The 66,607-nt window shown below is 65.2% G+C and overlaps 2 protein-coding genes across 18 annotated transcripts in view; both read left to right on the top strand.

The window, feature by feature from the left end:
- Positions 1 to 1,919, top strand: part of EEF1A2 (eukaryotic translation elongation factor 1 alpha 2) — an 8,846-nt gene extending 6,927 nt beyond the window's left edge. The window contains exons 6-8 of the mRNA XM_045981247.1: positions 1 to 168; positions 770 to 1,004; positions 1,535 to 1,919. The exon at positions 1 to 168 is cut by the window's left edge and continues 89 nt beyond it. Coding sequence (XP_045837203.1) covers positions 1 to 168; positions 770 to 1,004; positions 1,535 to 1,662 — 531 coding nt within the window. The 3' untranslated portion in view covers positions 1,663 to 1,919. The remainder of the gene's footprint in view (positions 169 to 769; positions 1,005 to 1,534) is intronic.
- An 11,474-nt stretch (positions 1,920 to 13,393) lies between these two features.
- KCNQ2 (potassium voltage-gated channel subfamily Q member 2) lies at positions 13,394 to 63,364 on the top strand. Of its 17 annotated transcripts, none has more exons than XM_045980823.1 (19): positions 13,394 to 13,801; positions 28,594 to 28,684; positions 29,435 to 29,561; positions 29,909 to 30,084; positions 30,786 to 30,911; positions 34,371 to 34,481; positions 35,136 to 35,231; positions 38,510 to 38,604; positions 39,854 to 39,883; positions 43,098 to 43,166; positions 46,004 to 46,033; positions 49,841 to 49,894; positions 53,190 to 53,413; positions 53,984 to 54,092; positions 54,355 to 54,486; positions 56,439 to 56,546; positions 59,029 to 59,152; positions 59,470 to 60,198; positions 63,282 to 63,364. In XM_045980823.1, exons 1-18 carry the CDS (start codon positions 13,506 to 13,508, stop codon positions 60,157 to 60,159), a joined length of 2,688 nt encoding a protein of 895 aa, XP_045836779.1. In that variant the 5' UTR covers positions 13,394 to 13,505; the 3' UTR covers positions 60,160 to 60,198; positions 63,282 to 63,364. The 17 variants fall into 17 exon arrangements, with proteins under 17 accessions (XP_045836779.1, XP_045836796.1, XP_045836780.1 ...); XM_045980840.1 differs by lacking the exon at positions 63,282 to 63,364 and adding an exon at positions 49,683 to 49,775 and having other exon boundaries at positions 53,987 to 54,092; positions 59,470 to 60,171; XM_045980824.1 differs by lacking the exon at positions 63,282 to 63,364 and having other exon boundaries at positions 53,987 to 54,092; positions 59,470 to 60,171.
- Positions 63,365 to 66,607: the final 3,243 nt, after the last annotated feature.

The raw sequence follows: 66,607 nt of genomic DNA, 5'->3' as shown, positions 1-66,607 counted from the left end.
GAGGTGAAGTCCGTGGAGATGCACCACGAGGCCCTGAGTGAGGCCCTGCCCGGGGACAACGTCGGCTTCAACGTGAAGAACGTGTCGGTCAAGGACATCCGTCGAGGCAACGTGTGTGGGGACAGCAAGTCCGACCCGCCCCAGGAGGCTGCCCAGTTCACCTCCCAGGTGGGCTGCCTGTCCCCCAAGGGCAGGAACAGGGAGGTCCTTGGCATTAGCAGAGTGCTTGGTCCCTGTTGAGCCTGGCCCTTGGGAGGACCAGACCCTGGCTTTGCAAATGAGGCCACCCAGGGCCCGGGTCAGAGCTGAGGGTCCTCACAGGGGAGCACACGCTGGGACAGGCCCCCCTTGTTGCTCGGAGCCTCCCTGAGGTCCCATGTGGTCCTGAAAATGTTTTTGTCACTGGACATCTCTGTAGTGTTTTATTCTCTACGTTCTCACCGTCCCCTCATCACCTCTTCACATGACCGGCTCCCACGAGCTGTCGCGGAAGGGTGGGACTTGTGGTGCGGCTTCTCACCTGCCCCGGCTCTGGCCTAAGCCCCACCCACTGGCCCTTCCCACAGGGCACCTGTCGGTGGCTTACCTCTCCTGGTTCGCCAGGTGCTTCCCGAGGACCCTGGGGTCCATGCCAGTGGTGTGGGTCCCCCGTGGCCTGACCTTCCCTCACGGCTGGCTCCCAGCCCCAGGGGACCCCAGCCTCCTTCAGGGACGATGCCCCCTTCCCACTCGGGGCGCGTCCGACAGCCCTGTGCACGTCCTCGCCCAGGTCATCATCCTGAACCACCCAGGGCAGATCAGCGCCGGCTACTCACCGGTCATCGACTGCCACACGGCCCACATCGCCTGCAAGTTTGCGGAGCTGAAGGAGAAGATTGACCGGCGCTCAGGCAAGAAGCTGGAGGACAACCCCAAAGCCCTGAAGTCGGGCGACGCAGCCATTGTGGAGATGGTCCCTGGGAAGCCCATGTGTGTGGAGAGCTTCTCGCAATATCCACCTCTTGGTGAGCTGGGCCGGGCCGAGGGAGGTGCGGTCCGGATGGGGCTGGTCTGGGCTGCGGCAGAGGGCCCATGGGGCTGCGGGCGGGGGTGTCCTTCACTTTGCTGTGGCCTCCAGCCTCCATCTCATGGAGCGTTGGTGGCCCTGCTGGGCAGCTCTGGGAGGAAGACCCCAGGCCCACAGCCAGTCTGGCGGCAGAATGAGGACTGCTGGGGGTCGGCTGGCCACAGGTATCCCTAGGATGCCCGCAGGCCTGTGTCAGAGGGCCCCTTGCGCAGGTTGCTGGCCCGCGTCGTCCCAGCTGAAGGGCTACACTCCCGGCCAGGCGTGTCCCGGAAGCCGCCCAAGGCCTGGGGCGGGTCCCGGGGTCGTTCCTGCCGCCCAGGGCGACCGGAGCTGAGAGACATTCTCGCACCAGTCTCCCCGCGGGCTGTGGGCCGGGGAGGGCGGATGCTGTGAGCTCGAGTGCGCCTGCGCCTGGCATCCCGGCCGGGGGGCGGCGCCCCGCTCGCCCCTCACGCCCCCTCCCCGCAGGCCGCTTCGCGGTGCGCGACATGCGGCAGACGGTGGCCGTGGGCGTCATCAAGAACGTGGAGAAGAAGAGCGGCGGCGCCGGCAAGGTCACCAAGTCGGCGCAGAAGGCGCAGAAGGCGGGCAAGTGAAGCGCGGGCGCCCGCGGCGCGCCCCTCCCCGGCGGCGCCGCGCCCCGCCCCCGGCCCCGCCCCCGGCCCGGCGCCCCGCCCCCCCGCCCGGCGCACGTCTGCACCTCGGCTTGCCAGCGGCTGTCGGTCCGCGACTGGATGCTCGCCATCAAGGTCCAGTGGAAGTTCTTCAAGAGGAAAAGCGCCCTGCCGCCCCCGCTTCCGCGCCCCGCCCTCGGCGCCCAGCGCCCGTTTCACCAATAAACGGAGCGACCCCAGACCCGTGTGCGCCTCTTCTGGGTGGGGTGCGGGGGGGCGTCCGCCCCGCGCTCTCCCCAGGCCCCTTCCCGCCGCGTCCCCGCCCGCGCGCGTCCCCCCACTTGCCGCGTCCCCCCACCTGCGCGCGTCCCCCCACCTGCGCGCGTCCCCCACCTGCGCGCGTCCCCCCACCTGCGCGCGTCCCCGCTGCCGGCGGCCTGGCCGGTGTCCTTCCGCAATACCCGGGGTGGGTGGGGGGCTGGGGGCCCCACGCTGTGGCCCCCCGCACGGAGGCCTGATCCTAAGTCCAGCGGGTCCGGTTTGCAGTGGGGGGGACGGGGCTTTGGAAGTGCCCTCCTGGGGGGTCCCACCCAAGACCCCGCGGAAGGGGGCTGAAGGTTTTGAAGGTCTCTCTGAGCGCGGGAGGGGGCCGACGGCGCCTCCCCTCCAGTGACTGTCGCACACACTGTTCTTCTCCGGGCTCCTCGCTCCTCCGTCTCACTCCCCCCGCCCCAGCCAGTCACTGTGGCTGGAGAGAATCACCTCATGCGTCCTGCCCTTCAGCGAGAGCCTGGGCACACCCAGGACCTCCAGCCCCCCAAAGCCTGGAGAAAGCCCAGGCTGTGGTCAGCAAGGACAGGGGCTGCTGTCCTTGCTTCCCGCCGGCCGTCCCTGCTCTAGGGAAGCCGCTCCCTGCTGTACCAGGGGTTGGTGCTGCAGGAGCCCTGCCCGCGTGGGGCAAGGAGGGGCCCTCGGATTCCCCAACCATGCTGACAGTAGGGGACGGGGCTGGGGGCTCCCCTCCGGGGAGCGGTAGGCCAGCCATGTGAGTGTCTAGGGCTGTTGCAACAAATGCCTCAAACTGGCTTACGATGGCAGAGGTGTCGCCTCCCCCGCCAAAGTCACCGCGACGGGGACATAGTTCGGACATGGGTGGGGCTGTTCATCCCCCCAGAGGCTCCCATTCCTTGCCTCTGGCAGCTTCTCATGGCTGCCAGAGTTCCTTGGCTTGCAGCTGGCCCACTCCAGGCCCTGCCCCGCAGTCCTGTGGCTTCTGCTCTGTGTGTCCGATGGCCCTCGGCATTCCCTTGCAAGGACGCAGGTGACCGGCCTACGTGAGAGCCCAGCGTCATCTCATCCTGGGACCCACGGCGGAGCTGTTTCTGCAGAGCCCTTCCCGCCACGCAGGCCGCATCACAGTTCCTGGGGTTGGGGCCTGAAATCTGGGGGTGCATCCCGGCCGCTGCAGTGGGAGAGGCTGCCAGCCGCAGAGAGGGGCACTTGTGGCTCGGAGGCGTCTCCCTGCCTGTCCCCAAGGGAGCCTGGGTCCCAGGAAGTTGCATGAACAGAGTGGGACAAGAAGGAAGACGCTGGCAGCCAGACAGAGTGACGTGTGGCCTGCTCCCCGGCACCGGTGCAGACCCACGTGGGAAGGGTCCGGACTGACCCACAGAGGCCTCCGAGGAGGGGGGCCCAAGTAGGAAATACAGACAGAGGAAGCCAGGCAGATTTGTTTCAGACAAACAGTGAATAATTTTTATTTTTTATTTACTTTATTTATTTTTAGAGATTTTATTTATTCATTTGAGAGAGAGAGGCAGAGACAGAGAGAACACAAGCAGGGGAGACGCAGGGGGAGGGAGAAGCAGGCTCCCGGCTGAGCAGGGACTCGGTCCCAGGACCCTGGGATCATGACCTGAGCCAAAGGCAGACGCTTAATGACTGAGCCCCCCAGGCGCCCCCATTAATTTCTTAATATAAATATGTCACCTACATATTTACACAGAAAAAGTATTTGTTCTGGAGATTCGAACCTGACTGTGTATTTTGTCTGCGACCTTAGGAAACCAGGTGCTTCCTGCTGTTCTCCTGGGCACCCCCCACGCCCTTCTGTTGCTGGGGGGACCTGGCGACCTGAAATCTGTCTGCCCCAGGAAGCTGTCCTCATGGCTTGGCCCAGTTAGGGTTGGGGTCAAATCAAATTAAACTGTCAGCCTGGGACCGGGTGGGAGTGAAAAGCAGGCTCACTGGGGTGGAAGGACTGTCTGGTCCTTCTGGGGTTCCGCCCCTCCCCTCCCCTGCCCTCCCCTGCCCTCCCCTGCCTTCTCCTGCCCTGTCCTCCCCTGCCCTCTCCTGCCCTACCCTCCCCTGCCCTCCCCTCCCCTCCCCTGCCCTGCCCTCCCCTCCCCTCCCCTGCCCTCCCCTGCCCTCCCCTGCCCTCTCCTGCCCTCCCCTGCCCTGCCCTGCCCTCCCCTCCCCTCCCCTCCCCTGCCCTCCCCTGCCCTGCCCTCCCTTCACTCTGGGTCCCTCTGGGAGCCCCGGTCACTCAGACGCCGCAGGCAGGGCTGGAGTTGAGTGTCCTGCCCAGCAGAGGTCTGTGCTTGCCTCCTGCCCCCCCGCCCCGTGCTGATCCCCCCTGGAGGGGGTGCATTTCTGGGACTGGGTCACGGATGCTTCCAGGTTCGCAGACCCCTGGGAGGGTGTGGAGACGGAGGAGGGAGCACTTCCTCCTTCCCACCAGGGTCTGAGGCGGGTCAGGCTGCTGGCTGTGGCCCAGCGTGGGGTTTCTGGGGAGGGTCTCGGCACTTGGGCCCGTTCTGGGGCCAGGTCATGAAGGCAGGCCCAGAAAGTTCCACACGCCTGGAACTGGAGCCTGGCAGGTTCGCGGCCTCGTGGCACCCCCGGTGCCAGGCTCAGAGAGGGCCCGCGGGAAGGCCAGGGGCCCCGGGCCTCCGCCTGGCGGGGATGCCGCCTATCTGGGCACCCACGGGGGCAGCACACCTCCCCCCCACCCCGCATTCGCACCTCCAGCAGCTGGGGGGCTCCCCCGCCTCCAGCACTCTCCAGTGGCAGGGTGGGGAGGCCTGCACTCAGGGGCGGGGCTTCTGGGAGGGGAGGTGTGTGGGGGGGTTGGGGACCGGCACAGCCTCCTCTGTGACACCCCGGGCCTCCGGTTCTCATAGAAGCGTACAACGTCATCACACCCCTGCGGACCCGAGAGAGCAGTCATGACAGAGACAAGGCCTTGGAGATATTGTGCAAACAGCTTTGGCTTCTAGGGCCTTCTAGAAGGTTCTTAGGACCTGAAGTGCTTGGGCTGAACTTTGAGAGCTGCTGATCCAAGCAGCGCTGCGGGCGACAAAGCACAAGGACGGAGCAGGTGGTCACGGAGTCGCAGCGCGGATCCCCTCCTCCCCGCACGGTCCAGTGCTCCCTGGGGCTGGGCTTATGGCCCGTAGGGGTGAGACGGAGGGGCAAGCTCGGAGCGCAGGGGGACGGGGGCATTCCTTCGGTCTGGTGGGCCCTTTCCCACGGCAGGCTGAGCTGGGTAGGGGACACCAGAGTGGCAGCTTGGGGAGCCCCAGGGGCAGCTGGATGGGCCCGTGGAGGGGGACACGGTGGGGGGTCCCACAGCTTCACCATACTCTGGGACACAGATTGGCACTCACAAGGGGTTCACATGTCTGGGCTACGGAGGGGCCGGGGGGCCATGTACCACCACTCTCTGCCCGGCTCTGGATAATTATTTTTCAAGATGTTATTTATTGATTTGTCAGAGGGAGAGAACACAAGCAGGGGCGGGGGCGGGGGCAGAAGGAGAAGGAAGAGACTCCCCCTGAGCAGGGAGCCTGATGCAGGGATTCCAGGCCCCCGGGATCTGCGCCAAAGGCAGATACTTCACCTACGGAACCCCACAGGCGGCCCTGGGCTGTGCATAATTTAAGGCAGGAGCCACCAGGACCCGACTGGCAGCGTCACCCTTTGGGGGCCTCTGAAAAATTCACGAGTTGTTGAGCCTGCGGGGTCCTGCCGAACCGGCCACATCAGGTCTGTCTCTTGTCCTTGTCTGCCCAGGGCTCCTGGCTCCCTCCCCTCAAAGCAGACATCATCTTCTCTCCCTACCCCGGGGTCCAGCGTGGCCCTGGCAAGGACCATCCTGTGTCTGAACAGTAGTTTTGGACCCCAGCAATGGGGTTTTGGGGTTTTTCACAAGGGAGTGACTGTCCTTGTGGGTACCTGTGGGTATGTCTCCGAGTGGGACCATGGTATGCCAGATCAGATCTGGACATCTCGTGTGCACCCAGTGTGAGCCTGTGTGGGGCTGCTGAGGTGTGCAGAGAACTCGGGGGGCATCCCGGAGCTCTGAGAGCTGGTGCCATGACGGCAGGCATGTGTGTATGTATATGCAAGTGGCTGTGGGTGTGCGTGTGTGTGCCCACATGTGTGCGTGCGTTTGGATGCGTGTTTGTGCGTGCTCAAGCGTGTGCACGCACACACCATCCCGCGTCTCAGCCCTGTGTGCCCTGCCCGCCGGCTGTCTAGTGCCGGAGCTGGGCCCCGAGAAGCACTGTGAGAGGCCGGACTCAGGCAGTGCAGGGCCCTTGCCCAGTCCCGTGGCCTCGCAGGCAGCAGCTCGATGGACAGCCGGCCTGTGGGGGGTGCGCTCTCGAGGTTGCTCCCAGCGCCGCTGGGGTGAGTCAGTGTGGGACGGAGCATGGTGTCAGTAAGAGATACGGGGTGCCGTCTCCTTCCCTGGCTTCGCTCCCTGTGTCTCACTGTGGGGGTCATCTGGGGCAGAGGTAGAAGGGGGTGGGGGGCTTGAGTCAACAGCTCCGATGTGGGCTCGGGGTGGGGCCGGCCCCGTGACTGTCATCACCCAGGGGCTGGGCCTGGACTGTGGGCTGGGTGGGGGCCCAGGGCAGGGTTGGGGGGGGTGAGAGAGCACCCAGGTCGTGCTTAACCCGTGTCCACCCGGGGCAGGGTGGGTTGGCCTGGGGACGTCAGTGGCGGGGGCATATTGGACCCTGGGCTGCCTCCCTGAATGTCCATGGTGAAGTGCGTGCTGGCGGCTGGGGGGAAGGGAGCCTTGCTCCTGCTCATGGAAAGGACATGGGGGGCTGCGGGCTGGACTTGTGCCGGCCCTGTGCGTCTGATGGGCCTGCGGGGGTGCCTGGCCCAGCACCCTGGGGGCTGGTCACTGCCAGCTGCCGTTTGAGGTTGCAGAAGCCAAGCCGGCTGGGACCGCTGGGCTCCTGGGCCGTCGGTTAGGAAGCGGAGGGCGACGTGGAACCAAACTCGGAGCCAGAGGGCACGCAGAGGGAGGGAAGCGATGGAGAAGAGGGCCGGGCCCCTGAAGCCCGCGGTGGGGGGGGGTGGCTGTCCCCTTTCACCTCCAGGTCTGTGAGCAGAGCCGGTGCCCTCCCAAGCGAGCGGGGCCTAGACCGAAGCTCTGCGCACCTGCAGGGCTGCGGTCTGGTCCAGTGGCTCTCGGGGAGGGGTGCTCCCGGGACGCCGGCTGCCTTTACCCTGTGTGTGTCCCAACACCCAGGCCTCCATTCTGCGTGAGGGAGCAGTGCGTGTTGGAAATGGAGGGTGTTCAGAGAGAACGGATACATTTATTTTTACTTTAATGCTTATATAATGCTGGGCATTGTCTAACTGCTTCACAAACCTTAACTCACTGCGCGGTCGTGACAACCCCGTGATGTACGTACTATTATTATCACCCATTTACAGACCAAGAAACCGCAGCACGGAGAGGTTCAGCAACCCGCCCAAAGCCACGTGTGTGTGTTAAGCCTGTGAATCGTGAGACGTCGCAAAGACTCCGTTGTTCTGTGATGGGGTAAACGTAGCGTTTTGTCAGCAAGCTAGAACATGACAGCGTGGAAGGTGCTGGGCTACCGTGCTGAGCTCTGATGAGGAGCTGGTGATGGGCCTGACCGGCTGCCCCTTGGCGATCGTGGACCTTCACGGAGATACTTGCCTGTACAAAGCCCTTTGGGGTGGGGGGAATGCCGCCCTCCTTCCCGATATCCCAGACTCCTGCCTCCTTTCTCATGACAATTCTCATCCCTTGGCTTGGGTATTATTGGGAGCTTTGGGGAGAAAAATCCATGTACAAGCGCTTTTTCACACTAAGGTGTGGATGGCTAACTTACCAGAAATATTGGCATTTTATGAGAAGTTTGTCAGCCTAAACCTTGGTGTGCCTACCTCAGCTCCCAGCCACATGGGGATAGAGAACCTTCTGCTGGGGGGGTGGGGGTGCTTTCCTGTGCACGGCAGCGGCTCTCCGCCCACTAACCCGAACAGCTGCTCCCGTCGCGGCGACCAGAGACAGCCCCAGGCATTACTGGGCCTACACAGAGCCCTCTCTGTTGGGGGACGCCAGAAAGGGAGGTGGTCGGTGTGTCCGAGGTGAGGGGGTGGACAGAGTCTTCTCTTCAACAGCAACCTGCGCGGGGGCTCTGTAGGACGTGAAGGAAGAGGGCTCAGTGGCGGCCTGGGATTCCCACGGCTCCTTCCTGACCTCCCCTGGACACTACTCCAAGCTGGACATTGCTGGGGACGTTTTGCAGCTCCGCTCAGGTCAGTGTCCCAGCAGCCCCACGTGGTGGGGGCCTCTTCCCCCTGCTTGACCCGTGAGAAGCCCAGGGCTCTGCTCAAGGTCTCAGAGCTCAGACGAGGTCGTGGGTCACCTCAGGGTCGCGTCCTGCAGCAGCCACACCCGCCTTCAGTGATGCGATGGGCAGGAGCCTGGTGTTCGCTGGCCGCGTGGTTCCTCAGGAGCCATCCAGGCAGGGCCGTCGGGCTGGCGATGCCTCCGGATCTGTCTGGGCCGACGATAGCTTGGGTCTGCCGACCAGAGAGTCCAGGCTTCCTGTTGCATCCCCTTAGCTCAGCATGTGGTGACCTTGTCCTGGGGGGGGGGGGGCGACACGGACAGCCCACAAGCCCTGCCCCAGGTTGGGCACCTCTGTCCAAAGCCTACTGGACATCTGGCCGAGCAAGCAAGGCCCTCCGATGAGCTAGGGCCAGCCATGGGCGGGCAGCCAGGACCCAGATGCTGACAGCCTATATGTGGGCAGGCAGCTGACCACTCTGCTGGCCACGAGTCAGCATGGCACTGAGCTCCAGCTGCCCATGTCCTCTCATGGACTAGCACTGCAGTCCCTGAGCCACCCGGGCCCCAGGCCAGTCATCAAGGGCACGTCCTGGCTGGAGGCTCCTAGTGATGTCGAGCCCTAGAACCAAGTGACTGTCATTCAAGGAATGTTGAAGAGCAACTCTCTGGGCAGGGCTGGGGGTGTGAGTGCACGAGGGTGTAAGTGTGTGCATGGGACTGAGGGTGTGTGTGCTGCCTGCCAGCGGAGGGTGAGCAAGAGGCAAATGAGCAACAGTTTCAGATCTCGATGAGGAACCAGGACTGAGAAGGGCTCAGGCGTCCCCTTCAGAGAAGACCCACAAGTAGGACCTCCCTGAGAAGATGCGCAGAGGCCTCCGTGTGCCAGCAGAGGAAACGGAACTCCTGGTACAGGAAGCGGTACATACGGACAGTCCTTTCCTGACTTGAGGGTCCCTGAGGCTGTGGTGTGCCTGGGGTGGGTGGGGGGATGGGGCAGAGCAGTGGGACGTGCAGATGGGGTGGTCTGAGAGCTGCCGGACTGGATTACAGAGGTGAAGAGAGTGCCGGGTTGGGTCGAAGGGCCATGGGAGCACTGACGGGTCCAGACCCTCGGAGGGGCCTGGCTCAGACCTGCCATCCCGGTGCGTGAGTGAGGGCACATCTGTCCCTCGGACGTTATCTGCCGCAGAACGGGGACCATCGGTCACAGTTTTTTCATTTGCCCAGAGGTGTGGAAAGGGGCGTCGGGGGTGCTTTCTCTGTGGACCAGAACTGACAAAATGCACGACCTCCCAAACACCGCCCCTGTGTGTTCCTGGCGGCCAGCCTGGGGCGGGGCCGGGGCCGGGGGCGGGGTGCAGTGGGGGTGGGGCCATGGGGGAAGAGGCCCAGCAGGGGCTCCCTTGAAGGCCCAGAATCTAGCGGTTGGCTTCCGCCCTTTGGATGCGTCCAGGACCGCCGTCCCTCCGCAGCCCAACTCCACGTCGTGGACAACCTTGGACTCCTAGTGCCAAAGAATGATCACGGCTGCAAAATACCAACCAGCTCCCTCATGTGATTAATTCCTTTGCCAGGGGCTGGGGAAGCTTGTTGCGAGCTCCGATCCTTGAAAAAAACCTATAAATTAAATTTTTATTGACTTTCGTATAAGATGTTTTTAAAAAAATCAATGCTTTCATATTAAATCTTTTCCTTGCTGCCCTGCTCCCCGGTGAGCTGGGTAAATTCAGCCCTTCCTCCTCCTAATATCGGAAAATCCCCTGGAGGGAGGGCTGGGACTTTCTGTCTGGGTAGGCACTTCCTGTTGTCCAAAGACAAGATCAAGACAACGACAGCCCTGACCCAGGTTGGGGATTGAGAGCCTGTCTCTTCTCATTTCCCCAAATAAAGTCTTATTTCTTGGGCGGGTGGAGTGTCCCCTCTGGCCTCTGCCGGGGTCATCTGTCCTCCTGAGGACTGCGGAAGGAGCTCGCTCTTTTTCTGCTGGGAGGAGGTGGGTGCTGGTGAAGCAGGGAGCTTTGCTTTTCAGTGTCTGCTCCCGGGGTCCCCGTGGTCACTGGCCCAGAGAACTCGAGTGTGGCTGAAAACCTGGATGTAAATATCTTCTGCGTGACCATGAGATGCCCACACAGTGTCCGGGGGCTGCACCGGCTCCACGAGCAGGTCACCTTCCCCTACCCTACCCCGGAACGGCCCGTGCAGCGCCACTGCTGTCCCTTGGCCAGGACGAGCAACATCGGAAGCCTGTTTCTTCTGGACTCACTTCCCCTATGCCCTGATGTCTTCTCTGTGGGACCCGCCGTCCTATGTTGTCTGTGAGACTAGAGTCATGACCTCCCCAGGGCTGCCTCCCAGGAAAGGCCAAGTGCCCTCACGGCCTGGTACCTCTGGGGAAGAGGAAACAGACCAGATGTGCTGCCAGTCTGGTTTCCACAGCCGGCGGCGGTGATGCTGGGCTCTGGGGAACACGACAGCGGGCAGGACACATGCGAAGGCAGGGCAGTGGGGTCCCAGCCCTGTGTGGTGGGTTCCCTGATGGGGAACACGGAAGAGCCCTTTGGGGGCAGGGGGATCTGTGAGACCTTGGAGTTGGCCTCGCGTGAGAGAACAGCAGTGGCCACGCTATTTTCTCAGCTCAATAGTTCAATCTCGGCTGCTTAGTGCAGCCAACGATGTGGGGGCGGGAGGAGGAAGCAGGAGGGGAGGCCAGCAGCAGCACGCTGCTCCGGAGGCTCTGGGGAGAGTGGCCGGCACTGGAGGTGCTGAAAGGACAGCGCCCAGCCTGGTGGGCCAGCCTCCTGTCCAGGGGAAAGCGTCTCCCCAGACCGGAGTGGGTGCTGTGTCCATCTGGACTTTTCCACTCCTCTTTTCTGGATCCCATCAGTGCAGTCTTGGCAAAGATGGCTTGAGGCTGAAAGCTCTCCCATCTATTTTTAAATAAATGAAATTCCTGTCTCTTGCATGGAATTCACCCCAACTAAGCATTTACCCCCATAACCCTGATCCCTGGGTTGCGGGGGTAAAGGGCATTGTTGACCAGGTTGCTGACAACCGGACAATGGTGTGCATGGCACAAAACTGAAAACACGCGTGTTCAGTGAGCCAGCTCATTAAAAGGACATCCTAAACCGAGGATTTTCAAGACTTGATATGGGATTCATCTGCCAGAACCTCTGGGAAATGTGTCAGGCCTTCCTGGGGTCTCTGCTTGAGACAAGAGAACAGAGGGCTTGGGGGAGGAAAGGTGTGCCTGCATCCCTAGCAGCTCCCCTCCAGCTTGGCCAGGAGTGCTCCCGCGGAAGGGCCTCCCCCAGGAGGCTGTGGAGGCAACTAGTCTGTCCTTAAGGTCTCAGAATGCCAGAGAGCCTGGATGGTGATCCCATTTCAGCATCCATATGTTTGCTGAAAAATGATACCTGGGAACGCTCCTTCCTCCTCTGTGAACCAACCTCACCCATGGGCTCACTTCACTGTCACACTGAGCCCTGAGAAGGGCTCCCCAGGAGGGGACATGCCCCGCTTAGTTGGCACCCCATAGTCTGGGGCTTTTAACAGGATGAGGGCACACAAGGGCTGCTCAGAGCCAGCATGGGCAGCCTCTCTCTTTTTGTGATGTAAGTGGTCATGCCTTCCCCTTGAACTGAGGAGGTGGGCTCCTCCTTCCTCAGTCTGGGCTCAGCGGGAGTGTGCACGCTCAAGAAAACTGCAGCCAGCTTAGGGCACGCCGGCTGAATGCTGGTGACTGTAGCTAATGACCAGGCACAGAGGCAGGGTGGTGGAAGTCGGGAGTGCGGCCCCTGGGCCGTACCCGTGTGCACAGGCCTATGTGGGCACAAGCGGCACTCTAGATGAGTTACAATCAGACCGTTCTGTCTGGAAAAGGCCACATGGCCTCTGACTTTGGAACTAAAAAAGGGCAAACAGCACAGTTGATCCAGCACCACGGACAGGGCTGCGGTGTGCACCAAGTCCCTGGGGAGAACGGAGTCTGCTACAAACCGGGCGGATCTTAGTGGACCCCACAGTCCTGGGCAACGGTGGGAACAGGCTGGATGTGGTCAGGAGAGGCACCTGCAGCCAGCCCCGTCCAAGGGAGGCTGCAGAGGGAGGCTGCAGCGAGTGGGCGCAGGGTGAGGAGTGTCCATGTGGAGTGCACGGGGGCCTCTCGATGATTGAGGAGAGTCCCTTGGCTTCCCAGAAGAAGGTTCCAGAATGACACCCCCCACCACATACACACACAACCATGGCTCCCTGGCTAGGGGAGACAACCTCTGCCTGCTCCCCCTCAAGAGGACACCCTGCCATCTGTGTCCAGAACCTGCCCTCCTTTGTTCTGGACTGTGGCACCCGTGTTCACTCTGGGCTCAGGTCTCTGTCTTGCCCTGGGGGGTCATCCTCCCAGGTCCTATCTGGGGTCTGAAGGAAGTCCAGTCCCCTCGGGGTGAGTCTCTCAGGTCTCACCTCTCTGACCACCTCTGCCCTGCCCCTGCTTCGGGGCCTCTGTTCCTCCCTTCCCGGACTCCTCCAATGTCCAGTCAGGCCCTCTCTTAGGAAATCTCCCCAGATGCCTCCCTCTACAGTCAGGGACCTGGGTCTAAGCGGTCCTCATTACTGGCCCACTTAGAGGCCAAGCACATAAGGTCCCAGTGGGCTGGGCCTTAGCAGAGGTTCTACTAAGGGCGGGTGCCCATTCCTACGTCCTGCTCCTAGGTGTCCAGTCCAGAGGTCCAGCTGGCAGGAATCCAACTGGGACCAGGCGCTGGCAGAGCTTTGGGATCCAAGGGAGAGCTGGGGGCCACTCAGGCGCTGCGCTTGTCTTAGCCGGGGATGGCCAGGGGGCCGGATTCCCTGGTCAGGGCACGCGGGGCTGCGGGAAGGGCCCCCCCCTCCGGCAGGCCCTGGTGGCAAGAGGCCCGGAGCAGCCCGTCCTCTTCATCTGCTCTCTCTTGCGTTCCTCCCCTCCCCTTCCCGCGGCCGGCGCGCGTCGCAGGGGTTAATGGGGGCGGGGCGAGGCGGCGGGCGGAGCCAGGTGGCCGCAGCGTCCCCGCGCGCGGCCCGGGCCGGCAGGAGCGCGGAGCCGCAGCTGCTGCCGCCTCGGCCATGCGGCTCCCGGGCCGGGGGCCTGGGCTCGGGCCCGCGCCGCCCCTTGCGCGTCAACCCCGCTGAGCCCGCGCCCGGCCGGGGCGCCGCCGGCACCATGGTGCAGAAGTCGCGCAACGGCGGCGTGTACCCCGGCCCGAGCGGGGAGAAGAAGCTCAAGGTGGGCTTCGTGGGCTTGGACCCCGGCGCGCCCGACTCCACCCGGGACGGCGCGCTGCTCATCGCCGGCTCCGAGGCTCCCAAGCGCGGCAGCATCCTGAGCAAGCCGCGCGCGGGAGGCGCGGGCGCCGGGAAGCCCCCGAAGCGCAACGCCTTCTACCGCAAGCTGCAGAATTTCCTGTACAACGTGCTGGAGCGGCCGCGCGGCTGGGCGTTCATCTACCACGCCTACGTGTGAGCGCGGCGGCCGGCGGGGGCGCGGGGCGCGGGGCGCGGGGGCGCGGCGGGCTGCGGCGGGGCCGTGCGTCCGAGCGCCCGTGCGGCTCACGCCGGCGCCCGGGTCTGAGCCCGGGGAACCGCGTTCCTTGGCCAGAGCGAAGGGCGGAGGGGCTAGTGCGGGTCGGAAGGAGTTCTGGGGTCCGGGCGTCCCGGCCGGGGTGGGGGCGCCGTCCCCCCACCTGCAGCGGCCTGCTTGGGTTGCATCAGCCCCTCCCCCGCAGGATGGGGGATGTGCGGCGCCCCAGCCTCTCCTCCTCGGCCCGAGGCCCCTCCCCACGGCCGCTGCGCGAACAAAGGGCCAGCCGGGAGGGAGGGTGGCGCTGCCAGTCCTGCCGCTGCCTCTGGACTCCTCGAGGCCCCCTCGGGTCTGGGCACCCCCCTCCTCCGCCCCAGGAAGGGGGCAGGGGGTGGGGGCAGGGCCTGCCTTACCAGGCCTCAACCCCCAAGCCGCTCTCTCTCCACCAAGGGTGAGCTTCTGGGTTGCGCGTATGGGTGTAGGGACTGTCCTAATATCCCCCCCACCCCTGCCCCCCCAGCCCAGGGCGCGGGGCTGCTGACTGTCTTGACCCGCTGTGCCTGCACTCACCTTTGGCCCAAAGTGCATTCCTCACCCTCCCCTCCACCCAGCTCAGCCCTGACCCCTCCGTGCTGCTGCGAGCTGGGGGAGCAGGGAGATGCCCGTTCTGGGCTCTGGATGGAGGCCCAGGAGCGGGGGTTCTGTCCTGAGCCCGCCAGACCTGGCCCTATGCAGGGAACTCCTGGCTCCCCGGGCAGGGGCAGTGGCCTCAGGCGCACACCGTGTGCACAGGCGCATTCCTGGGTGGCATGTTTGGGCAGGAGTTGCTGTGTGTGGCCCGTGCCATTGGCGTGCGGTCTCTGAGCGGGCAGGCACTCTCCCTCCCATCCCAGCTAGACCGGGGCCGGAACTCGGCCATTTTGTATGAAAGAGGCATTTTGGGATGGGAGTGAGGAACGGATTCTGGGAAACCATCGCCAACCATGTGCCCCCCAGAACGACAGGGTGTGTGCCCATGGACCTGTGCGCGTGTGCTCTGGACTGACCCTCCATGGGTCCGTGGGCTAGGGGAGAAGACCCCGGGGGGGAAATGCTTGGCTGCTGGTGGGATGGCATCCTGGGGGGAGACCCCAGCCCTGGCAGGTGCCGGCGCTGAGTCACCATGGGAGGCAGGGGCTTCCCTGGCACTGAGCATCCTCCCCACCCCCTCCCCAGTAGGGCGACTTGTGCCCTGCCCATGTAGGCACTCTCAGGCGTGCTGTTCATCCTCGGAAGAGCCCTGCGTCGCCTCACCAGTGGCCCTCCTGTCACCACCTCCCTTCCTGCCTGCTGGGACCGGGTCTGGGCAGCCAGGTCCCCCCCCCCACCTCTGGTATGAGGTCAGAGCCCACCCCACAGCCCAGCAGCCAGGACCCCTGTCGGACCTGTGGTATGGCCGCTGGAAGGTTTGCTTGCCTTGGCCCCACAAGTCCCTGGCCGACAGGACATCCTCGGGTCCCCTGTGTGTGGTCCTGTCTTCAGTCCCGAGTAGCTTCTCCTGCCTGGGCCCGAAGTGGCCAGCCCCTCTGTGCCCCCTGGGAGCGGCAGCCTCCAGACCGGGACGCCGTGGGAGAGAAGGCCAGTCCGTGCGTGTGTGAGTGTGTGTGTGTCCATCCGTGTGTCTGTGAGCCAGGACAGGCAGGCCTGTGGCATGTGGGGGCCCTCCCTCCTGCCCGGCCCCTCCCCGGCTTCCCCGCCGAGGTCACGGGATGCCTTGAGCTCCCTTTGCCCCCAGCTCCCTGGCAGGGGACCATTTCTGGAGAGTGGGGGGGGGGGGCAGGAGGGGAGCAGGTATGGTGGACGCGGCCGGCATGGAGTCTGGTCCCGGAATCTGCGGGCCCCAGTCTTGCTCAGGACGGTGGCGCCTGCTTCTTGCCCCCAGGCGTTGTGGAGCTGCTGTCCAGGGCTGGCCGTGGACTGTCCCTGAACGGCTGCCCCTGTTGCTCATCGCCCCTCCCCCGGGTCCCCAGGCGTGGGATTCTCCACTGTCCCCAGGCCCAGCCGCACCCCAAATCAGGCTCCCTCACCGCCCCGTTGGGACAGCCTGGGATCCCTCCTGCCTCCTGCCCGAGGCTGCGGCCACCCTGGGATCCCCTTGCCCCGCGTGGACTGGCCCGTGTGTGCGTCAGTTGGCTTGTTGGATTTGTTAATCAGATGAAGTTCAAGGCCCTGTTCCCTGCCTGGTGCTGGACTAGGCCTGAGGGAGTCCGTGGAGGGCAGGGACGCGGCCCTCCCCATCCGTCCTGGCTGAAAGGGGGTCCTCAGGGCCGGGGCAACTCTGAGCCCTCCTGGGCCACCGTTCTACAGCTTTTGCCACCAAAGCCTGGCTTCTGGAAGCTGGAGGTGGGCCAGCCCCTCTGGGTGCCGGAGGCCGCCCTGTGGTTCCGCGTTCCCCGCCGACTCCCCTGCCGACCCTCTGTGGGAAGCGCTTTCTCTGAGGACCTCTGGGAGCGGAGTCACTCCTTCCTGGTGTGAGCTTCCGGAGAAAGCAGCCTCCCCCGAGGAAGGAGCGACCCACACCAGGAGGTGTGGACCTGCCTGGGTCGGAAACAGCCTGGACCTGCCCCTCCCAGCTCTGAGCTCCCTGAAGGGTCCCTTCCTCTGCCTGGGTGGGAAGACCCTGCCTGTGGAACGGTTCACCCCGATTTGGGTGGGCAGCCCAAGCCGCGCGTGGACCTGGGGGCGGTCGCTGGGGCCCCGGTGGGAGGCCTTGCGCATGTGGTCAGCGCTGGGCGGGGCCCTGCGCTGAGGGGTCTGGCCGTGTCGGGTGGGACAGGGCCCACCTCAGCAGACCCTGCTCGCTCCTGCCTGCCCCTCACACTTCAGGCCAGAGTCTCAGGCTTGAGGATCTGTGCACCCTGAGAGTGGGGGCGTCGGCGTGTAGGGAATTTTCTGGGTCTAAGGTCTAAGTTCTCATGAGTTTCTCAGAGGGAACGTGAGCCACAGGAAAGGCCTAGACCTCCCGGCTGGGGATGTGGTCCAGGCAGGTCCACGGGAGATCCCCTGGATCGGGTGTGACTCCATGCTTGAGGGGAGCTGGGGGCAGTTCCTGCTTCGAGGGTCTCCCCTCCGCGGGATTTCTCTGTGGCTAAATGTGGGAGTGGAAACGTGCCCACTGCTCAGCTCTCTGGGAGCCTTGCTGGTGGGGAAGTGGGGGCCAGGCAGGGCTGAGTGAGCTCCAGCACTGAGGACGGAAGGGGTCTCCGCCCTGGAGATGAGAGTGCAGATTGCATGACCTTCCCGACATCGGAAAGCCACTTTGAGTGGTTGGCATGAAACTGTGTTTAAAACAGGCCGAGGAGGGCTGAGCGTGTGGAGGCCGGGCTGAACGCGGAGGCCGGGCTCACCGTGCGGCTCACTCATTGTGATTCTTCCCTCTCGGGCAGAGCCACGGAGCCCTCCGGGTCCTCAGATGGCCCCTGCCTCACGGCTTTCTGTGCTGGGGCTGTTGGCCCCACGTGATCTCCTGCGACGTGTCAGCCGCTGCGGTCCAGGGTCCCAGGGCCTGCTTCCATCCCCTGCTGGGCCTTGGCTAACCCAAGTGGGGTCACACTCTTGGCCTGCACAGGCTGCGGGCTGCCCCCTCTCGCTTGTCTGTCGCCATTGGGCCCCCTGGGGTCGGGGGAGCGGAGGTGGACCCTCTGCCCTCAGCCTCGGCCCTGAGTGTTGGCCGCTCGGTTCCTTGGTCTGACCACATCTGAGGGCCTAGTGCGGCCGGGGAGGCGGCTGGGGTCTTCGGCTGACGGAGCGTTTTGTTCCCAGAAGGAGGTGGAGGTCTTTGTGGTTCTTTCTCATCGGCCTTCAAGTCGCAGAGCTCCGTCCTCGGGGAGGGAGTGTCCACCGAGAGCTGGAGAATCGTACAGAAATTTCCCTAAAGGTGGGAATGCCAGGAGGGTTGTGCTTTCCGGAGGGGCCATCCTCACCGCCTGGAGACCTCAGGCTCCTTGCAGGATTCCCCGCCCTCACCAAGGAGTTTCAGCTGAGATCAGACCGTGCCGGCACAGTCCCGTCTAAGCATGGTGTCCTCTGTGTCAGCTGCTAGGCTGTGGAGTCCCCCATGCTCCTGTGTCCACAGCCCGGTGGGGTGGACAGGAAGCTCGGTGCTTGTTAGTTTCCCGGGCCGGAGCAGAAAGAATCTCGGATTTATCAGGCATCCGTACAAGCCAAAAATTCCAACTCTGGAGACTCGGCAGGAGTGGACTAGTGATGTGGGCACCGCTGTGCATCGGGGACCCTCGGACCCCAGATGCCCAGCCTGTGGTGGGAGGTCCAGCTCCGGTTCTGACAGGACATAAGCCCCAGCGTGTCTTCGAAGAAGCAGATTCCGTCCAGACGTGGTGGAGAGTTTCGTGAGGGTGTTTCACAGGTCGTTCAGTTTATATGTTAACCCACATGTCTTGGCCGTGCCTCTGTATGTGGCCATCACTCAGCGGGCGTCCTCGGTCCCTGCTAGTGAGAGCCACGGGCTGAGCCTCAAGAGTGGGCTCCCTAACTGTCCTGTGGAAGGAATGGGGCCCCGGGGGACTGAGCTCCTTGGGGCATTTTATGGAAGACACCAGCAGGGTGTTGGGTGTGGGAAGGGCAGGCCCCTCAGGGGAGAACTTCTCTACAGGACTGGGGGTCACACAGCATGGTTCTGTGGCCTCTGAGTGTCCACCGGGCCTTGGACAGGGCGGCCGGGGCTGGGGCCGAGGCCTGGGGTTCAGTCCCTGTCCTGTTCAAAGGCTCAGGATGCTGCGTGGGTCCTGGGCTGCCGGCTGCTGCCGTTTGAAAGCCGGAGCTTTGAGGGACGTTGGTGCCCGACCTCTGGCTGTTGCAGATTGCCGGCTGCCCTGCACGTGTCCCCGTTAAATATTCTCGGGTACAAATTTAGGATCATTCCTGGACGGACATGGCTGGGTACATGTGTTAGGAACAGACACGCCCACATCACCCCCACTGAGGCCACCTGTCAGGCGTGTCACTTACGTGGCTTTCGGTTTGTGGCGTGATGTTATCCGGTGGAGACGGTTCGGAGGGTGTGTTGGGTGCGGGACCATGAGTGGTGGAGACCCCCGGCTCTGGGCCAGTCTGACTGGGCTCCTGTCTCCACCGACAGCCCCAGACCCCGTACCTCAAGTTTCCTTGTCTGCAACGTGGGCTGATAACTCTGTTCACTTTCTGCAAGTCGTCGACCAGACACTCGGTGTGTGTGACGCTCCCAGAGCTCGTGGCTGATACTCTTGTCTCTGTGGCCGTGGCTCAGCCAAGTGAAAAGCTGTGTCTGACACGGAGGCTGGACAACCAGGTGCACGGAGGTTGGCCTGTCCTGAACGGCTCCCGTGGCCTCCGGCCCCTCAGCCCAGCCGTGGAAGCCCGCAGTCCCATCGGCCGGTGGCTGGGCCTGGATCGTGAGGTTTGTGGCTGCTGATAACGAGGCCACACTTTAAGACTCAAGGTCCCTGTGGCACTTTGGACGCTGGCTTGTGTGTTTGTCCTGGGGGATTGGCCATTTTCCTGAAGGAATTTCCTGCTCTGCGGCTGCCTGGGTCTCCGGACACGCCTCCTGCTCGCCGGGGAATGGGCCACGTTCCCCACACCGTGAGCCTCCAAACACGGAAGCAGGAAAGTGCTCCGCTTGCGGGCTGGTTGTACTCATGGGGTCCCCGAGGCCGCCGGCCCCTGCCTGGGTGTCCTGACAAGCCCCTGCTGTCCTCGGCCAAGTCACGTGGGGACCGCGGTCAACGCAGGCTCCTCGGCGGAGCCCACCCCTGGCTGCCCTGTCCGCAGAGTGTGGGAGCCTCTGCTGGGCTCGGCTGCTGTCCCTGCAAGCCTGGAGCTCCGTGGTGCTTTCCCACAGCTCCAGCCGCCTCTTAGAACGGCGCCTCCTTGGTGGCCATGCCCCAGCCATCGCGGGAGGAGGAAGTGCGTCGTTTGCCGTGGCTGCGTGGCACCTGTCCGCCCGCCCAGAGAGGCTGGAGCAGCCCACAGAATCCGGGGTGGGAAGAAGAGGGTCGTGCAGACCTGAGGTCATCCCTAGAGCTCGGCATCTTCTGGGCTGGGGGGAGGGTTTGGAACCAAGCCCTTGCTCTGGAAATGACTTAGTTTTGCGCCTTGCCCCCTGGGCCCCACACTCTGGAGGGGTGGTGCATCCCGCTGACCGTTCCTCAGTGCCCTTCCCCCGCTGCGGGTGGTAAAGCAAAGTGCTTCCTTGATGACGTCCGTGGAGGAGTGAGCGTGCAGGAGAGGGCCGGGGCAGACTCCACCTTCCCTGAAGCCCGCCTCTTCCTCATGCGGATTTAAAACGCGGTGGCGAGGGCTGACGTCTGGCTCTTGGTCTCCGCTCGGTCTTGGTGGTCTTGATCTCGGCTGCACGTTGGACCCCACGCTGGGTGTGAAGAAAGAAGTCACGACTCCCGGAGGGGAGGTGGTGCAGGGCTGGTCAGCAAACGGGCGGGTCTGGCGTTGGGAGGAGGGGCTAGGGCTTCTGTTGTGTGAAGCTCGTCTAGATGATGCTTTTAATTCATCCAGGCCGGGGCCATTGTGCCTGGGACAGCGGGGGCCTGGGTGGGGAGCACTCCGGCTGAGCTGGGACCGGCCTTCCAAAGGTTCTGTCAGACCCAAGGCCTCCCAGGGGCACCTGGACGGTCAATGTTTCCAGAAGAATAAGGTGCTTCCTTTTTTTTTTTTTTTTAAGATTTTTATTTATTTATTTGACAGAGAGAGATCACAAGTAGGCAGAGAGGCAGGCAGAGAGAGAGGAGGAAGCAGGCTCCCCGCTGAGCAGAGAGCCCGATGCGGGGCTCGATCCCAGGACCCTGAGATCATGACCTGAGCCGAAGGCAGCGGCTTAAACCACTGAGCCACCCAGGCGCCCGCTTTTTTTTTTTTTTTTTAAAAGATTTCATTTATTTATTTGAGAGAGAGACAGAGCAAGAGAGGGAACACAAGCGGGGGGAGTGGGAGAGGGAGAAGCCGACTTCCCAGGACCCTGGGATCATGTCCTGAGCTGAAGGCAGACGCTTACCGACTGAGCCCCCCAGGCGCCCCGAAGAAGGTGCTTCTGGCACGATTGTCTCTGAGTATGTTTGCGCGGCGGTGCGCTGCGCTAGGTCCTTGCTGCGAGCCCGCGGCGACGAGGCTGGGGGCATATGGTGGGGACCAGGGCCTGGCTCCGTCACCGGCAGCGCCGTCTGCGGGTCTGAGTGCTGACTGAGGAACCGCTCGTCCGCCCTGCTGTGGCCTGGCCTCACCCTGTCTCGGTGGGGGGGAGGTGGCACTTGGGGTGGGGACCCCGGACCGGCGTGCAGTTGAAGCCAGTGTTTTCTCCGTCCTCCGGGGCCCTGGTTGGGGCGGGTCATCGGGGTGGTCGTGTCTTCTAACCCTTCCCTGAGTCTCGGACAATGAGCATGGATGGGGACAGGATTGTTCTCAGGCTCTTCCCACACCTGCTGTCCGTCGGCCCCCTGATGCTGAGGTCAGGGTCCCTGGGGAGCGGTCATGGGCCCGAGGCCACTGGGTGACAAGTGGGCAGCCGGGACTCGGGCCGAGCTGGCACTGGGCTTCGGGGCCCGTGGCTTCTCTAGCAGCTCCCACGTGCGGTCCGGGGACTCCTGCTCTTGGGGGGAACCTGCCCTTGGAGGGCTCTGGCTCCTCCCCACGTCCCACTGCTTAGCCTCTGGGCTTGGCCGAGGGGAGGAGATGCTGGGGGGACAGGACCCTGCCTTTTCTGGACACTCTGTGCGGAGGCCATGAGGGTTGGGGCCACGGCGGCTGCTTTGGGGATGTGGGGGTGGGGGAGGGGGTGTTCCAGGCCCGGAGTCTGACCGCGCCTTCGTGACATGCTCCAGGGAGGGCTGTCATTAGACTCTGCGCATCACCCGGCTTGAATAAAATTAGGTTTCTAACCCTTTGGATTCCTTGGAATAATTTTGTCACTGTACAGAAAGTCCTAATGGGAGCCATTGGGCACAGTCACCCGTGACGGTGGCAGGCTGGCAGCTCACGGTGAAGCTGGCCGCGAGGCGTCCTCCTCGGTGACTCCCGGGCGTGTGCAGAGCGCTGCCGTCCCCCCCAGCAGCCCGCTCCTCCCCAGGTCGCGTCTGGTTTTCTTTTTCCTTCCATGGAACTCGAGAGCTTGGAATGCCCGAGTCTGCTTTTCCATTCAGGCTTGGAAAACGTATTTGAAGGGTTCACAGGAGGAAAAGAGCAGTTTCTCCTGGGAGCCCAGGCTGGGGGAGGTGGTGAAGGGCGTTGGGAAGCAGAGAGAAGCGGGTCAGCAGAAGCAGGTCGGGGAGCGGAAGGAGCAGGCTCTGGGCTACGGGCCTGGGGGTTTCCAAGCGGAGCTTCCGTGAGCCTCCGACGGGGGCAGGGCCTGACCTGCCGTTTCTCCCGCGCAGAAGGGCAGAGCAGGGCAGTGGGAGCCTTCGGGAGCTCAGGTCCCAGGCGTCTGGGCGGCCCCAGGCAGGGGCGGTGGGAGAGGGCGCTGGCCGTGGTTCCGAACGCGAGCCTGCGGGCTGGGCTCCTCAAGGACCCCAGCCAAGGCCGAGCAGCTGGCTGGCGCCCGGGAAGGCGCTGGGCGGCCCCTCCCCTGGACCGCTGGCTGCCGTCTCCACCACCGCTGGTGGTCCGCGGTGCTTTCCCGTTCGTGTTCGCACTGGCACATCCAAGACGGTCCTCTGTGCCGTGTGTGGTTTAATGAGCTGAAAGCCAGTTCCCACCGCAGGGCCCGGAATCAGGGGCTTCCTTGCGGGCGGCCCAGGGTGACCCTTGGGTGTGGTGTGTCCTCTTCTCTGCTGACAAAAATGAGACGCACCCATTGTGGGACGTTGGGAAGATGCTGACAAACGCAGGAAGGACGTTTGTCTCCCTGATTTATTTTCAAGCGTCTGTGCCCATCTAGGGCTTTTTTAAACACGATAGGGTGCGGCCTTCTATCGTCCTTTCCTGTGTTAACGACGTACTGTGGCATTTTCCCGTGTTTGGCGCGTGTGGGGCTTCGTCTCTGAGAAGAGTTAGCGGGGTGGGGGGTGTGTGACAAGGGACCTGTCCCTGACTCCTCTCACCTTGTGCCCTCGGTGACTTGAGACCTGGGAGGAGACAGTGGCTGTGGGCTCTGACCTGGAGAGTGGACCCCAAGCGCATGCCTTGTGGCCACTCGGGTGGAGGGGGACCAGGACTGGCCAAGGAGGGGTTGTGATAAAAATAGGTCCTGCCTGTGGGTGAGCCCTCTGTCCCTGGAGGCGTGGGAGTGGAGTCCAAGAAAACGCTCCCTAGGCATGTTTTTAGGGGACCATAAGGCAGAGCCATGAGCCCGGGAACATGGGGGTGGGCCGGCCCAGGAGCCAGGGGGATGGTCTTCAGGGAGGGTCTGGGGGAGACTGATGGGGCTGCAGCCTCGCTGTCCCATCAACCTGGGGGGGGGCAGCCGGGTAGGGGGACCTGAGCCCCTGAGTGTGTTCCTGGGCTTGTTCCCTGGGATGTGGTCCTCCCACCCCTCTGTTGAGCACCATTCCCTCCAAAGCTGATGTCTCCTCGGCAGATGACAGGTCCTGCTAATTGTGTCCTGTCCCCAGAGCTCACAGCATAGCTGTGTCGCCTCAGGGGACCCCCCCCCCGTTCCCGTACCAGGCTTCCCTGGGATTGTGCGGACGGACTGTCCTTCCCAGTCCTTTGCTGTTCTTGTGGGCCTCCTGTTCCGTGAGGTGCGTCCGCCCTGTCGTGGTCTCCTCAGAGATTGCCGCACCCCCCACCCCGGTCTCAGGACCCCCATGCTCTGCCTTTGGAAGCTGGCTGAGTCACTCCGGGACACAGGCCTGCTGTCCACCAGCCCCTGCTTGAGCCCTGGCTCCTGTCCTGCCCAGCGGTGCTCAGACACCGCACAGTTTGCACCACGAGCCTTGTCTGGGTGGGGCTGTGAGCCTCTCTCCAGCCGGTCCGACCTCAGGAAGGCTGTGTTGGCCACCATGGGTCAGGAAGCCTGCCCCACCCCGTGTGTGGTTCTGGCTGTGTAGTCAGGGGCCAGCTGAGCTGAGCAGGGGAGGCGCTCTCGGAGGGTACGAGCATGGCAGGGCTGGGCAGCTGTCAGAAACCCACAGAGGAGGAGGAGACGGCCCCATGATGGATGTGCAAGTAGAAAAGAGATTCAGGCCATAAGAACGGTGAATGCAAAGGCCCTGGGGTCAGGAAGCTGGCTTGGGAAGGCTGAGAAATCGGTAGGAGGAGAGTGAGGCGCACTTCCTGTGGTCTCGGTGGGGGGTTGGATGTCCCTGTGAACATGGGGTTTCTGATAGATGAATGGCTAGGGAGAGATGTAGGGGTCCTGGCCCGAGTAGCTCTCTGTCCTGAGAGAGTCCATGGCTGAGGCCTTGTAGGGACTGGCCATCCTGGGGGTCACTAGCCAGTGGGGGGCATCAAGGGGTCTCCTGAGAGACCTTCCTGCCCTGTGTGTTATGAGAGGAAGGGGCATTGGTGTGACAGGCCTGGCTGTGGGCTGGCCCTGGGGGCCGGGCGTGGGAGGGGCTGGAATGGGGTGGGGCAGGCCGAGGCTGCTCACGGCACGGGGGCCTTGAGCGCCCAGCCAGAGGCTGGACCTTCCATGGGGCTGGGGCTTTCTGGGTTGTGGCTTGTCGGGCACGGGCCTCCCATCGATCACTGGTTGAGTGCGAGGCCCTGTCCCGAGGGCTCACCTGCCACCTCCCCACGGGCTTCAGCTCAGGTGGGGGGCTGGACCGGCCTGCGGGCTCTGGGGGGAGGCCGCACCCGCGGGTGAGCCTTGGCTCCAGAAGAGGGTCTCGGGACCGTGGCCTTCCCCTCCGCCCAGCCTCGCAGGATCCCAGCGGTCGTTCACGTCTGGTTCGTGCCTGGAGCAGCCGTCAGCAGTCCGGGCTCTCCGTCACTCCTGCAGATTGGAAGTGGCAGCGGGTCTGGGAGGCAGAGCAGTTTATTAGGGGCGAAATTAGATTCCAGGTCCTAATGGACAAGGCGGGCAGGAGTCTCCCGGGGGCCGGGTGGCAAGTCTGGACAGGAGGTCCCGCTGTGGCCTCGTGCGGGCTGATGCTTGCTCCGCCTGGGCCTGCCGGGCTTCTGGGCCACCAGCCCCCAGGGAGGCACAGACGTACCGTGGTGAGGGGAGGAGGGTGCTCAGGCCCTGAGTGACCACTGTGAGCGGCTCCAGAGCCTCTGTTTTCCCGCCTGTAACACGGGCGAGAGCAGGTCCTGCCTTTAGTCGTGGCCGGCGCATAGTCGCCTCGCTGTGCCTGCGAGCCTGAGGGGGGAGGCTTGACGCCGGAGACCCCTTCCCCCTTCCGAGAGCAGCCAGCCAGGGCTGGGGGGCGGTGCTGCGCTCAAGCCTTCTCCCGTCCTTGCCGGGCGCCGTCAACGTCTGTTTCGTGACGTACAGAGACCAGACTGGAGGCCTCGGCCGGCTCCTGCCTCAGTCTTCCGGGGCAGCGACGGCGTCCAGGGTGAGGGCCTGGCCCAGGGGGCTTCTCCCGGCTGCTGTGCTGGCCCCCTCCCTGTTGACCCCAGGAGCGAGGTCGCGGGGGCTCTGTCCTAGTTTTCCAGAAAGTACACGTTCCGTGCTGTCAGAGGGAGTGAGGTGTGGGCCGGGGAGACAAAGCAGAGGAGTGTCTCCCTGGGGGTGGGGGCTGCCCCCCCGCGTGCGGGAGCAGGCAGAACTCACCTGCGCTCACACGTGCGCACGCCTGCTCGGTGCCCCCCACGACCGGCAGGCGTGGCTACAGGCTGCCCGCAGCCGGCGGCTCGTTGGTGGACCTGAGCCCCTCACCACTCTCTGTCCCGTCCCTCCTGTCGGCACCTGTCTGCTCCGGGCCGCCCCGCACCAGCGCCCCGTACGGCAGAATCCCAGCAGTCAGGCCCCTGCCGGCCTCTCTGCTCCCAGCTCGGGCTGTGGCTCCAGTCCCTTCTGACGTCCGGCTGAGGTCTGTCCTGCTGCAGGGCCTGGGCGGGGCCGGGCGGCAGATGAGGGGTTGTCCCCGCTGCTCCCTCTCCAGGTGGCCCCTTTCCTCGTGTTCAGGTGGGCACCGTCTGAGGTCCTTCTCACCCCCCCGCCTCGTGCCTCCCATCCCCCCCCAAATCTGGGGCTGGAGACCGGCTGCTTGAGATGCTTGTCTCCTTGGCAACCGGGGGATTTCACCGTGAGATGCGATCTCAGGCTGTGGCTGCGGGAGGAGAACCACCCGGTCCTGGCACCGGGGATGCCTCCCGCCTCCCTCCTGTCTTTCGCAGCAGCCTGCCACCTGGGAGCCGTTCCCAGGCCGGAGGGCCGAGAAGGGCCGCACAGAGCAGCTCCGGGAGGGGCTCCAGCCGCGGCGCCGTCCAGCTGCACCCCGTCCTCACCAGGAGGAAGCGGACCAGCCGTCCTGGGCCGGCAGAGCAAAGATGTCTGCCTGAACGTCTCATGAGCCGTGTGGGTCCTCCGGGGCCTGGAGGAGTTGGCGCTCGGAGCCCAGGGTGTGCTCTGAGGGGACCCACAGGGGTGCTGGTACAGGTCCCTGGGCTCCTCTCCCCGCATGTCTCTCGAGGACCGGGCGCGGGCAGAAGGAGCCATCAGGAGCAGAGACTGAGGGAAAGGCCACGGGAGGGAAGGCGAGAACAGGCCCCTTTCAGATCCCTGAGCGTCGGCGGGCAGCTCCAGATCTGCCCAGGGCCGCGAGGGGACCCCCCTGCCCTGCAGGACGGTGGCACCTGTGTCCACGCTAGCCCCTCCCCCAGGATCCCCGGGCTGGACCCACTCAGGCGTCTGCATTGCCGAGGACACTGTGCTCGGGCCCTCGAGCGGCTTCCTGAGCTCAGTTCCCCCTGCGAGGGCGGGCGTGAGTGTGGACGACGGCAGGGGCTGGCGGGGTCCCTGGTCCCCAGGGCGCCTGCAGAGGGGAAGGCGCCTGCGAACAAATGTGCCGTCTGTTGTTCGGCTTCCGTGCACAGCGGGGTGGGGGAGGTGAGTGCCGTCGGTGGCCTCCTCTCCGGAACGGGGGACCCGGTCCTTGGTCTGGAGCTGTGGCCCGGCCAGCGGGTGGTCGCTCTCCCTGGGGCTCTGCTTGTCTTTGCTGTGACCTCACGCGCTGCCTGCCTCCCCCCGCCCCCTCACGGGTGGGCCCGGCGCCTGCGGGGCCGTCATTTCTAGAACTTCCGGCGCAGGGCGGCCGCTGCTCAGAGTTGGCTCCGCTCTCCTGGCTGAGGGGACCTTCCCAGAGTCCACGCTTCCCTGAGGGTGACTCTGCAGCTCCCCGTCACGGCCCCCTGGGAAGGCGGCCTGTCCACGGAGCATGGCCAGGCCGTTCCGGAATGTTCCAGGGTGCCAGTCAGAGCCACCCTCAGGAAGCCAGGCGGACAAGCCCTGGTCGCCTTCACTTCAGGGGAGCGTGTTCTGACAGCGTGGGTCTGAGCTCTCACGTTCCCATCCGGTCTGACGTGCCCTCTGCCGAGTCCCGGGACCCGCCGTCCTCCCCATCTCTGGGCCACCCCACGCGCTCTTCCCTTCTCGGCCCTGCCCATTCCTCTTCGCCTTTGTGGACACCTCCTCAGGGAGGCCTGCCAGATTTCACGTCTCCCTGGGCTCTCTGCACCTCCGCACTGAGCCAAGCTGAGTTGGGTGCCCTTCCTGCCGTGGGAGATACGTTCAGCCCCTGCCATCACCCAGGCCTCCAGGGACCTGACCCAGAACCTGGGAACCTCCACGTCCCCTGTCCCGGGCAGATCCTCTCTGCACGGGTGCGACCCCCTCCCCCGGCTGACTGGGGAGAAGATAACAGCAGGCAGAGGGTTACAAATACAGACGTACAGCACGTGGGCTATCTGGACGTTTTCTCCAGGGCTCAGTTAATTGAATAAATTGTCTAATGAAAGGAAATTAATTGTGGTTTTGAAATGTGACTGTTTTTTCGCTCATGTCTTATCTGGCTGGCGGGCGCTGGCCTTGCCTTCTTTATCTGCAGGGAGGGTCTTTGGGGTGCATGGGGCAGGTGCCCCAGGACCGGACTGAGGTTCAGAGCTGCTGGGGCAGCCCAGTTACCGCGCCAGCAGGACACGGGCGGACCTAGCAGGGGCAGGCCTGAGTTAGCGTCCAAGCGGCTGGGCTCGGGTCGGACTGCGTAGTGGCCTCCTCCTGCCACCTGGGAGCCTGGTGGTCTCGATTCCTGGAGCGTCCAGGGTGGTGATGACACCCGGGAGGGGCGTGGTGTGGGGACCCCTGTCTGGCTCCCCACACCACGTGCTTTGTGCCCCGGCCCTTGGCCTCAGGCACTCTGCTCCCTCAGACCCCAGGCTCACACTGTCCCCTTCGGCTGGACACCCTGGCCGCTGTGTTGGACGTGGCCTTGGCGTCTGCGTTAGCTGCACGGTGCCTCCCGGCACCACTTACCGGGAACTGCGGGCCCTCTCTGCCCTCGCCGTGCACAGCCAGGACCCAGAGCTGGCAGCCAAGGCCCCGGGCGGGTGTTCCTGAAGGACGGTGCTCACTGGAAGACGGGCGTGTTCTGTTTGTGAGCCTAGAAAGGGACAAGCGTATGCAGGGCAGAGGACCCAGACTGACTGAGGGACGTCCACGGGGCAGCCAGTGTCCCTCTCAGCATTCTGGGGACCTCCCCACAGCCCAGGGCTGTTGACGCGGGCGTGTGGCAGGCGTGGGTGCGGGGCTCTGCCCCCCGCGCCCCCTCTGTGCCGCCGCTGACCGCCCTCGCCTCGGCCCCAGGTTCCTGCTGGTCTTCTCCTGCCTCGTGCTGTCGGTCTTCTCCACCATCAAGGAGTATGAGAAGAGCTCGGAGGGAGCCCTCTACATCTTGGTGAGCCCCTGGCGGGACGTCCAGCTGCGGGGGGGTGGTCGGCGCTCTGTCCCCCAGCCCCTTGCCTCTGATCCCTCCAGACCTGCTCTGCGTGAGCCTGGCCCGCTCACGGAGACCCCCCCCCCCCAATGTTCCCTGGTCTCCAGCCAGGACGGACGTGGGCCCGTCCAGCCTCCCCTCTGCATTAGCGAGTGACCTTGCAGCGCCCACCACGCCCGGGGTCATGGTGCCCCCACCTGCTTCTCCCCCAACAGACCGTCCGCCCTGCTGCCCCCCCGCGTCCCCACAGCTGCCGACAGCCCCCCCCCGTTCCCACGTGCTCGCGAGGGCCTGAGGGCCCAGGTGCCCCCTCCCGGGATGCTGGGGCGTCCCCCACGACGGGGGCGGGGGCGCGGGGGGCTGAGGAGCTGACAGCCGTTGCCAGGCAGGGGCGGGCTCCATGGCAACCGTAGCGTAACATCTTCGTTGCTGCTGGTGACGGAGGGTTGCGGAAGGAGGCGGATTCGGTCCAGATGAACCTCAGAGGAGCCTGCCCCCCCCCCATCCTTCGCTCTAGCCTGGGGGCCCCTGCCTCAGGGAGGCCACGCCCCCTTGCAGTTCCCTGGGACCCTTCCTCAGCTTTGCCTTCCGTGCGGTCACCCCCACTAACACCGGCTCACGCCAGACGGGAACCTCCCACACGAACGCCGGCCGGCTTGGTCCCAGCCCTGACCCCGGCCTGGGCGAGGCTCAGCCTGGCCTCTCCTGCAGGAAATCGTGACCATCGTGGTGTTCGGCGTGGAGTACTTTGTGCGGATCTGGGCGGCGGGCTGCTGCTGCCGGTACCGCGGCTGGAGGGGGCGGCTCAAGTTCGCCCGGAAGCCCTTCTGTGTGATAGGTGAGGCGCGAGGGGTGCAGGCTGCCGGCCCCGGACCGACGGGGGGGTGCTGGCCCCGGAGGCAGGCCGAGACGGCGGACTGGCCGCTCCCAGAAGTTTCTCCCACCTGCCCTCTCGGTGCCCGCGCCGTGGTGAACACGGTGGAGTGGCGGGAGGAAGGCAGAGCTGTGGGGACAGCTGCCGCCCAGGGCGGGGCCGGGCAGGGCGGACCGTCGTGCTGCCCCCTTGCCGGCCCTCTGCGTGTGGCTCCCGTCCATCCGTCCGTCATCCTGGGGGCCCCCTCGCCTGCCGCCGGAACTGGCAGTGCAGGGGGCCAGCCCTGCCTCGATCCCCGCCGTCTCCCGCAGACATCATGGTGCTCATCGCCTCCATCGCTGTGCTGGCCGCCGGGTCCCAGGGCAACGTGTTCGCCACGTCGGCACTCCGCAGCCTGCGCTTCCTGCAGATCCTGCGCATGATCCGCATGGACCGGCGCGGCGGCACCTGGAAGCTGCTGGGCTCCGTGGTCTACGCCCACAGCAAGGTGAGCCCCGCCCCCACACCCCGCTGCAGAGGCCCCGGGGGTCGGGGCACACAGAACCCATTCCGTCCCCTTCCCGGGCATCTTCCTAGGGGCTGTGCTGTCCGGGGCGGCTCTGTCCGGGGCAGCTGGTCCGTGGCGCACTGTGTGGTCGGCGGGGACATGGGGCTGGTACCGTCCAGGCACGGGACCCCGGCGGTGGGGGGTCAAGGGGCTGTGTCAGGGGCCTGCGGCCCCGTCCCCCAGGAGGAGTCCGGTAGCCCTTCCTGTCTGAGCCCGGAGCTGGGGGTTGGCGGGCAGGCCAGGGCCGGGGTCGGTCCCCAGACACGCTGAGGTGCTGAGGACCCCCTGGCTGGTCCAGGAGCCCCACCCCACACTCAGGGAGGTCATCCCAAGGCTGCAGCCTGGATGAATGCCTCAGATTGCTGGGGGAGCGCCCCAAGCCTGGGGGACGGGGCGTGCTGGCCTGTGCATGGGAGGCGCGCAGGTCCAGGGACCACCCAGCCCTGGGACTGGGAAACTGGACACCCTGCTCCCCAGCCCTGTGCCCAGGGCCAGGGCCACACGACCCAGCAAATCCTGGGGACTCACCGAGCCCATAGGACGCCTGCCCAGGGTGGGGCACCCTCGGTGCTGCTAGGGTTGGGCCAGGCCGGACGCAGCTTGCTGGGGCTGGGCAGCCGTGACGTGGACCCTTCTTCCAGGAGCTGGTGACGGCTTGGTACATTGGTTTTCTGTGCCTCATCCTGGCCTCCTTCCTGGTTTACTTGGCGGAGAAGGGGGAGAACGATCACTTTGACACTTACGCTGATGCCCTGTGGTGGGGCCTGGTGAGTCCTGGCTGCTGGGTTCCTCATCCTTCCCTGGGGGTGCTCCCCCTGCCTGCCGGCCGCAGCCCTCCCCAGGAGCTTCCCCCTGCCCCCGCTCCAGGAGACAGGAGGACTCTCAGCAGGAGGTGCTTCTCCGGGGCCACCTGCTGGCCAGTCCAAAGCAGGGTGCCCAGGCTGGGCAGCAGGGGGTGTGCGTGGCTGGCGTGCAGGTGGACGGAGGCCACCGCCGTCTCCCGCAGACATCGTGGTACTCCTCCATCGCTGTGTTGGCGGCCAGGGAGCCTGTGCCCGGGGGCCAGTCACTGACCTTCCTTTTTTCTCGGCCCCCGGTGTGTGAGAACTCTCAGCTGGAGGAGAGGAGGGGGCAGTAGGGACAGGACACTTTGAAAAAGGGACACTGGGGCCCGTGGCTCTCCTGCGCTCCACCTTCCAGGCTGCCCCATCCAGGGGAGGTCGGAGCCCCTGGCACGGCCGCCCGACTCCCAAGTCCCTGGAGGGCCCATCTCCTGTCTCCTGCCACCTTTTGCCACCCTGGGTGGGGACGGCCCCGTGTCTGTGCCTTGTGGGGACAAGGCCGTGCCCTGTGGGCTTCATCCCCATTAGCTGGATGGGGAGACTCGAGGGGGGCGTCGGGGTGGTCTTGGGAGGGACGCAGGTGCGGGGACACTAGCCAGGGCCCCCAACTCGGCCTGGCCCTCACCCCTGTCCACAGAGGTCCCTGGCAGGGCGCAGGAGGGCCCCTTCTCCACGGGGCTCTTCCCGAGGGAGCAGAGTGCTTGGCCTGGGGGCGCGTGGAGGGTCGCGGGGGCCCGCTGTCTCCCAGGACTCCAGACCCCTTCCACAGATGCTGGTTGTGTGGCCTCTAGCAGATAATTCAGATCTAACGGGGAGAAGGAATGTGCAGCTTTTCCTCGCATTTAAGTGAGAATGCAATTTATCTGTAATTATTTTATTGATCGCTGGGAGGCCTGGAGTCTGTGTCCTCTGATCCCGCCGTGTGGGAAGCACGGGCCCCGGGCCAGTGGCTGGTGACGCAGCGCATCCTGCCCCCAGGCCCCGTTCTTGCACCCGTCTTCCCATCTCTGAGAACCGAAACTCTTGTTTAAGGGTTTTACCGCAGCCGTGTTTGCACATGTGCCAGGCGACGATGAATAGCGGCATGTGGGCGCTGCCGGGAGTGCGCCCGCTCTCCCGGCCCGGGGGCAGAGGCAGCAACTCCTGCAGCTTTCTCGGGGCTTTACCTCCAGATCCCAAGGAACGTGCTTACACTGCTCTTTCCCGATGGAAGCTTCATACCTCAATGACCCACTTGGAGGACCTTAGCTGTCCTCGTCATTCTAGGGAGACGTCCTGTCTGAGCCGCCTTCCTTCTGCTCTGCAGGCCTGCGGGACTGGGGGGCCCTGGCTAGTGTCCCCGTACCTGCGTCCCTCCCAAGGCCACCCTGACGCCCCCCTTAAGTCTCCCCTCACTCTGGAGGAGCAGGCCGGTGGCTCTGAGACCTCATGTCTATGGGCGTCCCACTGCCACGCACCCGGCTGCTGGGAAGCACCGAGGGCAGGGCCTTCCCCTCTGGGCACTTTGGGGACCATCTCCCACGTGCTACTGGCCTGGGGGCCTCAGGGGGGTCCTTCTGTGCACCTGCTTTTGCCACCTGGATTCCCAAGCCAGTCTGCACCTCTGTCTGGGCCTGACGATATACCTGCACGACCTTGGGACCTTGGGATGCGTCTGTCTCGTTCTTCTCCGTCTCCTCGTGTGTTTGTCCAGCTGCTAGGAGACGTGCCCAGCCTTATGTCTCAGCCCGCTTTGTGTTACTTCATTTTCCAAAATTACCTTGTTGTATGGATCAGATTTCTTGTCTCTGTGAGAGGATCTTGAGGTCTTTGAGGTCTTTGAGGTCTTCTGTCCCCTGGAGGGCCTTCTGCAAAGCTTGGGTTCTCCCAACTGTTGCCCTTTCCGTGGGGCCTGTCCCCCTCCCTGCCCCTCCCCCTCCGGCCCGTCCCCCTCTGGTCTGTCCCTTTGCTGGCCTGTCCCCCCACCGGCCGTCCCCCTCCAGTCTATCCCCTGGCTTGCCCGACCCCTGTCTGCCCATCCCCCGCCGGCCGTCCCCCTCTGGCTTGTCCACGGGCTGGGCTGCCCTGGACTGGAGGAGGGGCTCGCTGTGGCTGGGGGCCAGAGGCTTCTCCCTTCTGCTGGGATCTCTCACCCAGACTCCCATCCTGCCTCCTGGCCCCGAGCCCCCTCCTCCGGGTCCTGCTCCCACCCTTGCGTCTCCTCTCCACGACCTCAGCGGTCACCCAGTGGAATTTTGGGGGGAAATGGTGGCTTGAAGGGTCTTTTGTCTTTTAAAATACGCGTATTTACACTGAAAACCTTGGTAATCCCGCACTTGGACGACTTCTGACCAGGGAGGTTTTAAGGGTGAGGAGTGGATCCCCTTATGGCCCCTGCCCACGCCTGGCTGCCCTTTCTCACTACCGGTCCCTTTCCAGAAATTTCTATGCAGGCCTGAATGGGGGTGGTGTCCCTCTTCTCACTGTACGTACGCAGGCCCAGAAGTCCCTGCCCCGGGGACCATGATTCATCCAAGGTTGTTTTCCAGACTCCACGGTGGGCTTCAGGTGGGCTCCGTGCCCTGGAGTCCGGGGGACGGCCCCAGGGGCTGCAGGTGGGTGCTGACGGATGCCCCATCCGCACGTCTGGCGGGGCCACCTGGATCCCACCCTGTGGGCAGCGGGCCTCCTGTGTGCCCGAGGGCCTTGTGCGTGGGTACAGCCCTCCCCGCTGCACCCCAGGGAGCCGGTCCTGCCTCCCATCCTGCTGGGGCAGCTCACGCGCCCCACACCTCTGGGAGGCCCTTCCCGAACTTCCAGCCTCCGCTTCTAAGTCACCTTCCAAAGGCCCCAGCGCACGGAGGCCCCGTCCTGTCTCTGTGGTCTGCCCGCTGGGGCTCCTGCTTGGCACCACTGCCCGCTGGGGCTCCTGCTTGGCACCACTGCCCGCTGGGGCTCCTGCTTGGCACCACCCCCGTCCAGCTGCAGCTCTTCCTGGGCTTCCTGACCGCGGCCCCCGCCTGGAGCCCGGAGCTGCCACCCGCCACCCCCACCCCCATGGGGAGCCGCTCGGCCTTCTTGCTTGGTGGCTCCTCTGGCTCTGACAGGTGTGGAGGGAAGAGAGGCTCCCAGGGACCCCACAGCCCGCCCTGGAATGTGGGGAAAAGGAGGGATCTGGAGAGTCTGCGGCTATTACAGGGATGAAGGGCGGCAACGTGGGCCCCGGCCTCGCTGGGCCTCGTGTGCTGGGTGTGGGAGGGGTGGCCTGTGTGCCTGTCCAGTGTGTCCTGAGGGCGGGCCTTTGTGTAAGACCCTGGGGGCCAGGAAGAGCATCCGGGTCCGGATGACGGCCTCCACGCTGGTCACGGCCCGGCCTGGCCGGCTGACCCTCCTTCCTTTCCACAGATCACCCTGACGACCATTGGTTACGGGGACAAGTACCCCCAGACCTGGAACGGGAGGCTCCTGGCCGCGACCTTCACCCTCATCGGCGTCTCCTTCTTCGCTCTTCCCGCGGTAAGTCCGGCTGCCCCTTCCTGCCTTTGGTGGGGGCCACGTGCAAGCCCAGGCTCCCGTGCACTTGGGGTCCATGGGACAGGGGCACAGCTCCCAGCAAGTTCCCCAGCACTGCGGGAGCTCAAGGCGGCAGGTCTGGTGCAAAGAGGCGCCCTTCACCCTTTCAGGGCTGCCCTGGCTGGGGGCTGGTGGGAGCACGCTGTCCTCGAGCTGCGAACTCTGTCACTGTTTGGCTTCTCAGCCTTACAGGACTGGCCAGCAGGCCCCTGTGACCAGGACAGTGCTTTGCCGTGCACAGAACCCTTGTCAAGTCTCCAGGGGACCTCACGGAGGGGACGAGGGCTCTGTTAACCGTAGCCATGGCTGGGCAGGACAGAGGGCAGCTGGCAGGGGGCCCTGCTCTCCCTTTAGGGCCCACGGTCAGGAAGGAGGACGACCTCTGGGTTCGGGTTCTGGGGGCACGTCGTCATGCACACGCAAGCCAGAGGCTTCCCTGGCCCTAAATTCAAGTGTTCTCCCCCAGCTTGGTCCCCAGGTGGTTAGGGACAGGGGCGGTGGTGAGGCCGGGCCTGTGCGTGCCCCCGGCGTGTACGGGCTGGGGTGCGAGTGGGTGCTGTGGCCCCAGGCACGTGGTCTGACGCTGATGGTTCACAGGGCATTCTGGGGTCTGGCTTTGCTCTGAAAGTTCAAGAGCAACATCGGCAGAAGCACTTTGAGAAGAGGCGGAACCCTGCAGCGGGCCTGATCCAGGTGAGGCCACGCGCCCCGGGTCCCCCCGACGGGCAGGCCGCAGCCCTTTGCGGGAGCACACCGAGCGTGGAAGTCGGGGCCACGTGTTGGGAACCAACGCAGACACCTAAGGCCTGTAGTCATGACGACATGGTGGTGGCTGTTGTCCTGCGTGGGCTGCGGGCCTCTGGGGGGCCGGTGTGCTGGCTCACCCACGCCGCAGAGACCCCACTCAGCGAGCCGTGCAGCCTGTCCCACTGCTGGGACTCAGATCTCCTCGGGGTCCAGCCGTGCTTCCTGAGTGGGACCCCCAAGCAGCAGGCTGCCCCAGGGGTCCCTCTCCAAAGCTGGGGACCCCCGCCCTCCCGGGTCTTTCCTTTTTAAAGATGGGGACTGCCCCGGGGGTCTCTTACCCCTCAGTTCTCAGGATCTGGATCGAGATCTTACATCAGCCAGGGCAGGTGCCTGAAAGCAGCTGCCGGGAGCATGTGGTCGAAATGCCCTTGTCTAGCACTCCTGCCCCTGGCCCCAGGACGTTCCTGGTGTGGCTGCTGGCGTCGGGGAGGGGCAGGCGGGCCTCGTCCTGGAAGTGTGGTGGTTTGCTTTGGGCTCTGATGGCCCCCAGAAGGGTCAGCTCGGGACTTTACCTGGACACTGTCTCAGGGCTGGAGTGGCCCCCCGGACACATGGTCAGTAGGTCACCAGTGGACAAATTTCAAAGGAGTCGTGGCGTACGTTTGACGTAGAACTCATCTTCTGTTTCTTTACGTGGTTTAAAAGACGAATGTGTGAGCAGCAGCCACAGAGCTGCATTTCTGGCTCACAGGGCATCAGATGTGATCTCTAACAGCGACAGCACGGGGCGGGGTGGCCAGGGGCGCGGGGAGCAGGGTTTGCGCATCGTTGCGGGAGAGCGGGCCTGCATTTAGACTAGACGGCTGTGTTGGGGCGCCTGGGTGGCTCAGTGGGTTAAAGCCTCTGCCTTCGGCTCAGGTCATGATCCCAGGGTCCTGGGATCGAGCCCCACATCGGGCTCTCTGCTCCACAGGGAGCCTGCTTCCTCCTCTCTCTCTGCCTGCCTCTCTGCCTAGTTATGATTTCTGTCTGTTAAATAAATGAAAAAAAAAAAAAAAAAAGAATGTTTAGACTAGACGGCTGTGGGCACGAGACACCAGCCTCATCCACAGGGTGACCATTCAGAAGACAGCTTTTATTAAAACTTCAGGAAAGGGCAAGAGAAGGGAGTCCAAGTAAAACACCAGATGAGGTAAAAATGTAAAAACAAACAAGCAAACAAACACAAAAAACATCGGATGATGTAAAACAGCCTAACCCAAAGGATGGCAGGGTGGGGGGGCTCAGAATCTCAGGCAGGAGGCCCGTTCATAACCCCGTTACATGGACATGGATTGAGCTCTCCCAGTGGAAAAGTGGGGGAGGGGTGAGATTTAAAATCTACCCAGCCGTGTGCTGTCTGTGGAGACTCAGCCCAGGCCCCCGGACAGTGACAGGCTGAAAGTACAAGAGAGAGAGAGATACTCCCCGGAACCCTGACCTCCAGAGGGCCAGGATGTACACTGAGTCCGATCCTGGGACGGGAGTCAAAGAAGGTCAGGACATGTTGACAGAAATCAGTCCACAAGGAGCAGTGACAATCACGTGCACACTAACGCAGACCCCAAGTGTATGCAGCAGAAACGGACAGAATTATAGGGTGAAGTAGACGTTTGTGTGGGGAGAGCTGGAGGCGTGGACGCCGCAGCTCGTCCTGGACGGAAGAGCCCGGGATGCAGAAGACCTGGGCCCAGGAGCCGGCCGGACCTGCAGATGCCCCGGCACAGCCCAGCGCGTTCCTGCTTGGAGCACGGGGGACACTCCCCAGGACGGACCGTATTTGGGGCCACAAAACAAGTCTCAAATGATGGCATTACAGACTTCCAACAGGAAAGAACGGTGTCTTCCACAATGGCGTCGGACGACCAGACATCCAATTCTAAAAGACGTTTGACTCCTACCGAATTAGCGAAATGATACAAGCTAAAACCAAAATTCTTAGAAGAAAGCAGGAGTGAATTTCCATGGTTCTGGTTTCTTAGGATACCTAAGGCACAAGCGAAAGAGAAAAAGAAATACACGGTTTTCCCAAATTAAAGTTTTGTGCGTCAAGGGACACTGTGAAGAGAGCAAAGAGCTAACCCACAGACCGGGAGGACAATTTGCATTTCTGAGAAGAGTCTAGTATCTAGAACACAAGGAACTTCCACAGCTCAGGAACAAAAAGACAGACTAATCTGGAAATGAATCTGAGCAGACATTTCTCCCGAGGAGACATTGGGAAGGCTAACAAGCACGGGAGAAGTGCTCCATCACTTGTCATCAGGGAAGCGCAGACCAGAGCCCACGAGAGCGTCCTCACGCCGCCGGCCGCTGAGGTGGGAAAGCAGGAAGAGCTGGACGCAGAGAAACTGGGGCCGGGGTGCTGGGTCCTCAGGGGTCCGCCCTGCCCGAGGACCCGGCAGCGCCCCCACATACAGACCCCAAAGACCCGAACACCGGGGTTCAACCGAAATCTCTCCCAGGACCTTTGCCGCGGCGCTCCGTGCAGTAGGACAACCCACGCCTCCAGACGGCCTTTGCCAACGAGTGGACGTTGTTCGGTCCCGGAAAGAACGGCCGGGCCTTGCCAACGTCGCGATAAAAGCGGGTCACCAAAGGCCGGGTGAGGGGACGTCGGAGCAGAGGGGGACGCAGGTGGACGCCCTGGGCTGGCGGGTGTGGGCTCCCGGGACCGACTGGGACGGTGGTTGCGCGGCGGCCGCGGAAGCGCACCTGTTGCCCCGCGTCGCACACTTCGAAATGGCACGTCTGTGTGTCTCACTGCAATGAGAACTGAAAACTGGCGGGGGGGACGCTCTGGCCAGATGAGGACACTCTGGGGCCCCGCAGCCGGGGCTGCACTCAGGCCCCTCTCCCTCACTGAGCGCCAGGTCGCGGCTCCCGGGAGGAGCGAGGCGTCGGGGGAGGAGCACGGTGGGAGGAGTGAAGCGCGTGTCCCTGCTCTGCCCCCGGGCCGGGCTCCGGGGTCACTCATGTGGACACCCAGCGAGGTCCGCTGTGGGCTGGGGGTGCAGGAACGACCGCCGGCGGCAGGTGAGGGGCTCGCAGAAGGCTCTGCACAGGCCGGCTGTGGCACAGTGCGAGGTCCAGAGGGTCCACTGAGGCTGGGCTGGGCCTGGGGGACGCGTGCAGGGGCGGAGCACCCAGGGAGGGGTCTGACCCTCGCCCCTTTCCCTCTGCAGTCGGCCTGGAGGTTCTACGCCACCAACCTGTCCCGCACGGACCTCCACTCCACATGGCAGTATTACGAGCGCACGGTGACCGTGCCCATGTACAGGTACCCGCCGCCGTCGCCGCCCCACGCCCTGCAGCGCCTGGGTTCATTGTGTTTGTTCTGAAACCCCATCTTTTGGTTGTTCATGATTTTCATTGATTTTCTTTTTTTCCTTTTTTGTTAAACAATGTGTGTACTTTTCAAGGAGTTCTGTGTGTGATTTATTTCGCAGTATTAATTTTGTTCTTTGTTTTATAGCTCGTCGTTCTCGCTCACCTCCATACACCCCTTTGCTTAGCTTCCTTGCTGTCGGTCGCATTGTCTGTGGGCTTTGCGAAGACCAGCCCTCCCGAGAGCTTCTCGGGGTCCGCAGTCTGGCACCAAGCCCCGGCAGGGCCGGCCCCAGAGCCTGGGAAGTGGAAGGGTAACCTTGACCCTCTGACCTTCAGCGAGGACCAGGGTTGCTGTGTTGGGGAAGGGCCCCATCGAGGCTCCAGGGCCAAGAGCCCTGCCCAGGGCAGCAGGGACGACCCTGTCGCCCCCCGACACCCCCTGCCCCACAGAACAGAGCACGCAGACAACTGGCAGGTGCCGTCTGGCGGGAGCGGAGGGCCGGGAAGCCCTCACTGGGAGCCGTTGGTGGAGGCAGAGCCGGTGGCCCCCGAGGCCCCGGGGTCGCCAGCACGCAGCTTTCCACCTTTTCTCAAGGGCGGGTGGCAGCCCAGAGTGAGAGCGTGGCCCCCCAGGGAGTGTCCGTGCCAGGCTCTGGTGGAGAACAAGGTCTGAGGTGAAGTGACCTGGAACCCTTGGGATATGCCCCATCCTGCTGGCCTGCCCTCGCCTGGGGGGGCAAGCTGAGCCCTGGGGCTCCCCAGCCCGAGGGTGCCCCTTGCCTGCCCTTCACCGGAGGGTGGGCTGATGGCCAGCTGGGGAAGGGCTCCAGGCAGCAACCCCCTGTGGACCCCAGGTTAGCGACGGCCAGGCAGGGTGGGGCTGTCCCCTCCTGCCCCTGCCTCTCCCCTGCAGAGATGCATCACCAGGCCAAGGCGTGGGACCCCACCACTCCCCCTGGGAACTTTCTGGAATATTCCACTTCCGGGCACACATCTTCCTGGGATTGCCGAAGGCTCTTGCTTTCCCAGCGCAGTGTTCCAGCCCTCGGGCCTCAGCAGGGTGGACCTTTGTGCTAATTTTCTTTGTTCTGTTGTTTCCCCCACTTTCCTTGACCATTTGGTTCATTTTCTTTTTCTTGTCCCGTTCTTTTAAATTTTCTGTTCTTTTCCCTTTGTGTGTGTGTGAAAACACTTGAAAGCTCGCAAACTCAAACCTACGGGGCCTCCAGGTAGGAGATGCATGGGCCGGACAGCGTGTGTGGTGTGGTGGTTCTGTGTCTGGGGCTGGTCCAGGGCTGCCCCGGAGCCCCCCTCCCCGGGTCCCCCGGTCTGCAGAGCAGGGCTGCCGGCCAGCACCCCCGCACCTGTGTCCAGCCTGTGCTCCCTGTGCCGGGCGCAGGCACTGCCCTGCTCGTGTGTGGCCCTGCCTGGAGCCCGCCTCCCTCTCTGACCTCCCCCACCCTTGTCAGCTGCTTTCTCGGGCTGGATCCGTCTGTCCTTCCTTGTCTTCTGTTCCTTGTCCTGCTTCCTGCCTTGTCTCAGTAGCCGCGTCCCTCCCTGCACCTCCAGCTCCACCCGCAGGCCTCTTATGCAGGGCACTGCTCCGGTGGAGATGGGGCCTTCATCCCGGCTGGCGGAGGGCACCCCGTTCCCAGCAGGCAGCTCGCCTCTGACGCTGCTTGGGCTCCCTCTCTAGACCTGGGAGGACTCAGGGCCTGGGGTCCTGGTGTGCGTTCTGGGTCACTCTGCCCACACCGAGTTGGGGGGGGGGACGCAGAGGTCTCACTCCTACCGCAGGGAGGAAAGGGACTCACTTGCCCAGAGTGGAGGTGCTGAGCTCCTACAGGAAATCGTTCCCCAACACAGCACAGCCCCTCTGTAGGTCCTTCCCTGAGGGACGGGGACGGACAATGCGGGATGAGTGCGTCCGCACACAGGCCAGCAGAGCGAGGGTCCACCGTCTCCCTGTGTAGACCGAGCCTGGGGTCCCCGGGCAGAAGCTCTTGGCCTGTGGTGCCTCATGTGGGGATCATGTTCGACCGCTCACCCTCTTCCCAGATGGGAGTGGGGTGCGGAGCCCCGTGGGCATTTCCTCCCCAGCACCTGCCGTTTACTGGCCACTGGCCCCAGAGGCTTTGTGCAGAGGAGGCGGCAGGCGGGGGGCTGTGTCCTCCCTGGGGTCCTGGCCCTGGGCTCCTCGGGCTCCAGGCTGCCCCAGCAGTTGGGGGGACGCTGCTTGATGCTCTTCCTAGCCTCCCTGGGCCCATCTTCTGCGGCCAGTCCCAGCCCCTGCCCACCTCGGTGGGTGACGAGAGTCGTCCCCTAGGAGGCCCCGCTCACTCCTGTGGGATGCCCCCGACACGTCCCCTACGCCCGTCAGCACGCTGCACCCTCGTCCTCCATGACTGCCCTCCAGGTGATGGGCACTGTGTGTGTGGCCCTCACGTGTGTGGTGCGTGCACGCCCCCGCGGTGGCCCTGCCTGTCCGTGTTCCGTCCCCTGCTGCTGTGTGTCCGAGGCATGACATCTGATCTGCGTGCCCCTCCACTCGGGCCTGCGCGCGCGTGCGTGCGTGTGTGTGCGTGTGCGTGTGCGTGGGCTGAGCAGGGGTGCTGTCCGCGGTCTCTGCTGCAGGCCCACGGGTGGGTGGTTGAGGGGAGTGCAGAGGCCAGTTTGGTCCCCGTGTCCAGCCCTGGGGCCTCTCTGCTGTGCTGGCGACGTGAGCCGACCCCACTGCCGTCATCTACTGCTCGTTCTTGACCTGCTAGGACTGAGCCTGGAGGAGGGGCGGGGAGGGGAGAGCGAGCAGGAGGGAGAGGAGAGAGAGAGCTCACGGGTGCCCCTAGGAGGCACCTGGCCTTCCTCCAGAGGGAGCCGAGCCGGACCGGACAGCAGTGACTGAGGGCAGGACCCACGGGGGGCGGGGGGCGCCGGCGTCAGGAGGCCGGGCGAGGAGGGGTGTGAGGGGCTGCAGCAAAGCCAGACACTAGGAAGCTGGTATCCGAGCCACGGACTCCGGGGCCAGCAATCCTTTGACGCTGGGGGCACTGGGGAGCCACCGAGTGATGTCCCGTGAGGTCAGGGTGGGGTCCGGCCAGGCCTGTGGGCGGAGGGAGGAGGGGCAGACCCCTGCGGGCAGGCGAGGCTGAGCCCAGGGTAGAGGCGCTGTCCCCTCCCACACCAGGGAGAGGCTTGAAACACTGATGCCGGACGGGGCCGTGGCCGGTGGGTCAGCTGTCCCCAGGGTCAAGCATAACTAGGACAGGGTGAGGGACTGTGGCTGGGTGGGTCAGCTGTCCCCAGGGTCAAGCATAGCTAGGACAGGGCAAGGGGCTGGGTGGGGGCCTTTGAGCGTGGTTTTAAAGGCATGCTTGGGCTTCCAAAGCGGAGGGCAGAGTGGGGGGGTCATGGCAGGGTGGGAGGACACAGTGGGTTGGGGGGTCACAGCCGAGTGGGGTTGTCAGAGCAGGGGTGGGGAGTCACGGGGGGTGGGGGGTCACAGCGGGGTGGGGAGCTCACAGAGTGTGACGGGGTGTCCACCGGGTGGGGGCTGCATCAGGAAGGAGTGACCAGGGCCGGGGTCTAGTAGGGCGAGGCTTGTTTGCGCAGAAGTGTCTGGAGGGCAGAAAGTAGTGAGACCTGAGTCAGACGGAGGCTGGGTGAGGGAGCTGCTGGAGTCCCCCTGAGGGGCCACAGTCCTGTGGCCGGAGGTGGGGACAGCTGGGGGTCCCCCAGGAACCTCCCAGGGTTTGCATGTCCCCGGCCTTGGTGTCAAGGTGAGGAATTAATTACCTTTTCGACTTCCATGGGACTTCTGGCTGGAGCTGACCAGGGGCCACGGGGGGGCTGCAGGCCAGGGGGCTGGACGTGAGTGCGTCCTGGGTGGGTGGCCTGAGAAGGGGCGTGCAGCCGAGCCGGGCCAGCTTGCCGAGGATCCAGGGGCTTTTCCTCCAGCCGCCCAGGCAGCTCACCCACACACCCGGAGCAGGCTTCTCTCTACCCGCCAAAGCCCTTTCTCAGGACCCTGGCCCCGGCCCTGACTCCCGCAGAGGGCGTTGCTTTGCAGAGAGGGGTGCTGCACTGCCCCTGGAGGTGTTCAGGGACTGGGGAAGGAGAGGGGAGGGTAGAAGGCCCCCCCGCCTGTCTTCCGGGAGCTTCTGGCCCCCTTCCGCCTTCCCCACAGGCAGTCCGGGGGCGGTGCATGCCGGCGTGCCCCCTTCAGGGCCTTGGCTCCCCTGAGAGGTGCAGCCCAGAGGGTGCAGATGGCCCCCCGCGGCTCGGCGGCCAGAGAGCTCTCCCCTCCCCCTGCCTGGGGCAGGCCGCACCCATGGCCCCAGCATCACCACCGCAGGTGCCTGTGTGATGTGGCCGCTGGCGAGAGCCGGGGTGCGGGTCCCCCAGGCTCCGGCAGGCAGGAGCTCACTGTGTCTCTTCTCGCCGCAGACTCATCCCGCCCCTGAACCAGCTGGAGCTGCTGCGGAACCTTAAGAGCAAATCTGGGCTCACCTTCAGGTCAGCAGAGGGGCTCCGTGCTGGGCGCCGTCCTGCGAGGGGACCCCGGTCAGGGGCCGGCAGCTACCGGATGCCCTGGGGTCTGGAGATCCTGGTGTCTTTCCGGTTCTGCCAATGCGGTGGAGGCTCCCATCCCGAGGGTCGCTGGTTTGGGGGTGGGCACGGGCGGTGGAGAGCCGGCCCCGCATCTCCCCGGAGCAGTGGCCGATCACACCCACTCTGGCGCCTGCTGGTTCCTTGTGGTCGTGAACTCTGGGACTCGAGCGTGGGAGGCACAGAGCCGGCTGTGTGGGGGAGGAGGCCCAGCAGGAGAGTGGACAGAGAGAGGGCCGCCGGGCCCCATGCCAAGCACTGCCCCAGTGGCTGGCCGCCTCTAAAGAGATGCCGTGGGGGGTGAGCAGGTACCCACTTGCCCCCCCGAGGAACATCCACCCTGCAAGCTGGACACGAAGCCTTCCTTGGAAAGTCTTTGCGGCTGTTACTAAGGAAAGGGTGTGTACACGGGATCCTTCTGGGTTAGCACCGGCCTCCGTCCAGTTACGAGTGTCCGCAGAGGAGGCAGCAAAGACGGCCACACGAGGGGAGGCAGAGACGCGGGTGCTGTGACCACAAGCCCAGGATGCCTGGGGCCCCGGGAGCTGCGGGAGGCAGGAACCAGAGCGTGGCTTGTGGCCGTGGGCTCTGGTGTCTCTGGCCAGCGGATGCAGGTCTTGCTCCTGGGACGGAGGGGCTGCTGCCACAGGCCCGCGGTGCGGAAGTGAGTGCTCCAGCGAGGGGACCTTGGGCCAGTGTGGCCAGAAAGCAGACAGAGGATGTGCCCAGCTTCTAAGCGGGTGTGGAAGATGCCGTCTGGTTTCCCCTCTGGTTATGGAAAAGGGGCGGAGAAGGGGACTTCAAAGAACTGAGCAGAGAAGCCAGCATGGGAGGACTTGGTGCCTTGGCCGGTCCAGGCCACGGGGACCCTGAGTTAGGGACACAGCGGGTGGGGTGGGGAACACTTGGTCTGGAAAGGGGGCCACGGGCATGGCTGGATGGCCGTGGTGGGAGAGCTCCCATGTGTGGTCGGGGGGGTCCCCTTCGGCACGGGTGAGTGGAGTGGGTCACCCAGAGGAATGCGTGAGGCCCTTCTGCACAGGGGCGTCGGTCCCTGGGGTATATGTGGGGGCGTGTACGTGGCCCGCAGAGTGTTAGAAATGTTATTCCAGCAGAATTCCCTGGCCGGCAGGGACAGAGGGCAGGAGGGCAGGGCAGTCTGGGGGCCTCAGGCTGGAAAAAGGCTGACGGAGCCACAAACACGTGGGACCCTTTGGGTGAGGGAGAACAACTCTGGCCACGTGCGTGCTGAGGCTGGGGCCTGGGTCCCGGGGCCCCTGCGGGTGACTGAGGCATTTGTCCCCAAGTGGGGTTTCCTGCTGGGTCTCAGACTTTGGGTAGTGGTGACCTTGATTCTGCCCAACTCCTCCCCGTTTGGACGGTATGTCTGCCCTGCTGTGTTTTGGAGCAGATCACTGGCCTAGAGACGACAGGTCTCCAGCCGGGGAGGACTTTTACCCCAGGAAGGATCCCACCCAGAGTCTCACTCACACCCGGGTCAGATGACCGGGATGCTGGGATTCCAGACTCTGAGCTGCCGAGTTCTCATTGACATTTGGACCTAGGGCTGGTGCTGTCTTGGCTTAAGACTTTGGGGGATTGGGATGTAAGGGGGCACAGACCGTAGTGAGTCGAATGTGGCCCAGAAGGTATGTCCGTGCACTGGAACCGTGAATGGGACCTAACCTGGGGAAAGGGAAGGTTTGCAGGTGGAGTTCAGGACCCTGAGACGAGGTCCTCCTGGATTAGGGCGGCCCTAGGTCCAGTGGCCCCTGTCCTGAAAAGACAGACGCGAGAGAGAAGCCATGTGAGAGACCAAAGCAACGTGGGGGCTCGCTCAGGAGCGCCAGGGTCGCAGGGGCTGGGAAAGGCAGGGGGACCCAACCCTCCAGCCCTGGGAGCGGGGAGGAGGTTGCCGCCGACCAACACTCGGATTTCTGACTTCCAGCCTCCGGACTGAGAGGGAAATTGCCTTGCTTGAAGCCACCGGTTCTGTGGTCCCAGAAGATGAGCAGGGATGCCCTGGGCTGGGCTGAGGGCATCCAGGACGGCTACGGGATGGGGCAGTGCAGGGCTGGGGTTCCCGTGGAGGCCTTTGCACACCGTGTCCCTGGACCTCACGGGAAGGGGAGCCCAGGAGGTTGGGGCCAGTCCTCAGGGACCCCAGCCCCCAGCAGGACGTCTGGGCACGCCCTCCTGCCGCCTCAGTCGCACGGGGCTCTGCGCAGCATCAATACACCACGTGCTCTGCGAAGGTTTCCAACGTGCCCGGGAGAGCCCTGTGTCGTCCCAGGGATCCGCCGAGCACGATCCCAGCCACCACCCTCCCGCGGCTGTCCGTATGAGTGCCAGGCACCATCAGGCCACGGGCAGGGTGGGCAGAGCATGGACCCAGGGCCGTGGCCCTCCGACCGGAAGGAGGACCAGAGCGGCTGCCTGTCCTGAATGAGGACCGTGGAAGCCGGACATCGCTCGTGTTTCCGTCTGCACTCGCTTCCTCCGAAGCCCGATGCTGGCGGTTCTCATTAAATCCCGGGGCTGTCCCCACTGCCAGAGCTCCCTCTCTCCTGCGGGACTGCCTCCTCGGGTCCTCCGGGGCTCTCGGGGTGGGTGGGCCTCAGGCGGGGGCCGGGTGGCACTGTGGACCGTGGTGGGTGCCACGGGAGGTGCACCGGGCCGTCTGTGCGGGGGGGGGGTCTGCGCGGCGGGCCAACTGCTAACCGTCTTGTCGCTTCTGTTTAAAGGAAGGAGCCTCAGCCGGAGCCTTCTCCCAGGTCAGTGCCCGCTTGTCCCCTGCCGCCCCGGGCTCACTGCTGTGCCCGGTGCCTGTCCCTCCGTGTCTGTTCACTGCGTGTCGGCAGGGACCCTGTGCGTGCCACGTGTGGAACTGTGTGTCTGGACCCTGCCAGCCGCCCTGGGCCCTTTAATCACTTCGCCTGTGCTCAGCGCCCTTGTCCTGCGGCTCCAGGGTGGACGACGAGGGGCCGCTGCCCCCGCCCCGCCCACCCCGGGGCCCCAAGACAGGAGGGTGTCGGCGAACACCCCCGCCCTGGCCCCGTGTCCCACCTCTCCGGTGGAGGCAGAGGCCCCCGTTCTGAGTGCTGCTTGTCGAGCCTCTGCAGGTGGGTTAGCTGTCGAGCTGCTTAGGGACCGGTTCGCACAGGGACTGCCCGGGGCCGTCTCCGCGGGTGGACAGGGTGGACAGCTACCTGCCATTGCCCCGTGTTCCAGGGCAACTCCCGGCTAGTTCATGACTCTCAAGCCTGATGGAGCCCAGCCTGCGTGTGTGTCACTGTGCCGAGTCCCCCCAGCACCCTGTCCCCAGGCCGCAGCCTGAGTCTAGTCCCCCGACCCCGGGCCAGAGTCCCGTTGCCTTCCATCGGTGCCCTTCTGGACTGTCGGTGACTCAGCTGTCCCCGCAGTTTGTGGAGCTGGAGTTAGGCTGAGCCCTGCCCTCCCCCGTCCCCCGAGTGCCCCCGGGGGGACCGACAGCCTGTGTCTGGAATCGCAAAGAGTGGCCCCGAACCGGCCAGAGGAACGACGGGGACCAACCCCTCACAGCCCTCAGAAAGCTGCGGGGGGCCGGCTGCTTTAGCCAGCATGGAGAGTCCGCACTCGTCATCCGGGTGGAGGGAGACGCGTGCCGAGCTCGGCCTGGCACGTGGGGGGCCGTGGGGCTGCCCCTTCCCACTTCCTCGGGCCCCCGGGGCTTCTGCGCCCTGAGCCCGGGGGAGGCGGGCCTGCGGCTCTGCCCCGTCCACCGAGGCCCCCCCACGACCCTCGTCTCAGCCTCTCTCTCTCTCTCTCTCTCCTGCCCTCCCCCCAATTTGGACACTCTTGCCTGCCCCCCCAAGTGCCTTTAATCTTGTCACTGCCCTTCTTGGGCCCCTTTCACGTCCGTCTGTCTTTGGGGAGGAGGTGGCTGACCCTGAAAGCAGGACTCAAGGTGAGGACACACGGGAGCCCTCCCCCGGGCTCTCCGGTACGTTCCGTGGCTCCCCTCTCCCTGCTTTCCGCACACGTTCCTCTGTCTCCTCCCCGTGTGTCCGTGTGTCCCTGCCTGCCCGTGACCCAGTGGCTTCCCCAAGGGCCAGCCTGGCCCGGCCCTCCTCCTGGCGGACCCTGGGCTGAGACCCCATGAGGCACACTTGTCGGCTGGGTGAGGGCGGGTGGCGTTGCTGTCCCCTCCCCTGGGGCAGCCGCAGACCCCCTTTCCAGCAGCCAGTGCATAGCAGGGAGGTAGGAAATTGTTCTGCCACCGGGGCCCGTGAGAGGCTGGGCCTGTCCCAGGGCTGCCGGGCAGGGGGCCCTGCTCTGGGAAGTGCTTATGGGGGTGTTCCCCCCGCCTCCGGTGTGAGGTGCTGGGCGGTCGTGGCGGGGCCGCTGCCTGCCGCCTGCATGCCAGGATCCCACTGGCGCTGACCGGTCTGGGCAGGTGGATGGGGGGGCACGGAGACCCTTGCCCAGCTGCCGCGGGGCGCCCTCCCAGTCCGGGGTCGTGACGGGCCCGCGCCCGGGCCGTGTGGGGTCCTTGGCTCGGCAGGACCCGCTGTGGCTGTCGTGGTGTCAGGCCGAGGCCGCCTGGGTCAGGTCAAGGTGTGGAGTGGGGGCCGGCTGCAGGGTCTCGGGCTGCGCTGCTCTGCGCGTGTCTGCGACCTGCCCTCTGCCCTCTGCCCTCTGCCCCACCCTGTTTCTCGCCGCCCCCACCCCCGTGCCTGGAGGAGACCCCGTCCTCCGGCTGCTTTGCCCCCTTGTCCGTGTGGGTCCCTCCTCGTCGGCGGCAGCCGCGCGCCGTGTCTGAGTGCCCGTCTGTTCAGTCTGGTCGTGGTGAGTGTCTGTGGGCGCCTCTTCCTCCCACGTGGTCCCCAGGCCCCGGCCTTGCCCGCCCACCACTCCCGGGACTCTGCCGTCGGCTTCTGCGGGCAGGAAGATCCCAGCGCCAGGCTGGGCCCAGAGGGACGGGCCTGAGCCTCGCGCCGTGGAGCCCGTGCGACTGCGCTCAGGGAGGCCGTGGGCAGCCCAGGAGCCCCTGGCCACATGGGGCTGTCAGTTTTCACTAAGTTCCGTGAGCCAGGCCCCAGGCTGTTGGGCCTCGGGACGCCCTGGGTCGTGCATCTAGACCCCGTGTCCGCGCAGGGAGTTTCGAAGGCAGCGAAGCTGGCTGGGGGGGTGGTCAAAGCTGGGGCCCTTCTAAGGTGTTGGAGGCAGAGGCCGTCCCCTGTTGTCCTCTTTCCCTGGACAGAACCTCCATGTGCTGGGGGTGGGGGCTGTGTGCTGGCCTGCAGGGCCTCGGGAGGGGAGAGCACGAGGGTCCCGTCTTCGGCTGTGGTGGGACTGTGGCTGACGTGAGGTGTGCCTTGGGAGAGAGCATTTGCCCCAGATTTGAGGGGTTTCTGTGAGCTGCCAGAGCTGCTGGGCAGTGGAGAGCATGGCCTGGGGTACGGAGTGACGTGGATGCTTGTCCCCAGGTGAGCCCATTTGCTGATACGGCTGGACCCTAGGTCCCTCACCGGGAGGACCCCGCAGAGAGGCAGTCCCCTTGGAGGGGAGGGTGGCTTGTGGGGGGACTGAGGCCCTCACGGCCCCTGGGCCACACATAGCTTTCTGAGGAGCCTGACCTGCTCACCCTGAAGGACTAGCAGAGGGTGTCCTTTCCCTGAGGTCCTATTGGACACAGGCAGGCACCACCAGTGCTTACTTGTGTGGACGCTGGACACGGAGGCCCGGGGCTGGTTTCTGGGAGTGGCGGTCGGCGCGTCTGATTCCTTGGCCGCAGTGTGAGGGCAGCCGTCTGAGCAGCAGCTGTGGTGGGGGACGGAGGGACAGACGGATGGAAGGATGGAGGGAGGGAGGCCCCCGGAGAGCGGAAGGTCCTGGTGTGTGGTTTTCAGTTTTGCTTAGAAATGTGCCTGAGCTTGCGCGGAGACGGCTCTCGGGCCTTCCGGGCCGGCTTCTGGGGAGCGGGGAGTGTGGACCCGGGTGGGGCTTTGCCCAAAGAGCTGCCAGCAGGTCTGGCCTGGCCCAGGGCTTCGGCACCGAGCCCCAGGGGAACCGATGTCGGCAGTCCACTTAGATCCGGGGGTCCCCAAGTCTGCTTTCCTGAGCTTCCCTCCAGGGTAAACTGAGGCCACTTCCCGCGGGCGGCGGGCAGGGCCTGGCGAAGCCTCGGTGACTGGTTTGCGACACCAGACTGCACGTTCCTCCTCTCTAAAGTGTGCGCTTTCCGGAATCCTGCCCGTCGAGAGCCTTTTGCACAGTCTGGCCCATGTATTATTTTTTTGTTGGCATGAATATAGCAAAAAATAATACATCTTTAAAAAGACGTGGCCCAAAACTCTAACTCTGGAAGGAAAAGGTATTTTTGGAGGAAAAAAACGGGATTTTTTTTTTTCTCCAAAAATAGGGCACTGTTTTCTTTTCCAGGCCGGCGGGAGACTTTCTGTGCGGCCCCCTCATGGCCGCTGCTTGGACGCGGGCGCGGTGGGCGGACCCCAAGCCCAGAGCCGCGGCCGCAGGGTGGGCCCGTGCGTCCTGTCCTGTCCGCCCTACGCCAGCACTAACTGTGCTCTCCTCGTTTGCAGTAAAGGCAGACCGTGCAGAGAGTCCCTGTGTGGATGCTGCCCCGGACACTCTAGGTACCGCGGGGCGAGCCGCGCGCACTGACCGCCTGCTGCACGGCTCCCCACCCCCCTCCCGCGCCAGACACTCTGCTTACTAGAGGTTCTAGATGAGCGAGGGCGAGGCCGGCGCCCCCCTGCCCCGGCCCCCCCGGCCACGATTCCGATTGGCAGCGCGGCCTCCGCGGCCCCTCGCCGCCGCGGAGTGCCAGGCCCCCTCCCCCGCCCCCGTGATTCCAAACCGCCTGCTGGCGGCTGCACCAACGACCTTCTCTCCCCAAGCCAAACGATGCCCTGCTCCGAGCAGGCGGGGGGCCGGCAGGGGCTCGGAAGCCCAGATCGGGCACCGGTGGCCTCTGGGGCCCTCAGCGCTCCCGGTGAGCCCCTCCCCCGGGGCCGCCGATCTAGCACCTCTACTATGCACCCGAGCACGGCCGCTCCGAGCCGGCCGCCCCACCTGCGGGAGGCAGCTCCGGCCCGTGGGCGCCGGGCTCCCCGGACACGCCACAGAGCCGGAGGCCCTCGGCTCCCCCGTCCCCCCACAGGCCTGGTTTAGGGCGGACCGGACACGGGACGGTGGAAACGCCGCCCCCACCCCAGCCCTCTGCTCCGTGGGCCCCGTGTCCGCACCCCCACTCTCTGTCCACTGTCTGCTGTCGGGTGTGTGGAAGCGTCTGTCCTCTTGCTTGCTCTGGGTCCCCCCAGCCCGTCTCCCTCCTGCCTGCCTCCCTCCCCGAGCAGAGCAGCGCGTGGGCAGCTGTGCCCGCACCCCCCCATGCATGCCCCAGAAGCAGTGGTGGCGCGGTGGGCGGGGGCGGGGCTGCCGGCAGGCCCGGGGGCCGGGCGGGGGCATGCTTGTCCCCCTGCACCTGCATGCTCCCGAGTCCTCTCCCGGACAGGGGCTCCGAGGCCTGCCTTCCCCCGCCTGGCCGCCTTGCTCGTGTGCTCCCGGAGGTAGGCGCCCGGGGAAGATTGCTGCCCCGGGAGTGGACATCTGGGGCCCCGGCTGAAGCTGTCCTGCTTGTACAGAGCTTGTGGGGCCGCCGGCTGGTCCCTTGGGTCAGGGGCTGTGGTCACGCTGCTTGGGGACCAGAAGGGCCGGCAGGGCCCACAGTCAGTCCAGGAGCCCAGGCCAAGCTCAGCCTTGCTCTGTGCCAGTCCCACGAATGTCTCTCCATCCGTTGCACTTTCCCTGGGCGTCCATGGTCCAGTGGTCCGGTGAGGGCAGGGCCGTTCCTGTGGATGCTGGCTCCCCTGTCCCCGCTGAGCCAGGCCCCGGCTGTGCAGACGCAGGCATGGTAGACGGCGGGCGGGGCCGCCCCTTGCCCCACCCTGCTCCGCTGGCCCCGGGCCACTAGCATTTCGCTGCGGGGAGGAAAGGCTGGGGCTTGGCTTTCCCCCTAGACCCTCCTGAACTTTCTCCTTGGTCCTACGTGAACGCCAAAGGGCAGATGCCAGGAAAGTGCCCTTTCACACACATGGTGGTCTCGCCGAGTGCTCTGTCCCCCGAGCAGGTGGCCAGAACCCCATCCTTCGTGTTCGATTGCTTCTGTCCTTGGCCTGTGAGGTTAGGGCAGCCCTCACTTGATGCCTGTGGGAGCAAGAGCTGTGTGGGCCCCCGGGTGTGGGGCACGTCTAGTGGGCAGGCCGCCTGCAGGCTGAGCTGGGCAAGGCCAACCATCCACACGGTGGCCTCTTCCGGCCAAGTGCCCCTCCCCAGCCCGGGCATTCCAGGGGCTGCGACAGCAAGGCCTTCCTGTGGCTCCGTCCTCGGGGCAGCTGTGTGGGTCTGGCTGCTGGGGGCTAGGCGAGGCCGTTGCTTGTTATGGTCTCCCTGGACCAGATGTTGGTCTCCGTTGGGAAGGAGAAGGTCATCCGTGCCGAGGGCCCCAGGGCACCTGGATTGGGCTTCCCTCGGCTCCCGTCTGCCCATTCTTGGCCTCATGCTGGGCACAGCTGTTCCAGGCTTGGGGTCAGTGACCTGGGCAAGCAGAAGCCTGCCCCACTCCTGAGTGCGACCCACACCCGAGGCCGACTGCCAGCCCTCGGGGGCTCCTTTCTTCCTTTTCTCGCTATCCCACGAGGCCTTCGGTCTAGCCGACAGATGCTCAGATGCTCTCAGACTGGACAGACCAGGCCGCCGGCCGCGTCTCCATGGCCCAGTCACGTCTGCGCCGTCCGAGGGACCTGTCTTGGCTGTGGGTCCTGGTTGGGGCCACTGGAGGCGGCTGACCCGGGGGAACCACAGCGGGGTCCGGCGAGATCTGAGGGGTCAGCACGTGATGGCAGGTTCCCAGTGAGAGGAGAGACTCCGTCCGGGCAGCTTGCCACATACCCCGGGGCAGCACGGGGCCTGCCTCAGAGGCTGTTTCAGGAAGTTCTGCGGCTCCTGCCTGTGGCTGGGTGAGAGCAGGTCCGCAGGTCACAAGAGCCTTGCTTGTAGACAGTGGAAACTGGCCAGTGGCCGCCAGGTCCCTGGGCCTGACCAGCACCCGGACCGTCATGACCCCCTCCTGCCTCCTGGCTGTGGCCCAGAGGGTGCCAGACTTCACAGATTCCAAGAGATGCAGGCCTGGGGTGGGGGCCTGGGGACCGCGGTGGGGCTGTGGCCGGCCGGCCGGCGTTGCTCCCTGCCCCCGCTGTGGCCTCGGACCAGAGGTCTGTCCCTGCGAGGTGGCTGGCAGAGGGAGTCTGTCTACTCTGTCTCTCTGGCGGTGTGGGACTGCGGTCCCCAGACACCTCTTGTGTGTGGGTGTGGGGCCTGTGTTGGCCCTGGGGGCAAGGGGGCTGGACAGGTCTGCCCTGCAGAGTCGACGGGACAGTTGCCCTCTCCGTGATCCCCAGGCTTCCGCTCCTGGCCCAGACCCTTCCTCCAGGTGACTCCTGGGGCTTGGCCTCCGGACCCTGGGGCAGGCGGCAGGGGGAAGAGGCTGCCGCGGGGCAGGGATGGGGCATGGAGGGGGGCAGGGGGACCACTGGCGTGACCCACAGAAGGTGCGCAGGGAGAAGCCGCACCTGCACGGTCACCTTGGAGAGGGAGACCTGACAGGGCCGTGTGGAGAGGACCCTGGCACCTTCCCGTAGCCCCGAAAGTGATTTAAGTGTCCATTGACCCCCTCCCCAGCCAGGCCGAGCCCCTGGGTGGCCCTCGGAGCGCCCACCCCCCGCGCTCCTTGTCTCCCTGCGGCCTCCCCCCTCCACGTGTGGGCGTCAGCGGCGAACGGACGGTGGGGCGTGCGCGTTCCTCCCGGAGTGACTTCTCTTGCTGTCTTTCTGTGTGTGTCCACCTGCCTGCCGGCCCTCGTGGGAGCAGTCAGAAGGTCAGTTTGAAAGACCGTGTCTTCTCCAGCCCCCGAGGTGTGGCTGCCAAGGGCAAGGGGTCCCCTCAGGCCCAGACCGTCCGGCGGTCTCCCAGCGCCGACCAGAGTCTGGAGGACAGTCCCAGCAAGGTGCCGAAGAGCTGGAGCTTTGGGGACCGCGGCCGGGCGAGGCAGGCCTTCCGGGTTAAGGGCGCTGCGTCCCGGCAGAACTCGGAAGGTGGGTCAGGCTGCGGGCTTCCTACAGTCCATCTGCCCCGCCGGGCACCTCTGGGGCCCTGTAGCTTCTTCGAGTGGCAGCTTCCCCTTTGCCCTTTCTTCTTTCCGAGGTGAAGTCACGTAACACGAAACCAGCCGCTTTCAAGCGCATTCACGGCGCAGCCCCCATCACCGCTCTCATTCTAGGGGTTTCCATGCCCCAAAGGAGACCTGTGCCCGCTAGCAGTCCCTCCCAGCCCCTGGCCACCGCCAGTCTGTTCTGGACACTTCCTACATGTGGAGTCACGCGCTGTGTGCTCCTGTCTCCGGGTGTTTCCACGCCGGGCCACCACCAGGCTTCATGCCGGTTTCTGGTGGGCTGATGCTCTGTGGCTTCCTGCAGCCATAGCCACGGGTCTGCCCCTCTGTCCACTTTCCAGCCATCACGCGGGCCTCTCTTGGGGCTTCGGCGGGACAGAGGGTGGGTTTCCAGAGCGCGGGGTGCTGTTCTCGGGGCTTCCCTGACACCGTCCCCCACGTCGGTCCCCTGGCGCAGCTCAGCCCCTCATGGGCTGTGTCTCCTCCCACCCAGAAGCAAGCCTCCCCGGGGAAGACATCGCGGAAGACAATAAGAGCTGTAACTGCGAGTTTGTGACCGAAGATCTGACCCCAGGCCTCAAAGTCAGCATCCGGGCCGTGTGGTGAGGCACCCAGCGTCCAGAGCAAGGGGCCTCCCTGCGGAGTCCAGGAGGGGTGCGGTCTCTGTCCCTGGGCTCTGGGTCCTTTGGGGGCTGGTGATGGCTCCCGTGCACCCGCCCCTGTCACAGCTGTCCCCTGCCCACCCCGGGGGCGAGGGTCTGTCTGCACCGCGGGCCTGGGTGGGGCCTGTGGATGTGGATGTTCTGGGATGCTGGGAGGGCCCGGGCAGGGGCCAGCCCAGGGCTCACGGCTGTGCTCCCCCAGTGTGATGCGGTTCCTGGTGTCCAAGCGCAAGTTCAAAGAGAGCCTGCGGCCCTACGACGTGATGGACGTGATTGAGCAGTACTCGGCCGGCCACCTGGACATGTTGTCCCGCATCAAAAACCTGCAGTCCAGGCAAGACGGCTCCCGCCTGCCTGACCCTGGGGTCCGTCCGGGCCAAAGCCAGCGTGGCCTCAGTGGGGGGGCATCTCTCAGGGGCCAGTATGGGGGTGAGGGGTAGCGTGGGGTGCAGGGGGGGACACGGCGGTCAGCCCTGCCTGCTGCCAGCTCCAGCCCCGCGCCGGCCCTGTGCGGGCGTCCTGCTGTGTCCCCGTGTGGTCTGTTCGACTATTCCTGTCGTCTCTCCCTCCTCGCCCTCCTGCCCCCGCTGTGGGGGAGCGTGTATGTGTGTGCGCTCACGCACCTGCCCGTGCACACAGGTGTCGTGTGAGCGCACACACGTGAGCGCACGCCTGCAGGCCTCTGGTCACCCGCGCGGGCGCATGTGTGTGCGGGCGCAGGCGTGTGCGTACTCGTCCCGCCCATGCGTGCATGTGCTTGTGTGTGCCGTGTCACGTGTGTGTCTTGTGTGGTGCGCACACTCGTGTGCGCGTGTGTTGGGATGAGGCTGCAGGTTCGCGAGCCTGTCGGGGAACAAGGACGCTCTGCGGGAGCAGAGAGGCTCGTCCACGCCCTGGCCTCGCAGGGGCTCCCCCTCCCCTGGCAGGAAGCAGGGCTGAGGCATGGCGACAGAGGGGCGCACAGTGCTCTGCTCACAGGCAGCCGTACGTGTGAGGCCGGCTGGCTCGCGCTGGGCTTCCCTGCACACTGGCCACAGGCGTGGACACACGCGTCGGACGCATGTCCACTCCTGTGGTCAAGGGGCGCCAGCACACAGCTACGTACATGCGCGTGGACACGCGTGGACACACGCAGGCGTGTGCACACCGGGCACAGACGCACATGGGCACACCCATGGGCGCACACGCGCGGACACACTTGCACGTGGACCGACACACATGTACATGCACAGCCACTCTCAGCCTTGTGCCCACACACACGCTCGTCACCTCCATGACTCACAAGTGCCCCAAATACACACGCGCCCACAGGTGGGCACCACGCGCCACATTTAAACAAGCCTGTGTGAGCCCATGTGTTTGCAGGGTCTGGGAGGAGCCCACGGGACTGTTGCTGGGGTCCCTCCTGAAGTGGGTCCCACGGTCTGCCAACGTTCCCTCCCCTGCCCAGCTCCCTGGAACTGGGCTGCTGCAGCTTGTCTGCCCCGGGATCCTGGGGCCTGGCTGGGAGAAGGTCTGGACAGCCAGGGGACAGTCCTAGGTCCGCCAAGCTCCCCAGCCCCTGGCAGGACGGAAGTCCTCCTTCTGGGGAGGTCAGTGAGTGCCTGCCATGGGGGGCGTGTCCAGTCCTGCAGCGGGACGCCCGGCAGGGCTCCCTCTGGACCCGCAGCTGCTCCTGCAGGGCAGGGAGCGGGGGGGTGGTGACCCCTTCTTCCACACGGGTAAGGCCGGGAAGCGCATCACTTACCGTCCCCCGGAGCACCAGCTAGCCCTGTGCTCTGTGTGGACAGACGCGTGTGATCTGTGGGAACGTGTGTGAGTGTGTGTGCGTGGACAGTGCAGACCCGTGTGTGTGCGTGGGGGGTGCTCGCGTGTGAGCGTGCACACGCGTGTGAGAGCAGGGCAGTGTCTCGGCTGCTGGGCCTGTTCCCACATCTCAGGGAGGCTGACTTGGTTCACCAGGCTCTTCTGTCCTCAACTTTCCGTCCCCTCCCTTTCTGTCTGGAAAAACCACACGAACGGCCCAGGGAGCCGGGACGTCCTGCCCGTCGCCGGCAGAGCTGCACGGCTGTCTGTGGCTGGTGTCCTCGGGCCCGTGCGCTGGCGGCGCTGGTTCCCGCGCCGCCTCAGCCGTGAGGCCACGGCTCCCCAGTCCTGCGCGCAGCTGGGCACGGGAGAGGTCGGGCGCGGCCCGGGCCAGGCGAGCGTGGCGGTCCCTCCGCCGACTCCCCTTCCGTGGTCTTCACGATGTGTTTGCTGGTGTCTCTTCTCTTGTTCACTCGCCAGGATAGATATGATTGTGGGTCCCCCACCCCCTTCAACTCCCCGGCACAAGAAGTACCCCACCAAAGGACCCACGGCCCCTCCGAGAGAGTCACCCCAGTACTCACCTAGGTCAGGATGCCAACCCTCCCCCGCCTTGTCTCTGTGGAATGGCCAGCCCCCCTCGCCCCAGGCCACATGACGCCAGCGCCTGTCCTGCACCTCCCCACAAAGCAGCAATGGGGGAAGGTGGCGCCCCCGGGGCCCCGGGAGGGTGGGGTCAGGGTGCCCTGGAGCCGTTCCTCTTGGCAGGCTCTGGAGAAGCTTGCCACGGGGGCTCCTTCCCATGGACATCCCGCGTGGCGTCTGCCTGGGGGACGCTTCCGGGCCAGAAGCAAAGGGATGCCCCGCGGATCTGATGTGTTCAGAGCTGCGGGGCTCCGTGGCTGGTGGGGTCCCTCCCAGCCCCTCTGGGGCTCTCCCCCGATGCCCTCCCCTCAGTGGGGCTGACCTGGGCTGCTCCATAGGTCTGAGTAGGCTTCTCTTGCCTTGAAACTCCATGAAGAATAAATGGGAATGTCCCTGCCAGGCACCCAGCACCGGGTGAGGCTCCCAGGGAAAGCCCGAGACCTTGGAGCTTTATTTCCAACCATCAGAATTAGCGTCATCGAAGCTGGTCCCGGCCCGCGGGCAGAGAGGAAGGCAAGGGCACGGTTAGGTGGTGAGTTAGCAGAAGCCGTTTCTGTAGTGAGGAGTTCAAGCTCCAGGGCCTTCTGCCTCCCTGGGACCATTCAGACGAAGGCTGTGACCTATGCCCCCGCAGCAGGTCTGATCACCTGGGGGAGAGCAGAGCCCCTGAGGCAGGGAGGAGGGCAGAGGGGCCCAAGGGCATCCCGCAGACCAGCAGGGGTGCTGGCCAAGCCGGCTGGTGGAGGGACTGTGTGTTTGCCCCGCCCTCCCCGTGTGCCAGGACTTCCACACGTGAGGCTGAGGGTCAGCACACCGGTCGTCTCCACCTGGCGGCTCTCCCGTGAGAAGGGAGTCCCGGGGAGGGGGGGGAGCAGGCCTGACCCAGGGCAGCCGCAGCCTTGACACCCAAGACCACCCACGTGCGCTGCTCTGGGGGCGGCGGCCGGATCCCCAGGCAGGAGAGGTCCTGCGGCTCTCAGGGCCCCCCAGGCCTCTGGACCGCTGCAGCCGGAGAACACACAGAGTCACCCAGAGAAGGCGCCGGAAGGACGGTGTGGGCACAGGGGGGTTAAACCTCACTCCTCTGCCCGAGGCCAGGGAAGGGATGGCCCGGGCCCCTTGGAGGTCCCTTCCCAGCCCCCCACCCGTGGCAGCTCCAGGCTCCCCGGGGACCGGCCAGGCAGGTGGCCCGTCATGTGGCGGGGGTGAAGGCCCCGAGCACCTATGCCTGGACTGTGTGGACCTGGAAACACCAGAGAACCCTTCTCCCTCCCGCTCTCCACTGGCGTCTGCTTGGAGCCCGAGGGCCCCCGCTGTCCCCCGTCGCTCCTTGTCCTTGGTGCATGAGGCAAGCATGCGCGGCTCTCCAGGGCATGACGCTGCACCGTGGCTGACGCGGCTCCCCAACCCCTTCCGCTTCGTGCAACGGAAGGAAAAGCCCCCCCGAGCCCCACTCCCCCCCAGAGGCAGACAGGGCAGCCTGTGGGTGTGGAAGGACGCCGAGACGAGGCCCCCTGCCCGGGTGTGGGAGCCGTGCCCTCCCGCACCCCAAAGCTCGAGGAATGTGTTTGGGGCTCCCGGCCAGGGACGAGGCGAGGCTACCTGGCCTCAGCCCGGGGAGAGCCGCGCGCCCGACAGGCGTGGGGGGTCGGCGCTGCGGCTCGCAGACAGCCGGGGTCTCTGTGCCCGTGGGTCTCGGCATGAGTGTTAGAGCCCATGCCGCAGCGGTGGCCCCTTCTGAGCCCTTCGGTGGCCCCTTTTGCTCCTCAGGGACGGTGCTGGGTCCCCTTCCCCCTCTAGAAAACCTGCGCCTCCTGTCGCCATTCGCGCCTCCTTTGAGCCGAGCGCAGCTGTGTTCTGCACGCGCACACACGTGCTCACACGCACATGCCGCCCCACGCACAGCAGGCGCTCACGGGCTCCCCATTTGGCAGTGGCTCTGTCTGCCCCTCCGTTGTGCGTTGGCGGTCTCCTGTCAGTCTGTGCCCGCCCCGTCCCGTGTGCATGGAGCCGCGGCTCTTGTCATCTCTGCTTCTGTTCCTGCCGCACACGTGGAACTCTGCCCGCCCCAGACCCCCGTTGGGCTGAGGACCCCGTGGCACATTGTGGAGGAGTAAAGCTCCGGGGGGGGGTGGGCACGGGAGAGGGGCCTGGGGGGCTCGAGGCGCCGATCCCCACCACTTTACTCCTCGCTAATGTGCCAGCCCACCAGATCGGCAGGGGAGCCCCTCAGGTTCAGCGAACGGGGCACGACCAGGTGCCCCGCGTCCACCTGTCCTGGTACCCTGGTGCCCCCCCCAGTCGGCTCTGGGCTCAGCCTGGAGCCTGGCTCTGGGGGGCTCCGGCCTGGCCCAGGAGGAGAGGGCCACGGGCCCTGCCGCACCCGCCCGAGCTCATGCTGGGGGCTGGGGTCTCTTCCCGGCAGAGTGGACCAGATCGTGGGGCGGGGCCCGGCGATCACCGACAAGGACCGCACCAAGGGCCCGGCCGAGGCAGAGCTGCCCGAGGACCCCAGCATGATGGGACGGCTGGGAAAAGTGGAGAAGCAGGTAGGAGGACGGAGACGGGCTGGGTCAAAGCTCTCTCTGGGGAGCAGGTCCTTGGGGCCCGTGCGTAAGACCCTGCACTTGGGGTGTGCTTCTGGGAGCCGAGGAAGTGAACTGTGGGATTTGCTCAAAGCGACCACACACTGATGGGAGGGTTCGGAGGCTAAGCGGCTGTCTGCTTCCTGCTGCTTCTGGACCTCTGTGGGCAGGGGGCGGGGTTGGGCAACCCAGAGTCCCCCCCCACTTCCGGGGAGCAGCCGCCCCACCCCCTCCACCCTGCCCGGAGAGCGCCAGGCCTGGGCCAGCAGCCCCCGTTGCAGGTGCTGTCCATGGAGAAGAAGCTGGATTTCCTGGTGAACATCTACATGCAGCGTATGGGCATCCCCCCGACGGAGACGGAGGCCTACTTCGGGGCCAAGGAGCCAGAGCCGGCGCCGCCGTACCACAGCCCCGAGGACAGCCGGGAGCACGGGGACAGGGCCGCCTGCATCATCAAGCTCATCCGCTCGGCCAGCTCCACGGGCCAGAAGAACTTCTCGGCGCCCCCGGCCCAGTGCCCGCCGTCCACCTCGTGGCAGCCGTGCCCCCCGCGCCAGGGCCACGGTGCCTCCCCCGTGGGCGACCCCGGCTCGCTGGTGAGGATCCCACCCCCACCCGCCCACGAGCGGTCACTCTCGGCCTACGGCGGGGGCAACCGGGCCAGCACGGAGTTCCTGAGGCACGAGGGGGCCCTGCGGGACAGCGACACGTCCATCTCCATCCCGTCGGTGGACCACGAGGAGCTGGAGCGCTCCTTCAGCGGCTTCAGCATCTCCCAGTCCAAGGAGAACCTGGACGCCCTCAACAGCTGCGGCGCGGCCGCCGCGCCCTGCGCCAAAGTCAGGCCCTACATCGCGGAGGGCGAGTCGGACACAGACTCGGACCTCTGCACCCCGTGCGGGCCCCCGCCACGCTCCGCCACCGGGGAGGGCCCTTTCGGTGACGTGGGCTGGGCCGGGCCACGGAAGTGAGGCCGCCCGCCGGCCTCTCCCGGACCCTCGGCCTTCCAGGTGTGCGGATGGGACTCTCCCGGGCCCTTTCCTCAGAGCGACACGCGTGGGGCCTGTGGGGGTGACGGCCGGTGGGAGGAGGGGGTGTGGGTCTCACATGGCAAAGGTCGACAAGTTTCTTTTCTGACGAGGGGCAGCCAGGCCAGCCGTGCCCACTGTGAGACCGTTGGCGCGGGTGTGAGTGGGGGCGACCGCTGAGGACAGACCGCCCGGCGGTGGCGAGGAGGCACAGGGCGCCGATGAGGGTGGCTGCTGCGGGAGGGTCCATGGCCTTGAGGCTCAGTGGGGAGGAGCCACGGCCTGAGGCTGCAGGAGGACCCGCTGGCCCCTGGAGTGTGTCTTATCCTTGTCCCTCGGTCCCTGCCCCCGCGGTCCCCGCACGGCAAGCAGGCATGCGTGATGGGCCGTCTCCCAGAGAGCTGCTGGTCGGCACCACCTCCCCCCAGACCCGGGTCCAGGATGCTGGCCTGGACAGGAAGGGGTGAGGTGAGGTCTCAGCACCTCCCTGCGTGGGCTCCTGCGAGGCAGGGCTGCTCCCCTGGCCTCTGGAAGAGGGTCCTCAGAGGCTCCCACAGCCACAGGAGATCTGGGGATGGGCACCCTGTGTTCTGTCTGTTCTGCTCAGGCTGGGCACCAGCCACCAGGCCACGACCAGCCCTGAAAGGAGACCCGTGCACAGGGAGCGCGCTGAGTGGCTTGGGGCACAACCAGGTTGGGCTCCTGTTTCCAGGTCCCAGGGCCAGGGGGCTGGTGACGACTCACACGCTGTCTTTCACTGGGGGTCCTGCCTCCCTGGACCCTCCCTGGAGCCTTGACAGGACCGAGGCAGGATGACGATGCTCTAAGCCCTGGGAAAAACCTTCAAAGCCCCTTGAGGGTTGTGGGGTCCCCTCCCTCTGCAGGGTTCACGCAGCTCTCTGCTGTAGGAAGCCTCTCTTGTCCCCACTGGAGCTGATCGTCCACTCACCTGCTCTCCACTGACCTGTCCCTTGGCTGGGACTTCTTGGGAGTCAAGGACGCCCGTCTCTGCCCTGGGCCTCAAGGAGCAGGGACCCCATCTCTCCTGGGGCAGGCTCTGCCCCAGGGACAGCAGCTGTGGGGTTTCCCTTTGGGGCCCTCAGCAGTCAGTGTGTGCGGGCATCTGGAGGTTGGGACCACGGGTCCGGTCACCTGGCACTCTCTGAGGTGGTGACCTCGTGTGCACCAGGGCTGGGCACAGCCAAGCCCGCTATGGAGCGACTTCCCCGAAACCTACCTCCCGGGAGAGCCCCATGCGACTGGGACTGGAAGCGGCCAGTGACAGAGTCGCTCCTGCCCTCTGGGAAGTGCGTGGGAAGCGGTGTCGAGGGTCCCGGGCTCTGGGCCTGGGGTCCTGCAGGCGCTGCCCCTTCCCCTGATCCTGCTGTGGGCACCTCCTCGCCTGACGGGCAGCCAGAGGTTGGGCCGGCCCGTGTTTGCCCAAGGGTGGCACCCAGAGTAGGAGGACGAAGGCTCAGAGTCGGGGACCCGGCACGAGGATGCCCCCATCCCCAGCCTCGGGGAGGGGCAGGCGTGGAGGCGAGTGGCCCCCCGGCCTGGAGGGGAGGCGTTCTGGAGCTCTGCTGGTGTTCCTCACGCTGACAAACTGTGTTCCCGAGGGCAGTGTTTCTCTGGCCTTGGGCCTCATGGTGGCGAGAAGTCCCAGCCAGTGCAGACACCATGAGCCTCTGACGTGGCCTGTGTGTCGTGGCCCCGCAAGCAGGCCCTCCCAGCGCTGCCTGCCTCTGGGCTCAGCGCCCTTGACCCTCCTGCCACGGGGCACTCGGGCCGCAGGCCCCTGGGCAGGGCAGGAACCACGGGGTGGCCTGGCCACATCCGTCCCCAGCTCTGGCCCCATGCCAGCAACAGGGACGCCTCTGCTGCCGGGTCTCGGTGGTCAGGGGCTCCAGGACCTGTCCCCCACACTCCCTGTGCCATGCGCCCTTGGGAGCCAAGGAAGCCGGCCTCGGAGGGGCAGGAGCTTCCCCCAGGCTGCAGCAGGAGGGCCGGGCCGCTGGCAGGTCCCGCATCCAGGGAGGGTGTGGGGTCTCCTGTGTGGCGTCTCTGACCCCTTGGACGGGAGGCTGGTTTCGGGTACAGGCGGGGGAGACGGTTTTGTAAAGGCGCCTTCCTGGGACCCGCAGAGCCAGGCCCGAGCAGAGCACGCACCCCGGGTCCCGCCTGCAGAGGGGCAAGAGCAGGAAGAGGCCGGTGCTGTCACAGGGCGTCTGCGGGGCACGTGTGAGGCAGCGGGGCTCAAGGCAGCTGTCAGCCCTTGGGGGTGCGGCAGGGTTTCCTGAGGTCCGGGGGAGGCTGGAGTGTGTGCTCACACTCGGCTCACATCTGGGCACACACACGTGCGTGCACACTCACTGCGCTCCCGACTCCCGTGGCCTTTCGTCTGACCTTTCTGTCTGGGTCTGCCCACTGCAAGCCCCAAGGAATGGACACATGGAGTGACAGGTGCTCCCGTGCCCAGGCTCCTGGGCAGCACGGGCAGAGGGGCCCTCTGGCCCCATCCGGGGTCCCACACGCCTCACATCCGCTGGCCCGGCAGCTGTCCAGAGCCTCTGGCCGGCTGGATGCCACCGCACGGCGTGGGCTGGGCCGGGAAGCTCTGGGTGTCCAGTTGTGACCCTGGGGCCCTGGCCACCGCCCTCTGCCCTCCTTGGCCCTGTGGGTGTTGTCCCCTCTCTCCCTGGCACATTGAGGCCCCACATCTCCCCGTTGTCCGCATGCTCAGGAGCCGTGACCTCGCTGGTCCCCCCGGAGGATGGAAGGGCCTGGCTACGTGGCAGAGGGCTCCCCCGGCCTGTCCACCTGTCCTCTCCCCGTGGAAGGCCACCGTCCTCCCCTCCTGAGGGACCTGTTCTCAAGCCCCGTTTAGAGGCTGTGGGAGCCCCCCTGCCGGGACTGCTGTGTGGAAGACTACGGGCTTAGAGCAGGTCGGGACCTGCCCCGTGGCCAACCCTACTCCCCGAGCCCAGAGCACACGAGCCAGCTGGGCACGGTCGGCGTCTTTAACGTGGTGATTTAGCTTAACTGACCTTCTCCCCTCGTACTAGGCTGGAGTCCCCCGGTGGTCACCGATTCGACACAGTAAACAGGAGCCAAGGGGGCGGCATCCTCTCCTCCGCCGGCCCCACGCTCAGGGGCCCTCCGTAGAGCAGGTGCCCCTTGCCTGTGCCGGGTGTGGATGGAATCGGCCCTGAGACGTTTCTAGACACTTCTTGAAGCCCAGAGGTGTGGATGGCCCCTGGGAGGCCTTTGTAGAAATGCTGATGTTTGTATCTATTTCGTATTCTCCCCAAATTGTAAATAATGTACAGAGCGGTGGGCTCGGGGGTTCGTCCCTGACATGACGCTGCAAGACCAGAGCGAAGACGCAGCGTCCCACCCTCCCATGTCACAAGCCCTTGAAATAAACGTGGTGCGCAGAGGGACAGCCTGACACCCCGGGGAGGGTTTGGGGGCACCCAGCAGCGTGGCTCAGAATCAGACGCTCCCTTCCCTGACCAACGCTGTCCTGAGTGGTCCTCGGCTGCCTTCCGTGACCCTGGAGCGGATCTTCAGGCCACCTTCCGTGACCCTGGAGCGGATCTTCAGGCCACCTGCTTGGATCGACCGAAGCTGGGCGAGGGGCGGGAGGCCTGGGTGGGGCCCGGAAGGAATGGGCGGCTCCCGGCACCAGGGGAGGCTGCGTGTTGTCCCAGGCCGGCTGCCCTCCACGGGGCCCCCGCCAAGCCCTAAGTAGGAGAGACAACCAGGGAGGGCTTCCTGAAAGAGGCAGTATGGTGGGATTGGGGGCTTGTGACTCTCTTCTCTCCAGGGAACCCAAGAAAGCCCGCTGCCTAGGCTAGGACACTGGGTGGCCTCTGGAGCATGCACGGGTGGCCACGTGGGTGGCCACAGTTCGCTGGATAGGCCATCCTGTGAGGGGAGGGGGCTGACAGCAGACCCCAGAAGGGGATGTCGGGGGGAGAGAGGCTTCAGCAAACAGGGTAGAGAGCGCGAGGAAGACACACTCCCTGGCAGGTGAGACCCTCCGTCCACCTCTCAGAGGCACCCGTGGGTTGGAGGAATCGGGGGGGACCTCGTGTCTTGGACGCCCGGCGGACAGAGGATGCCGGGGAGAGCCTGGGGATCGCCCAGATCAGGTGCAGGGGGAGAGGCCTCGGCGTGGCGCTGTGTTCTGACCCAACCCTGGCTGGGTTTCATAATGTCGTTGCCTTAATGCACGTGGACGGAAACTCACCGAGGTCGCCCCAGGCCCCCGGCGTCTGCCCGGCACCGCACCCTGCCCCCTCGTCCACGGGACCGGCGCCGTGGTCGGACGCAGAGCGGGCAACGGACCAGGACCTGGCCCTGTGCCCGCCGGGACCCTCCTCACCCCGTCCCGCGCCCGCCCCTGCCGCTCGCTGCCCGCGGCCCCCACCCGTGCCGCTGCCTTGGCCGTCTGCACTTTTTCACGCTCCAAAGAATTCTTCATTTGCCTTCGGTACTGACGTGCCCTTCCGACCTCGTGCCCTCACCCTGCGCCCCAGCCGCCGGGCCTTTCTGTTTCGTATGCGTCACCACCGCACACCCCACCCTCGGCCCGCGCGTTGTCTATTTCCTAGGGACAGACGTCCAGGGAACGGGCTCTAGTTTTGTACGGACCAGCCGAGACACTAACTTCGCAACTCACTGTCCGCTTCACACTCGTCCCCGAAAATGGGGCCCCGTCTGGGTTTGCCCGGCGACTTCAGGGGTGGAATCCGGCCGCAGGGACGCATGTGACAAGTTCCGGGAAGTTCTGCTGCCACGGGGACCCGTTTGGAAGCCCAGTGGGCCTGTGCACTTAGTAAAACAGTGATTCAACCTGCACGGTGTGCGGCCTCTTCGTCTCGCACGCCGTTTCCAGGGCCTTGGTGGGGTCTCGGGGTGGGGGTGCCCCCAGGGCAGGGACAGGTGGGACACACAGGGTCCAGGGTCAAGGTGTGTGGCTCCGTCCGTGTCCGTTACTGCCTCATGCTGGCGGCTTCGGACCGTGGAGACCCCTGCTCACTCGCCCCGGGACCAGGCCTGAGTCTGTCAAGGCTCCCGCTGGCGGCCCTTCTCTCTGCCTCTAGGAGCCGTGGGCGCCGGGGAAAGGAGCCGCTGGCTGGGGCTGGTGAGCCCTCTGGTCCCGGACGCAGACCGGGTTCCTGGGTGCAGGCTTCAAGCAGGTGGGCCCGGGGCAGAGGCAGACTGTGCTGCCGGCCCTCGGCTTGGGGCTCTGCTGCCCTTGGCCCTTGCTGTCCTCTCCCTGCCAGCCACTGCCCAGGCCCCATGGGAAGAGGGGCTGGAGGTTGGGGTGGACACAGCTGTCCTGTCTCCTGCCCTGCAGTGTCCTGGGTGAGGGCTGGCCGCAGTGAGGTCTGAGTTGCTGTGGCTGCCCCCGGCCCTCTGGAATTTTCTACCCTGCTGAGCCCTCCCTGGGGGTCAGTGGCTCGAGCAGGAAGAGTGGTGAACAGGGGCTGAGAGGAAGCGCCCTGTCCTGGGTGGGCGCCCAGATTTGCTGACCTCAGTGGGGCTCAAGGCTCGCGGTCCCCTTGGCCCTCTGTCAGGCCTGGCCACCCATCAGAGGCCTTTGTGCTGCAAGACTTCCAGAAAGTTCTGGGCTGGGGTGTTCAGGTTTTGGGGAGAGCTGGCCCAGGCTCCAGGTGCGGCTGACCTCCTCTCTGCAGGCCTGGGGGCAGCTGCCGGCTCCATCCCTGTTCCCCTCAGCACTGGTTGTCATCCTGCGTCCCCTGCCGGGCTCTGCTGGTGCCCAGCGGCCATGGGCACGAGAGCCGTCCTAGGAAACCTGGAACCTGTGCTTCATGAACCTGGGGTGCCTGGGCCAGCACAGTCCACCCTGCCCAGATTTTTGTGTAGCTCTGGGGGTGCTGGTGAGTAACCTAGGCCCCGGGGCGCTCAAGGGGGCCTGGCCCCGCAGCGGAGTGAGGCCACCTCGGTCCCCCTCCACGGCCCCAGGAGAAGGCCATTGCTTGCATTCCATGGTCTTGGAGCAGCTGCCTTGTTCTCTGTGCTGAGAAATTCGTCTCAGTTTCTCTGGAATTGTTTCCTAGGATTCAGGTTAGGCTTGGCTGCGATTAACAGAGAGGCCCTGCATAAGCATGTCCAGAGCGAGGCTGTGCGGACGAGTGTGGGAGGCGGACCTGTGGGGCCAGGAACCCAGGACCCTCCCGATTTGTCGGGACCCTCTCTGTCCTATATGACTGCCTCCTCAGGGTCACCTCATGGACCAAAGCGACTGCTGGAGTCCAACTGTTACATCTTCATTCCAGCTAGCAAAGTGGGGTGGGGGTGGGGGAAGGGCACGCTGTCCTTTTAGGGACCAGTCTCTGGAGTCACACACCCATGCACG

Source organism: Meles meles, chromosome 16 (genome assembly GCF_922984935.1).
Source record: "Meles meles chromosome 16, mMelMel3.1 paternal haplotype, whole genome shotgun sequence".
Lineage (NCBI taxonomy): Eukaryota > Metazoa > Chordata > Mammalia > Carnivora > Mustelidae > Meles > Meles meles.
The sequence above is the reverse complement of the archived record's forward strand: the minus strand, read 5'-3'. Positions and strand labels throughout refer to the sequence as shown.

Excerpts from the sequence above, each read along its gene's own strand:
- KCNQ2 (XM_045980840.1), top strand. The coding sequence starts at position 13,506 with ATGGTGCAGAAGTCGCGCAACGGCGGCGTGTACCCCGGCCCGAGCGGG. Across the intron at positions 29,562-29,908 it reads GAAGCCCTTCTGTGTGATAG|ACATCATGGTGCTCATCGCC; the intron begins GTGAGGCGCGAG and ends CGTCTCCCGCAG. Across the intron at positions 56,547-59,028 it reads TCACCCCAGTACTCACCTAG|AGTGGACCAGATCGTGGGGC; the intron begins GTCAGGATGCCA and ends TCTTCCCGGCAG.